General features: G+C 35.6%; 1 protein-coding gene across 1 annotated transcript; it reads right to left on the minus strand.

The window, feature by feature from the left end:
- Positions 1–8687: 8687 nt before the first annotated feature.
- Positions 8688–54659, minus strand: GRXCR1 (glutaredoxin and cysteine rich domain containing 1). The gene is made up of 4 exons (XM_044681739.1): positions 54549–54659; positions 48621–48863; positions 14224–14289; positions 8688–8867 (listed from the first exon to the last, which is right to left on the minus strand). Exons 1-4 carry the CDS (start codon positions 54657–54659, stop codon positions 8688–8690), a joined length of 600 nt encoding a protein of 199 aa, XP_044537674.1.
- Positions 54660–72089: the final 17430 nt, after the last annotated feature.

Genomic DNA, 72089 nt, shown 5'->3' on the forward strand with positions numbered 1-72089 from the left:
ATGTAATGATCTTGGTTACCACAACATATTATATTCAAAAGATTCTATTATGTGTGCCACCTATGTTGTGAGGAAAACTCCATCAAATCTAACTCACTCCATAGAACATAAGATCTGAAAGGGGGCTCAGCAATATATAGCCCATCTTCTGCTGAGGAAGAAACCCACTCTACAACATTGTTGAGAAATAGACAACTGTATTTCACTTGAAGGCCTTTAGTGAAAAAGCAGCCTATGACTTCTTGATGGAACTCATTCTACAATGGAAAAACATGGTTTGGAATTTTTTTTGCCTTACATCAGGCCAAAATTTTGATCCCTACCACTTTTATAAATTGTTCCTGGTCCTATACATTGGGGACAAGCAAGACAAATCTGTTCCTTTTTCTATATGTCAGCTCCCCAAATACCTTACCAAGCATTTTTTTCTAAGTAAAACATCCTTAGTAGCTTCCACAAATAATCATGTGGCATAATCTCCAGATCCTTTACCATTCTGGTTTTCTTTCTCTGGAGGGACTCTTGCTTGTCATGTCCTTCCTAAAAATTGATACCTAAAAGTAATCCATAGATTGACCAGTTTTTGAGAGATGATCATCTTTTGGGTTCTACTCACTTTCTTTCTTTCAATGCAGTTTAAGATCATATCTGATTTTTCAGCTACTATGGCACATATAAATGAATTCTTATTTGATACACTTTTAGAACAAAATGAAGAATGTGCTTCTTCTTTCTTTTGAAAAGCTCTTCTAAAACATGAAACCCACAATAATAACTGAGCAATAATAACAATACCTTGCATTTGGTTGGTTCATTAGGTACTTTAATTGGATGTAGCATAGAAAATTGACCTTAGAGATAAGAAGAACTATGGATGCAAGTCCTTTTCTTCTGACATATGCTGGCATCTTGTCACTGAAAAGTCATTTGCCTTCTTTGTATTCTAAGCAGCTTTCTATAACTGTAGATAATGGAGAAGGTATCAATCTGCATTGCTGGAGGGATTTTTCTTACTTGGGTCTTTATATCAAAGAAAAGTAAAGTTCACTCTCTCCTCACAAAGACTACATGATGTAAATTTAATCAATATTGTATTGAATTACACAGCTGGGGAAACTGAGGCTCAGGGAAAGGAAGTACTTTGCTCTGAAGGTCAAGTCAGCTAGAGAAGAGCTTTCCAAATCTTAGCATAATCCTCTTTCCATTATCCTATAGTAGTAGCTTTCTAAATTGTCTTTTGTGAAGCTTCATTACTCTTCCACAATTGTTCTTCCTTGAGGACTGAATAGCAATTGACAGAAAACACTACATCTTAAGTCGTGCAATAATGCTTACTAAATGGAATGAAAGGCAGCTGGGGAAATATGTGCCTCTTGAAAATGATTAAGAAAAAAGGAACTATTTCCTCCTGGGTCAGTAGGCCACAGAGTAAGTCTAAGTAATTTGACTTTGCTCACTCTGAAATAATTTTTGACAATAGATCACTATGAAAGTGAACTCTGAGATATCCAGCACTTTTTTTAACAAGTGCAGAACATATGCAGTATGTACACCCACATAAGAGGAATGATAGGCAGCATGGTCAAGAATTTCCGGCAGCATGTCCAGGAACCCAAGTGGCAATGGAATTCAAATACATTTGATGTTTTGTGGCAAGATTTTACAAGCTAAACTTGAAGCAAAAGGTTGGAAGAATACAGAACAGGAGGATATTACAAATCAAGAGATGTAGCAAGAGGAAAGAACTTGTTAACAACTATAACATGTTATTAAATTAATTTCTAGGGGAGGGGAGGTTGAATAATTAATTGAATGCCAAAATTACTTTACACTGTTTTTGCTTCTTCCTTAATGAAATTGAAATATTTATAAGGAAAGTCAACTGAAAAGTCTTCTCTCCAGACAGGAAATTACATAGAATTGCAGTGGATTACTTGTCCAAACTACTATTGCTTATTTCTATGTGGTCAAACAAAGCTATATTGTTGGGTCACAATTCGCTTTTGGATTATTCCCAGATAGGCATCATGGGGACAGAAATTAAATTTCTATTTGTTTTCTGGACTGAGAAGCCATCTAGCACTTTTGCTACCCCAATTTGATGAGATCTGGGATTGTCAATTCTAAATCTGTCCCTTTGCCTAGAAAGGAACTTTTTAAAATTAATGGCATTACCCTTATGAGGACAATGCATGCTCTTCTGTTTTGGGCACATAATATTTTCTCATTCATTCACTTATTCAGCATTATATTTTTCCCTCCAATCCAGGCTCTCTTCTTTCTTCTTCCCAAGACACTCCTTGTTGTGGAGGCAATTAATAGGCAGCATTAACTCGTTCAGATCACTAGAACGCCACAAGGTACACTTATTTTAAAAAGCATAAACCTTTATCAGCTAGAAGGGGCAAAATGGCTTGATTATCAGCACCTTCTATTAAATACAGTCAGGCACTGGTGAGCAGTGCCCCCTGGTGGTTCCACAGGAAAGCTTATTCAGGATCATTTCAGATAGGGTTTTTAAATTGGCTGAAAAGAAGCCTACTCATTTCACTAGAATTCTACAGATTTCTCATTAATTTTTAATTTCTGAGATTTTTTTTCCCTTTTCTGTTTTGTTTCCTACGTTGGAATTCCCTTTTGAATAGAACTATTCTTTTTCATTCTACCTTAACCTTTATGCTAATACTATAATTTGATCTTAAATCTGTATAGTTTTGCTTATTAATTGTCATTATTATGTCCTTAAATGCTAATATCATTTGCATTACTATGTATCTTGTGATCACAATTTAAGCTAAAATAAGCAGTATAGATATAAAAATCTATAGCACATAAGTGAAAGGAAAAAAAAACATTGAAATTGAATACCTACAAAAGAATTTTGATTCTAGGAGAATCTATGGGCATTGAGTACATATTATAAATGTTTCCTTTAATGGGGCTATGAATATTGAGGTTAGGAGTTATGAAATATTGATTATATGGAGCCTATTCTGTCTTATCTGAGACAGGAGCATATTCTAGAATCATATAAAAAAAGAAGAGTAGAAGAGAAAATGTATTAACCAGGCTCTAGACCAGGGGTCAGCAATGTATGGCTCTCCAGCTATATCTGGCTCCACCTCCTGACCGGCCAGTCCAGGCAGAGCCCCAGGATGTGCCCCAGGGGGCCCTTCAGCCCTGGCCCCATATTCCAGCACCTTCCACCTCCATCCTCCTCCTTTCCGCAGGCGTTTATGGCTGTCATGGCCAAAAAGGTTGCCAATCCCTGGTATAGACCCTTCATCAGAGAAAGAGGAGGAGGAGGAAATTATTGGCTCACCTATAAAAGAAGAGATAGTCAGAAGATGTAGTGAGACTCCTATATAAAATCAATACCTAGACATGGAGAGCAAGTCAGCCAAATGTCAGTTTAAGGCTACTACATCACCAAATTTTAAAATCCTCAAGAGAGTCTATATTGCCCTGGAGAGGAACCATTAAAGCTCTGGAGAGGATAGGCTATGGAAACATGAGAGCAATGGCAGGTGAATGAAATAAAGAACCTCTGGAGTCTAATGAAGCCTTAGAGGGCTCGCCCTCAATCCAGCAAGTGGTGTGAAATCAAGGGAGCTTAAAGTATAGAGCTGGAATGCTTGCGAGGTTCAAAGAGGCAATCAGACAGTGCAGAAAATCTACAGTGTGCCTATGCTAAGCTCATCAAGACACGCCACATGAAGGGGATAAACCAGACTCTTATGTGCTACCAGAAAGCAGTTGTGTTCTGAAAAGCATTTTCATCTCTGACTTTGAAGATATTACCTGATTGATTACTGGATACTTGACAGATTTTCCTGTCCCTACAGGCAGGCAATAACTAGAATAGTCATTCTTAACCTGGGGGTCTATTAAAAAAAACATTGAAAATATACATATTTTGTTAGCTGTATTTCAGTGCAATTGGTTTTCTTTGTAATCATTTGTATTTTAATTAATGCATTTAAACACATTATACTGAGAAGGGGTTCTTGGTTTCTCCAGACTGTCAAAAAGGTCTAGGCAAAGCATGTGTTCTGATGGAAGTGTTGCATATTTGGAAAGCAAATACCATCAAGCCATTGGATCTTGAGCAGAAAAAAAAATTTATGGATGGAAGGAGACAAAAAGGATGTAAGCAAGATTCTGTTATGTCACACAGCTAGTCACTCTCTGATCCAGATTTGAACTCAGGAAGATAATTTTCCCCACTCAAGGCACTGTCCCACATAGCTGCTAAGGTATCCACTAGAAATGTGTGGATAAATATTATATTTTATACATATACATATAAATAATACTTACTCATGTATCCCCCAGAGTATGAGTATACATATACATACACATATATATCTGTGTGTAGAGTGCCTATGTCAAAATATTTTATATCCATATAACATATATAATTAATTAAAATATATACATATATATATATACATAAAATATTTATTAAATGCTTACTATGTGTCAGGCATTATGCTAAGTGCCAGTGAGACAAATGAAAGCTTGCTAAAGAGTCTTTGCCCTCAAGGAGCTTACATTCTTGTTGGGGAGAAAACCAACACATAAAAGGGAGCTGGAAAGTGGGAAGGAAGACTGGAACAAAAAAAAAAAAACACCATTTTCTGGCCATTGATTGTTGGGCCTTCTGGGAATTAGGTCCTAGAACTTGGAAACAGTGCTAGGCGAGGCTCTTTTGGCTATCCATTCCCAAACTGAAGAGGCTACAAGATAAGTCGATTAAGTCACTTGACAAACTTACTAATAGTTCATGAAAAGAAATGGAAAGTCTTTACCCATATTGACAAAATATACCATTTGTAGTGCATACTTGCATTTATTGTGTGCTTTTTTAGGCAGGCATGTATAACATTGTTTTGCATTATTTAGGGTCTCTGTTGTTTTCTTACTGTATTATCTTTCTTTCCTATTTATGCTAGTATGCCATGACTTGCAGGTAAATGCACATATTCTCTGTTTCTGCATGTCATTTATATATCTAGCCACTATATAATTGTATTTTCTTTAAATCCCTTACCTTCTGCTTTAGAATCAATAGGAAGTATAGATTCTAAGGCAGAAGAACAGTAAGAAGCTGGGCAATTGCACTTAAATTACTTGGCTAGGGTCCCACAGGTAGGAAGTATGTGATGCCAAATTTGAATCCAGACCCTTCTGGCTAGCTAGCTGCCTGTCACTCTAAAATTACACTGCATGAAATTTTTGTTCTTTATGCCCAAAGAGCTTTAAAAGACTGCTTTCCCTTTGATACCAAAGAGTTAAGGAAAAAAGACTTGTACAAAAATATGTATAGCCACGCTCTTTGTGGTGGCAAAAAATTGGAAAATGAGGAGATGCCCTTTGATTGGGGAATGGCTGAACAAGTTGTGGTATCTGTTAATGATGGGATACTATTGTGCTAAAAGGAATAATGAACTGGAGGAATTCCATGTGAACTGGAATGACCTCCAGGAACTGATGCAGAATGAAAGGAGCAGAACCAGAACAGTGCATACAGAGATGGATACACTGTGGTACAATTGAATGTAATGGACTTCTCTACTAGCAGCAATGAATTGATCCAGGACAACTCTGAGGGGCTTCTGAGAAAGAACATCATCCACATCCAGAGAAAGAACTGTGGGAATAGAAACCAAGGAGAAAAACAGAAGAAAAACAACTGCTTGATCACATGGTTTGATGGGGATATGATTGGGGATGTAGACTCTAAACAATCACCCTAGTACATATATCTATGATATGGAAATAGGTCTTGATCAATGATATATGTAAAACCCAGTGGAACTGCATGTTGGCTATGGGAGGGGGTTAGGAGGAGGAGAGCGAAAGAACTTGAATCATGGAACCATGGAAAATTTTTCTTAATTAATCAATAAAAAATAATATATAGGGGCAGCTGGGTAGCTCAGTGGATTGAGAGCCAGGCCTAGAGACGGGAGGTCCTAGGTTCAAATCTGGCCTCAGACACTTCCCAGCTGTGTGACCTTGGGCAAGTCACTTGACCTCCATTGCCTACCCTTACCACTCTTCCACCAAGGAACTAATACACAGAAGTTAAGAGTTTAAAAATATAAAAACAAAACAAAAAAATAATAATATATAAAACAATTTTTGTTCTTAATCTTAGATATGAAATATTTCTGTTTGCTATTATGTTCTGTCCCAAACACTAGCTTAATGCAATTCTAGTGTCTATGTGATAGTTTGAGTGTCTCTATATAAGCTTGCATTATGTAGTTGAGCTAATTACCTGTGTCTATTCTATCCCAATTAATGACACTTAAGATAATACCTTCAGAGATGCTCACTCCTACTTCAAATTTTCCTGGTGAGAAAATAATCAGGCTCACCTGGAAAAGGAGGAAACCCATTAGTCCTGATTACCAAGCTCCAAGCCAAGATGAAGGATGAATGTTTTAAAAGGGGGACATGGAGAAAAGAATATAGCAATACTGGGCAGTTTAAACTTTGGTGAAGGAAAAAGAGAGGCAAGATGGTGCTTGGCTGGGAGCTATCCAGCTACTAAGCCTCCAGAGGTAGTAAAGTTAGATTTTAAGAGTATGACTCTACTCACTGGGCACAACCCACACCTAAAAGCATGCAATCAGCGCATGAATAACAGACAAGAGGAGAGTCTAGAGCTTAGCAGCCACAGCAGCAAGAGCAGAAGTTGAGATGGGGTGTGTTGTCAGGAAGATTACTTATTATTTAGGAAGGGCTGGAGAATTCTAAATGGGATGAGGAAGCAGGAAGTGTGACCTCTCTCTGAGATGGACCATAGTGGTTGGGACAAGTTGTAACTGACCCTGGGAGACCTCAGATGAAGTGGAGTTTGTACCCTGATTCCCTGGGATTCTGAAGGAAGATTGACATCTACTTGTGGGAGATTTTTGGTAGAGGCTATTAATCCCAACCTGAGTTGCAGGTCAACTTGGGCTGGATTAGCTCCCAGAATCTACCCACCTGGAAGAATACAGCTAGTGGTCCTGGAGGAGCTGGTACATCGCTGAAGTGAGTCTGGACTCTGCTGTGAGGATACCCACTTCAGTCCTGCTGTTCTCTGGGCCCTGTCTTGCTTAGGTCTCAGTTCAGTGTAGATAAGTCCCTCCCCTGACCCTGTGGTTTTCCCATAGTCTGAAAGTGTAGAAACCCCTATTCCCATCCTTTACCATAGTTCCCTTAATTAAATTCATTACAAACTCTTGTCATTTGCTTGCTAGTTTCCACAGGCCCCTTATCTAGATGGTGAGGGTGACAGTTAGGTCTAACTGCCACTTCTGTTAACAGACATTTTCCTTGGCAGTTAAACCCAGTCTCCCTAACTTGTTAATTCCCATCTTTTGTCTCCTACACACCCTTCTGGACCCACATTTAATATTTAAGGTAACTCCCCTGGTTTTCCCCATAAAAGGTGCCCTGGAAGAAGCAATCAGCATCTAATCCATATTGCCAATGGTGCTGGCCCAAGTCACCTCAAGACAAGGGGCAGCTAGGTGGCTTAGAGAATTGAGAGGTTCTGGGTAAAGAGCTGGCCTTAGATACTTCCTAGCAGTGTGACACTTGACAAATCACTTGACCCCCTGATAGCTCTTTTGCCTTAGAACTAAGGCATTGTATTGCTTTTAAGCCTGAAGATAAGGGGTGTTTTGTTTTTTTTTAAACAAACTGAAAGGCTCTCAGTGCCAGAATTCCTATCCCTGATTAGACACTGACTCTTTGAGAGATATTTTGGTGAGCTAAAAATCAAAGGAAAGAACTAAGCTCTCAGGTTTTGGCTTGCCTCCTGACATAGGAATCTCCCTCTATTTGGAAAAGTTGGAATGGGGTGAAAGGACTATGCTGGGTTCATTCATTTATTTGTTTCATTCCTTTCTAGTTAGTATTATTAATGAACTTCGTGTGATTATGCTTTTATGTGAACAACCTCCTCTCAAGTAGCTGGGATAGAATGAAGAGATGTTTCCCCAAATAAGTGGTATTCACTCAAGTGCATAAATTCACATTAAAATCCTTGGGCTTCAGAGCCAAATATTGCCACACACACAGCAGGGAAAAAGAAATAAAGAGGAGGAGGTCTCTGGGAGCCAAAAAGAGCTTGGGTGTTCCCCCAGGGAGTGTGCCTTCTGATCTTGGGTATTATGCATAAGCTTTAAAATGAGTGTTTGTCAGGGGGCAGCTGGGTAGCTCAGTGGATTGAGAGCCAGGCCTAGAGATAGGAGGTCCTAGGTTCAAATTTGACCTCAGACACTTCCCAGCTGTGTGACCCTGGGCAAGTCACTTGACCCCCCCATTGCCTACCCTTACCACTCTTCTGCCTCGGAACCAATACACAGTATTGACTCCAAGACGGAAGGTAAGGGTTTAAAAAAAATGAGTGTTTGTCAAATAACACTCACTTTGTGAATAGTTTTAGGCACTGATCATCATTACCTTCTCAGTGATGAAATAGAAAACTCAGCCTCAGGCATTCTGTGAACAGTATAGACTCTTTTTATGCTTAGGAAAACACTGACTTCAGTAATTTCAGCAAATATTCAAGGATTATTACAAATAAAGTTTATTAATTATCCCATAAACATAACGATTAAAAAAGAATATAACAAACTCTTGAGTGGTGTTAATAAAATGAGGCTCTGTATTGGAAGACACTTTTAACTTATGCAACTTCTACAGCGCTGCAGTCCATTTTCATTACAAGCTGTGCATTTCAGGGCTTTGAAAGAGTCTGTAAAGCAGTTCCGAAACACTGACATCTTGCTTCCATGGCACACTGAACAGGGAAGGAAGCCAAAGCCCCCACAGGAAGGACATTCGTGTGGATGCTGAACTCTCTGGAAGCACATGGAAAAAAAAAAGAAAAAAAGAAAAAGGTGGGAAAAGCGTTAAAATATACGGTGCCCCCAGGCTTTTAATTCCCTACACCAATAGTAGTTGGAAGTCAATGATATCATAAAGCACACTTTTTGACAAACTCACCACAATATACCAGGAATTTGAGAAGTAGGTTAAAACCCTGCTAAGCATCATATTGCTTTTCCTTCTTTCCTGTCCAACTCACTTTCTTACAAACAAAATCACTCAGAATAAGAGAAGAAGAGGGGACAGCTGTGTGGCTCAGTGGATTGAGAGCCAGGTTCACAGATGGGAGGTCCTGGTTTAAATCTGGCCTCAGACACTCCCTAGCTGTGTGACCCTGGGCAAGTCACTTGACCCCTACTGTCTAGCCCTTACTAATAATCTACCTTAAAACCAATTCACAGTACTGATTCTAGGAAGTAAGGTGAGAGTTCAAAAAAACAAAAAGAGTTCCAATTATTGGCCAATAATTATACCTCTAGGAGAGGGATCAGGCTGGTCAAAATGTGGATAAGGTGGAAAATGTTACATCATTTCTGTGAACATCAATTTCTTCATATAAAAAAACAGGGATAATAATATTGTTGCAAAATTAATCATAGAGTTTATGTGTGGGGAAGTGTTTTACAATCGCTAAATATTAAATTAAGTTAGATTGGCTCTACTTGAAAAAAACCAATATATAAAAATCTAGATTAAAAGGATTTATCGTGTGGAGAGAACCAATTGCATTAAAAGAGGACTATTCATTTTAATAAAAGGTTAATGAGATCATCCTTTAATTATTAAGTTTGCCCAAATTAGCCTTTGATAGAAAAGTGGGGAAGCAATGAGCAGAAGTAGAGGATTAACTTTAAAAGTTCCGTGTTAGAAGGCACTCTCTATTGAAGAATCCTAAGTGTACTCATATGACATCTCATCCATTGGAGCAAGTGCTTTATAACTTTCTAAACATTTTATACATATTTCATCCTTAGATATTTGTCATACTCAATAGGAGGCATTCTTATTTTATATAGGTGGTAATGAAAGGACAGAAAGGTCAAGAAACTTGCCTAAGGTCGGACAGATAGTTAATTCTATTCAACATTGTCACATGGATACTTTGCTTCAAAATCAAAGGATACATACCTAAAGTGATCAAATTAATTCTTTGGGGAAATCATTTGATTTTTGAAATATTAAACCTATTCAAGGTGTCCCAAAAATCTTAGTGTAGTTTTAGGCTGTTAAATTTTATTTTAGGCTATATTTTTTAGGATATAAAGATATAGATATAGATTTTTACTCATTAAAATATTTCTATTTACACATTCTGCCTTTCCTTTTGGGGAAGATTTTCAGTCTATAAATATCACAGTAGGACTTAGACCATGAAAAAAAACATTTTATTTTATTTAACAAATCAAAAAGTATCCCATACAAAGTGCTTGCACTAATATTTTGAGTTCATCTATACAAAAGTTTTTAGGAATGCATTTGTTAAGTAATGAAAAGCCCACCTGCATCTACAAATTACAAACAGTATGAGAATGGCAAGACACACTTATTAAACATTTGAATGTCTGATTTTTTTATATTCTCAAAATTACTCGGACCTAGGAATGATGCAGTCTGGTTTATTGATTTTTTATTGAGTTACTGTCCTATCTAAGTCACTGTATTTAAGGTGCTATATACACCCTAGAGATCTTCATATTCTCTATCTTTATTTTTACTTTTTTTTACCCAATGTGTATAGATGAAATTTTTCATTTGCTTTAGTTACCCTTAAAACATCTGTGCAGAGTAGGAGCAGTTTTACAGTTGAGGAAACTGAGGCAGAAATGTTAAGGAACTTACCTAGGGTCACACATATAATCAGTGTCTGAGGCTGGATTTGAATTCAGGTCTTCCTGATTCCAGACCCAATGCTCTAACCACTGTGCCTCTTGGCTTCCTGCCTATATGAAGTAGTAAAACAGAGGCTCTCATCTGCTACAGGTGCAAATAATATTAAGATTAGAGTTTTCTGGTATTTCTAACAAAAAAAATAAACTCTTTAGTTTGGATTCAGTAGCAAACTTCTTTGAACCAGAGCACAGTATGACAACAAGAACCCAATCTGGGATCATGGCAAACACTGACAAAGTGAACCACTAAGAGTGACTGTGGCTGGTACAATGCTCCGGTGAAATGAATGTGCAAGGAAGTCATATAAAACAAATTCCGTCCAAGCCTAGAGATGGGAGAGCCTGTGTTCAAATCTGGCTTCAGACACTTCCTAGCTTGTGTGACCCTGGGCAAGTCACTTAATCCCCACTGCCTAAGCCCTTATCACTCTTCTGTCTTAGAACCAATACATAGCATTGATTCTAAGACAAAAGCTAATGGTTTTTATTTTAAAACAAAAACTACTACTACTATGACAACATTTACCACTTACCATTGTGTAACTTTGCAGTGATTTTCTTGGCTTTTAACTACTGCTTCAGATTCCCTTACTATTCCCCCTCTTCCCCTATTTGATTTGTAATTCCTAATGAGCTTTGTCTTTGTCTGGAGTGGTTTCTGGGTTACCCTTCTTTTAAGTCAGGGCTGACACTTTGCTCCTCTGCCCTTAAGAAGGATGTGCGATCTAGCCCTTGTTCACCAGAACATGGTAGCCCTATGCTCCTCTGAAAGGGATTGGGGGATAGGGATTTTACCTTTCCATTTAATCTTTTCAAAGTAGAAATAGTATCAGCTGCTGGTGAGATTCATAGCCTATTCCCAGATGTGTTCACTTTAGACAATATATTTATGGAATAAATTCCTAGGGTCCCCCTAAGAACCTCTCTTAGACACTTCATAGTCTACCTTTTAGTTTAGGTTCCCAATAACAGAGCTGTAATGAACACATTGGGTGCCAAGGGCAAGGATCACAAAATGACCAGCTGTATAAAAGATATCCTCAAATAACCTTTTAAGATTAAACTGAGTTGAGAAGAGGAAGGAAAAGGAGAATGAGGACCTCTAGATCTCAGCCTTAAAAATACAAGACTTTTGTAGTGGGAGAGAGAGGAACCCTGGGATACCATGCAACTGACAAACAACTGCTGTTCACTGAAGGATTGGGATGGGTAAAAGAGGAACTCATCTGGAATGGGATCACTACAGAGGAAAAAGCATGCTGCTTGGTAATTCTTTTTAACTAATTATTTTCTCATGCATGCATGACCCAACTTCTACCTCCTGAAACAGTACAAATGCCTTAAGCAACCTCTAAAATTTGACATTCTCGACAGAACCCCAGACACTCATCTTTCCACTAGAATCCCTCTGAGAGACTTTATAATCATAAATTAATATCTGATTTTAAAATACATTTTCATCTTTAAGGAGAGTCACTATACATACACACATTGTCAATGCTTCATTGATGTGGAGACATTATAAACATCTGGTATTTCCATGCAACAAGACATGAATTAAACTCTATGCAATCATTTGGAATAATGATATTCTTCAAAAGCACTTCGCACTTGGCAATCCTATTTGATAGATGGTTGGGAACATAGGTAATTAAGTATTTTGGCTAATTAAGTATAATCATAACAAGCCTCATATAGTAGAAAGTGTGTTGTATTCATAGTTAGAAGACTGATTTTTAACATGGTCATTGATGTAAAGTAGCAGGGCCTTCATTGTTCATTGATCCCATCATTTTAGAGATGAGAAAGTTAAGGTAGATAAAAAGTGGCTTGCCCAAGATCAAGCAGGTAGTAAGTGGTTGAGAAGGGATTTGAATTCATGCCCTGTGACTTCAGATCCCCAAGCTCTTGAACTTACTATATTCTTTGAATCCTGCATCTTCCCATTGGCTACCATGATCAGTGTAGCAAACCATTTAGCTCCTGGGACTTCCTTAACCTCATTTATAAGATTTGAGATTGGACAAGATGAATGCTAAGGCTATCTCCAGCTCTAAACCCTATCCTCCTGTGAATATTAATTAAGTAGTTACTGTTTATAGAGCACTATGTTATGTTGATTCTGGAGAAAATAAGAAGTCTAGTGAAGTCACACTTCTATTGTAAAATATTCCTGTATTTTTCAGAAATTCCAAATAATTCAATGTAGATATAGAGTATAAGAGGGAGTGAGAGCCACTGACAATACTAAGCCATATAAGGATCTAGGCCATCCTAGAAAATGATTATCTATCCAATGGTGATTAAATACATACTGAAAATCTCTAGGAATTGATTTTGTAGAGCCACCAGCCACATCTAGACAGGATTTATTCACAGAAATATCCTTATTTTTGTGATGAATTCTCAGTATCGAGCCATTTTATATGCCTCTCTCTGACCTTATCTTCTCAATCCAAGAGTTGTGTTGAACTCTGCTGAACAAAATACTTCTGTCGTATGAAAAAAAGATCAGATATTCTACAGGCAGACTCTGAAGTGACCTGCTTTTAAAAGTTCAAGGAAATAAAGCCTATGAATCAGGGATGAACTACAAGGGGTGTTATATGGAAATAATCACCTGGTTCTCCCAGAGATGAAATGGAAGGTTAGACTTTCATTAACCAAGAAGAAGAAGCTCTTCTCATGTTTACAGAAAGAGAGAAAAGATCAACCACCCCAGCCTCTTAAGGGAACTGGTTGGTTTTCTGCATACCAGCTGTGCTTCTCCTCTGAACCCAGAAACCATCTTCTTGAAAGCTGAGAGTAAATCAGTAGGACTAGGGAGACATGGTGCCCCTTCCATAAAGGTATCCTACATCACCTTTATATGTTTCTCAGAGGCACAAGCAGAGGTCAGGGCTTTCACAAGGCAGTGTGTTCTAGGGGAAACAATATTGTTCTGCAAACTATTCAACACACATTTAGTAAACATATTCTGTATACAAGATATTGTTCTTAGTCCTGAGGAAACAAAGACCAAACTGAAATTATCTCTACCTTCAAGTAGATGTGATATATGCATGCAGGTATGTGGTATGTGTGTGTGTGTATAAATAATGTGTATGTTATTTGTATTTATATATAATAACTATACACACAGCATATTGTGTATATGTATGTACATGTTTACACATATGTAATTCCTCCCCCCACGTCTTACTATGAATTAAATTCAATTAAACAAATATTTTTGAAGTGCCTATTATGTGCAAGACAGTAGATTAAGAGTTGGGGATATAAATAAAAAAGAAAAAGCAATAACAATAATAAGAGTTAGTAGCTTCCCCAAAGAAGCTTACATTCATAATGTGGTAGACAACATAATCTGAGAAGGGAGTCAATTAAAATACCTTTACTCTGTGCTTTGAAATAAATAATTTATTAAAATTACAATTACCTCAATTTTAGTTAAGAGATCTTGCAGTTCGCCTGACTCATTCATTGACAAAATTTTCTCAGCACCCTATAAACACGAGGAAAAAAGAAAAAAAGAAAACCAACATAGTTAGTATTTAAGAAAATTAAATGTTAACCTTGTTATACAGGAATCTTTTCTGAAAGGAAGGAAGACGTGTGTGCGCACACAACACACTGATAACTCAGTATACCAGGAAGAGGCGGGGGGAAGAACTGAAATTACTTCGTAATTAAGCCATGGTGGTTTGTCAATTAAAGTCATCCATTAATAAGATACAGAATGAAGAACAGTTCTGCTTCCTTTCATGACTCTATGTTTGCTAAGTGACCATGACTTAAAAGTCACTCTAAGGCTGAGAAATTTAAAAAATTATAACAAGTATAGTGTCAGTCTTCATGGAGCTTACAATTAAATACAAAACCCCTTTTACAGTTAAAGTCCCCACAATCTGTCTAGAGGCTACAATTGCAGACTGATTAAACAGGAGTTCCCACCATCTATTCTATTTTCCAGCCAAATTGACCTATTTGTTCCCCATGCAAAGATGAGGCTGAAACAGCTCCATTTAGTTCTGATGCCTTGACTAGCTACAAATACTTGTTAAATATTAAATCATATAATCAGATCTAAGTGTAAACAGAGCTTATATACTTCCTTATATGTAAATATATACCTATACGTATGTGTGTATCTGTTCTGTGTATGAAAGAAACTGGCTCCTTCTCCAAGCACTTTGTATCCAGGGGAGATGCTATCTCCAAGGCAGGAAAGAAAAGATTCTGAACATCTGAATTCCATGGGTTAGAGCGAACATGGAGAAATGGGAAGAATTAGCTACAGCTGTTAAGGGCAATATTGAGGAAGGTTCTATGGGCATCTCTTACAGGAGGATTCAGGCTGAAGGAAATCCCAAGCAAAAATCAGGTTCTTTCCTCAACTTGCTCTTTTTTTATGCCTGCCCAACCATAGAAGCTGTAACAATGTTATTTTGTTAGCCAAATGTTATAGTAAACTAAGTTTGCCTCAGTCACAAAGAAGCCAGTGTTTAGAAATTTGAAACATAAGGTTAGACAGAGAACATACATTCTGCCTAGGTACTAGGATTTTTTCAGAACTAAGAGTCAGAGCAATTGAGACTCAACTTCATCTAAGACAAAATTCCTAAAGTTGAAGAGAAGAAAACCAAAGGGTCTTTAGGGACCAAAAACTGTCTCCTAAGTTTAAAATGAGCTACACATTGTAATAAGGTGCTGTACCTGAACACATTACCTTCAATAGTCCATCTCTGCCCCTTTATATATGAGCCCAACATGCATTCCCTCTTTACCTCTGCCTCTAAGAATTTATAGCTTAAAGAAAGCTCAACTTAAATAAAGCTCAGCTCAAAAGGCACCTTATAAATAAGGCCTTTTCCTTTCACCATCCTTGTTACTGCTCTTACTTGCAAAATAACTTTACACCTATTTTGTAAATATTTATGTGTATATTTTATTTCCCATGAAGAATATCAGCCCTGTGAAGGCAAGGCATGAATAGCACAGTATTCCTTAAAATATTTATTAATTAATAGATTCATTGGTACATAACAGTCACTTAATAAATGCTGAGCGATTTCAGAACACCCTTAGTTAGAGGAGAAAGAAAGAAGGCTTTGTGAAGTTGGTGGATTTTAAGCTGAGCTGTAAAGGATGTGTAATCTATCAGAAGGCATTTGCTAGAGTGATTTGTAGCCATCTGGTGTCTTGGTTTCTTTTCACTTCAGTATATCCTAAATGCTTCATGCATCCTTAATCACCTGAGAGAAATGTTGAGTTAATATGTCAGAAATGCAATGAATGAATATGCAGTGATATAGAAAATGCGTATAAGAAGAAGCAACCCATTAAAAATTGTTGATGGTTTAGCTGGAATTTGGTCCTAACATACCTAATGTGTAATAAAGTAAGTTTGAAGGTAATGAAAATACTGTGACACATTAGAGGGAAAAACTCACTAATGACCAATAATATTTTAGTTCTGCTACATTCTGTTTCTTTTAAGAGTTAGCAAAAATTGAAATGGGAAAACCTCTGGGGATCAGGGCAGCCCGCACTAAGGCAGTAATGAAAGAATGTGCCTCATTTCTCTCCTGTGGAAGGAAAGATGCTGAAATGACTACAAATAAAATGAATGCGCCAAAGTACTCATAAAGCTTTTCTGTTCTTTTCCACAGCTTCACACTGAACCTGAGCTGGATTTATTCATTCAATCAATATTCATTAAATATTTTCTATACAGCTTGACTCTTGGTGTTGCATGACATAGGAAGGATATACAAAAACAAATAAAATATGTCCCCTGCCCTCAAGGTGCTTATAAGCTAAGCTGGGAAAATAAGATGTTCACAGATAAGTAGATTTAATGTCAAGTAGTATTTTAAGTACATTAATGAAGGTACAAAATGCTATTTGAGATCTTAAGAAAATTATCTCCTTGAAGATTTCCCCGACCATCACTTCCCATCAGAAAGGAGGACACAGTTTTGTTTCATACCTTTCTGATGCACTAGTGTATTTTTCTGGTGATTTTTTAAATTCTCTCTACTCATATAAGTTCAAATGTAATCTAATTCAACATGAGTTCAATGAGAGAAAAGCTCTTTTCTGTATTAAGATTTTCCTAATTCTTCTTACTCACTAGACATATAAGTTATATGCTAGTTTATCAAAAGTTTATATTTCTACTAATGATATAGCATGATGCCCTGCACAAAACAGGAACTTAATAAATGTCAATTTTAATCTAAAATTCTACTGAAAAAAAGGAAATCAGTTAGGGGGAGATAGGAAAGGCTTCATGACAGATGTGGCATTTAAGCTAGTTCTTTAAGAATGAGTGAGTTAATAGGTACACATGGAGGAATGAATTCCCAGGATTAGAGAAGAATCACAGAATCAAAAGTTGGAATGGAAATCAGCAGCTATCTAGTCCAATCTATATATGAAAGGAATCCCTAGGTTAATATACCCAAAATACAGTCATCCAGTCTCTACTGAAAAACCTCCAAGAACTCACAATCTCTTGAGGCAGCCCATTACACTTTGGAACACTGGTTTTTAAAAATATCTCCTCATATAAGCCTAAATTTACTTCTTTGCAACTCATTTTCATGAAGCCTAAGTCATCCTGTCTACAACTTCTACACAGTGTTCCTTGTTCTGCCTTCTTAGACCATATAGATCAATTCCAATACATCTTTAATATGATAGCATATCTAATCTAATCCAACAATAATTTTTTGTGTGTCTATGATGTGTGAAATACTGGTAATAAAAGCACAAAATGAAAAATATCCCCTTCATTTAAAGAGTTTACATATCACTGGTTGTGGTGAGAGGTAAGGAGATGTCAAAAAGATAATTTTATGTATAATTTGAAGAGGAAGTAGAGGGCACTAAAAATCAAAGGAATCAGAAAGACTTACAGTAGGGGATAGAATATGAACTAAATCTCAATGGAAATGAGGAATTTGATAAGGAACTGCAAAATTTATTCCCTGAATGGAAAACAGTATATAGAAATATACAGTGATTAGAAATGGGGAGCTGAATTAAGGGAAATGCAAGTAGGCCAGTTTAACTAAAAGATAGAGTATAAAACTCAAAGACAAAGACAATTATAATGGTCTGTTAGAGTTTTCCTTCTCTATATTAAATGCCACTGGCTCTTTCAAAAGATGCTAGTATGTCAGGGACTCCAGCATCCTCACTCTCCTATGCACTCTGTATTGGATATACTGCAGCTTGCCAATTTCCTATTTAAATGTGGTATCCAGCACTGAACTCAAATATCAATAAATGACATGACCAGAGCAATCTACAATGGGATTTTCACTTTACCTTTCTTCTAGATGCTATACTTCTCTTAATGATACCTATAATTTCATTACAACATAATCCTTTTTCAGGGTGGGGGGAAAGAAGATAACATTTCACTGCTAGAAGTTTTTCATATGAATTGTATTCCAGTAAAATCTCTCCCATTTTATATTTATTTAGTTAATTTTTGAGCTCAAGCATAGAACTTTACAGTTGGATCTATCAAATTTTATATCAGTCGCAATCTTTGGTTGATGCTGACATTGTCATTGAACCTGTCAGACAGACTTCCAAGATTAATCAACAAAGTTGACAAAAACTTTTTGTGTTTTTATTAAAATTATTAAGAAAAATGTATGACAGGGCCAAGACAGATTTGTTTTTTAAATGGTTAAGCTTATAAAGGGAATGATATTTTTAAAGTCAATATCTTGGTCTTTTTTTTTCCATTTCCCATCATGTAACATTACTGACCTGTTGAATTGGTCAGGTTTAATTGCTTACAATTGTATGCAATATTTTCACCCCCTTATTACTTTCCTCTAATTTGATCTTGATTTTCACTTTTAATTCATTAATAATCCAATAGAGTAAAAACTACTGCTTTTAATATGATGCCTCATGTCAGTAAGACATCATTCATTTCCTACATATTCATATAAGTAGCTAATTTTGTGATGTCTCAATGCTTGCCTATTATCATTCGAATCTCTTCTTTTAAAAGCATATACTGTTATTAAGTTGTAGAGATTTGTCAGTTTCTTAGTAGAATTTCTTTGCCTCTTTATTCTCTGAAGCAGATGTTTAAGCATAAATTGCAATTAACGTCTTTGTGCCCTTTTTGCTGATGTTCATTTTGAAAACTACAAGATAAGATGAGCAAATGTCTTGTGAAATTATCATTTTAATTGCCTTTGAGCATAGAATGAAACCAACTCAACCAATTCCTATGTTAGATTCTCCAAAGAGAACCTCTGAGCCATCCTGCCCTTTAGCTGCTTTCTTGAATTTTCTGATTTGGTTTATGATGAGGGATGTTAATACTGAGTGGGTTCGATTTTCCAATTAATATGAAAATTTATTGATTGTCAGGCAAAGATTTTATATTCAGAGTTCCCATAGTCATGTTAATGATTATAGATGGTCTACAAAAAAAAATGTTTCCAAGAACCCTCTTGCTTTCTTTTCTCATTCTTTACCATTGCCATTGTGAAAGTTGAAGGAGTTAAAAACACTTTAAAACTTAGATTTATTTCCGTTGTTGCCATGGTTAAATAATTCATCTTCTTGTGGCCAACATAATGATGATGTAGTATAGTTAGTGAGGCTGGTCCTTGGATAGCGGATGCAGTTGGAGATGTTTTTAGCTTGATAGAAACTTCCAGAATTTAAATTGGCTCCATTGAAATATCCTTTGAGACCTTATTTCAGGAATATATAATACATAAGTATAAAAAGAAGTAGAATTTACTTATCATTATTTTCCACTCAATATCATTTTAGTCCTTAGTTAATTCCCAGATACACATACACATATGAGGGGAAATGCATAAGCATGTCACAAGGACATGGGGGGGTCTCCATTTTTTGAATTTCATTCTGCCACTCATTAATGCCATCAAATGGAAACGTTACCCTTTCATTTCATTATTCCCATGCTATTCAAAATAGATGAAAGCAACATAACATCATGCTCAAGATTTCTCTTTATGATTTGTGCTGTGATTTCATCCCTATTTCTGTTGAGGACACCATTATCTTTCCAGTCTCCCAGGTTTGTGTATGTTATATACATATATACATACATACATACATAGAACATATATACACATATACATATAACAATTATATATTGTTATATATACATATAGCAATTGCTATATATTTTATTAGGATAAGGTTATTCATTTTTCACTTATTTATGACATATTTTATGAATTAATATTTCCTAGTCAAAATGTTAGTTGAGCCAGGTGTCATTGATGAAATAATTAGGCTGCATTATAGAGTCATAATCAAAGCACTCTAATTAAGGATGCCAGCTTCCCAAAATTAACCAAGATTTTTAGGAATATCAACTTTGAACACTTTAGGAGTCTGTAATAAAAAGCTGATGAAATTTTTCAAAGCAAAAAATACAAAAGAAGTCACAGCCAAATGTGATGATTTGAGATTACTAAGAGAAAGGAATTATATTATACATTTAGGATGTCTCAATTAGTAATCAGAAAAATCTGCATTTTTTAAAATATACTATTCAAGGGCTATTTATTTCACATAGTAGACTAATATTGTTAGATAAACTATAGAGTTCTTTAAAAAAATTTTTGGTACAAATTCCTGATTTCATCAGTGTAGAGAACACCCACTATGGAAATTTCCTCAACTTAAAAAGATCTACTATTCTCTATAACTTACAATTACCTGGTAATCTATTTTAGAAGTGAGTCTAACTGACTCCCAGGCCATCCCTCTATCCACTAAATCATACTATCTCCCCTTTGTGATTGATAAAATACTAACAGTTTATAGTAAAACAGTAAGTAAACTCTGATCTTTACAATGTTCCAAGTCAGATTGTTGTACAGAAACTATATTGATTACTTATAGTATGAAAGTTAATTATGTGAAAAGATATTTCAGATTAAACTATTCCAATTTTGGCATAATGCATTATAAATCCAGAAATATTCATACTATCACGGGCAACCAGGCACCAGAAGATTTAAGTCTCTGCAGCAGATCCATTCTCAAAAAGTTGCATGTAAATCAAGACCTTGTAAATCATATCATGTTCCCTATTTCATTTCTATTATAATTGCAGAGCTATGTTCTCATGAAAAATACTTCAAAACCAAGAACCAGGAAAAATCACACTTAAATGTGATAGCCTGGAAAAGCCAAAGAATTCTGTATTTGAAGTGAGTGGATCTGAGTTTAAATATTAGTCATGATTCTTATTAAAAGTGTGACCTTCGACAGGTCACTTAACCAATCAAGATCTCCACTTCCTCAAATAAAAATGAAGATTTTGGAAAAAATGACTTCTCATGTCTGGAATTGCATTAGATGACCTCTAAGGACTTCTTCAAGAACTAATGAGCTAATTCTATGAATATCCAGAATAAATAGCTTATCTTCCTTTGAGTTTATAGCCTCTTGTTTTCTATAAATTCAATAAAACTTGTCTTGAAGCCAGCTGGACCAGTGTTCCATCATTCAGCATTGCCCTCAGGCATGGACAAAACCATTCTGAATGATAGCCAAACACGCTTCCTTAACAGAGGTGAACTGAACCTCTCTGCAAAGTCACAGAATCAGAGTTGGGAGGGAAGAAATCTAGCCCACCAAATACATAGAATCTCCTCTACTATATTGCCAGTAAATAGTCATCAACTTCTTAAAGACTTCCGGTAATTGGGAACTCACTAACCTCCAAAGACAGCCCATATAATTTCCAAGTAGTCTGCCCCTGGAAAACTTCAACCCATTGTTTCTAGATCTACTTTCTGAGGCCAAAAAGAACAATTCTGATTCTTCCACTATATCAGTGGTGTCCAAAGCCGGGGCCTTGGCCCCAATGGTTCATAACATGGCTGGGGTGCACAAATAAGAACCTGGCTTCTCCGCCTCTCAGACTGAGTGGGTTTCTGGCAGAAGATGTTTTATTTGAGCAGAGCAAGCCCTAGAGACGCTACCTCTTCCTAGATCTTTCTATAAGGAAAAGATGGTTTTAGTAACAGTGGGGATACAAATAGGATGAGTTAGAGAAGGCGATAGAGGTGGAGAGGAAAGAAACAGACAGACACAGGCTAAGAGAGTCTTTAGAGTGGGACAGGCGCAATGGGAATGAACAGATGGGTGGTCATAAATGGGTTGGCAACAGTAGAGAGAGCTGATACTGAGGGGAATGGATGGGTGAGATTGCCACAGAGATAGACCTAAGCTGAGCCAAAAGATGAGGTCCTAGAAATAGCTTCCCAAACACAACTGGGACTTTCCAGGTTATAAAGGGGTGGCAGCAACTACTAGAGATTGAGATGATAGAGGGAAAGGCAGCATCAGCAAAAGAGATAGGGAGACTTCACATGGTTTACAATTGGTTCGTCTGCAGATTCTTCTCTTCCTCACTTCCCTGAAGTACTAGGAAAGTATTTAGTGGTGGTGACAGAAAAAGATTGAGTAAATGGAGAATAGAGAGGGGAGGGAGTCTAATGACAAAGGTTCTGGGCTCAGCAGACCATGGGAAATAGCAATCAACAGGCATTCATTAGGTGCCTATTATGTGCCAGGGAATATATCAGAAATATAACTGCAAAAATGAAACAGTCCCTGCCTTAGTGGAATTTACAATCTAGCAGAAGGAGACCACACACACACACACACACACACACACACACACACACACACACCCCTACACCTATTTATAAAATGAATATGAGTTTATTTTGGAGTAAGATACCAACAGTAGGGGCAATCAGAAAAGGGTTTAAGGTAGAAGGCTAGTGCTTGCAATAATGCTGAACATTTGAGAAAAACAGGTTTAAGAAGTATATGCACATTTTGTTTTTTCTAATGGGTTATGGGCAGATAGATAATAGGATAACTATCTTCAAGTATTTGATAGTTATCCTATTCCCTTAAATATTTTTTTATTCAGGGTAAATATTCTAAATTCTTCCAACCAATTCTTACATTACATGGTCTCTAATTCTCTCATTACCCTTTGCATATTCTCTGATTTGTCAATGTCCTTTCTAAAATAGGATGGCTAAAACTGTCATAGTATCACAAATATGGTCTGACCAAGAGAGAATGATTGTCTCAAAATGTCCTGCCCCTTGAAGTACACTAAGCTTCCATTAATGCATCTCAATATCCAAAACTGCTTCTTCCCCTTACACTATAGTTTGCTCTTACCTCTTACCTTCTTGTGAAATTGACATTTTTAACCCAAATGAAACTTTCAGATTTACCATTATTAAATATCACATTACTAGATTTAACTTGTGTGGTCTATCAAGACTTTTCCAAATCCTGGGTTTATTGTCCAACTTATTAGCTGTCCACCAATTTTAGATCAACTGAAGGCATTCATTAGGTGCTGGCTATGTACCAGGTAATATATTAGAAATATAAAGGGGAAAAATGAAACATGTTCAAATGTAAAAGGGAGTTTTTGGTTTTGAGATGCAGAAAGCTTAAGTGGCTCAAGTAGCCTCAAATACTTGTTATCTAAGATAAGATTTGAACACACATATACCTAATTCCAAGTTCAGCTATATTATCTAGTAGCCATGCCACTTCACTTGGAGTAACATATAAATGCAAGATATCACCACACATAGTACTAATATATTTATTTGGTTAATGTATGTTTATTCCTGATGTTTTGTTCTAAGAAGACACATGAGATTACAATTTAATATTGAGGTGACTCCTGATTGTCAATAGATGACAATGAAACAGGATATCCAGGGCAGGTAAGGGAGACATGAAGGTTTCATGAGTAGAAGGTGATTTTTTTTTCCAAGTTCTCCCTTTGAAACTCATTGGATATATCAGCCTGAGCAAACATTATCCCCAGACAATCCTTTAAGACAGTTGGCAATCTGGTTTGGAATAGCTAATTTCCTCATAAAGAAATCTTCACACTGGACATGAATGGATGAATTAATTAATTAATGAGAGAAGAGCAGTGAGAAGACATGAAAAATTACCCAAAGTCCTGGTCCACAGCTACTATTCTCTGCCACCTTCATTAATCTTTATGTCTCACTCAGAGTTGCACAATAGTAAGTGGTATGTTAACTGAAATGTAGAAGCAAATGACTTAAGGAACTCCAAAGCTAATTTTGTTTTGGAAGAACACAAAGAAAGATATTTATAAGAGACAGAATATAATACTTAAAATTTAGAAATTTATAATCAGAATTTGCTCTCAAGTTTTGGGTTTGATCTATTTCATTGGGATCAAAGGCAAGAAGAAGCAGGAAGATAGATAGATAGATAGATAGATAGATAGATAGATAGATAGATAGATAGATAGATAGATAGATAGATAGATATTAAATACATACATAATACACTGTTTGTTCAGTCTTTCTTAATCTCTCCTAAAGCCCTTCACCTTTAGTCCAGATGAGGCAAGAATGAGCCAGATGACAGAAACAATAAGAATTTAATTTAAAGTAAAAGAAGAGACTATGCTCACCCAATTGCTTAACTCTATTTATGGACAATGAGTCCTATAATGCAACCTTTTATTCATTCAGGGAAAGATAACTGCAGACTCCCTAGAGAGTAACTTCTAATGGAATAAATAGATACCATTTTAAGACAAGCTGTGTTCTATTGTGTTGGGGTCACAAATAGTGGGTGGAAGACATGAAAGAAAGAAAATTGTTCAGGGATTATTTTTAAATTAAAATCTTCCCTGTCAAAACTGAGGGTAGGAAAGGGAAAGAAGAGGACATAAGTTAATGCATTAAGTAGACAAAAGTTCAAAGACTTTTTTCTTAAAACATATTTGAAATCTTCTTTTTGAAAACCATCTGTACACTGTAATTAAGTAATTTTACTAAAGCCTATGATTTCACTTCCCCACCAAAAAAAATGTTTCCTTATTGCCGGTTTCTGGATGTACTGACAGCCTTGAACAATATGAGACAATTATCTTTAACACTGCACTGGATTAAATCAAATAGAAATAACTAAGCACTGAGGGGGTATTGAGAATAGTACCTTGAAATTACTGAGAGGCTGGCTTAGTCCACTGAGAGCACGTTCTGGGACAAACTGACAACAGATTGGAATTTCATCTCTTTTGCCTTCAACTTCCTACTGTTGGGTTATTAAGAGACAATGCAATGGTGGAAAAGAAAGGCTCCAGGGCACCAATATATAGCAAAGGTTTCTGAATACTAAGTGCTAAACATCAAGTGCCATATCTTCAACAAAAAGAGAAATTAACAGGTAGCATGATTTCAAAGGTGCCCCATCTTGTTTTACAAAACTGGAAATGGAAAACTCCTTTTGGTCAGGCATCAGTGTCCTAATAATAACTAATCTTTATAATAAATAGCATTTTTAGGTTTACAGAGCACTTTGAATACATTAATTTCTCTTTGATCTTCCTAGTAACCCCATGAAAGAGTTGCTATTGTTATTATGACCATTTTAGAAATGAAAAAACTGACACTCAGTTTATGACTTGCCAAGGGCCACTGCATTAACTGAGGCAGAATCCAAACTCAGATCTTTTATACTGTATTCAGGGCTCTATTCACTATATTAAGTTTCTTCCAACTGTTTCTGTAGTGGGAGTAAAGAAGGATATGTTGAACATATGATTGGTTTCTTAATAAGTTTAATCTTTGACTTGGAATGGACTCCATTTTGTTGGCTCCTTGTAATTCTCCTGAGCAGTAACTATCGATCACTTGAAATTGTGTGGGGATTCTGTGCTGGCTACATACCCCTGTAACAACTGCATTTGAGAATTAAGCCCTGCTTCATAAATGTTTCATTTAACCTGTGGTTTTGCCACCAAAAACAAGGATCAAGAGAACTGATTTATGTTTATTACCACCCCCTTTTACTTTTTCCTCTGAGGTACCAAGTTTCCAATGTGATGCTATCTTGACTAGTAAGTCCTCCAGGAACAAAATGTTATGATTAAAATAAATCACGTTTAAAAAAATAAATCATACATGTTGCAAAGCATAACTGGCATATAATATCTTGATGTATCAATACCTTGCAGTCACATGCATAGCTGAATAGGATCAAATGAAACATCTCATTCAGTTTCTATCTCTTCTGAGCTATAGAAAGTTAACGGGAATAGAGTTGCTGCAAAATTCTAAAGTTTGTCTTAACTGTCTCAGACTTCACTTTGTTCTCTTCTCCCCTTTACTTCTGATTCATGCATCCAGCCTCCAGCCTCCCCCTGATGAAAAAGGAAGAGTCTTGATATCACTCATTTATATAGCTCATTTGCATCCCAGCCTCCTTTTGCTTTCACTCAACCCTAAACTGTTAAATTTCTTCCCCATTCAGGCACACAAGTGACCCTCACCTCCACTCTTTATCTCTATTCTCTATTAAAAGAGAAATTCATATTTGTTTATACTATCAAAGTACTATACATCTGTTGGGACTCATAAAATCAGTTTTAAGAATTGGAAGGTGACTTCAGAGGTCATCCAATCGAAGCTATACATTACCCAGAATTCCTTCTGCAACATTATCCACAAGCCTTTTCTTGAAGATATTTCCTAGGAGAAAGGTCCCTATTTTATTGAGAAAGTTAATTCCACTTTTATCATCTCTATTGGAAGGAAGGATTTCTGTTTTTTTTCTTATGTTGAACCAAAATCTGTAACTTCTTCATATTTCTCGTAGTTTACAGAACAAGTTTTCCCTCTTCCACAACATAGCCCTTCAAATACTCAAAGAACTGTCATGCTCTCACTCTCTTTCAGCCTTCAACTAATCCCATATGGCAATTGAATTACTTTTGTTCTCATTGTTCAGACAAAAGAATTTACAACAATAGGCTAGAAGTTGCAGAGAGGCAAATTTAAGCTTTCTAACAGGTATGAAAAGTTTGATGGGTTTTCTCAAGAGTTGGTGGGTTTCCCAACCCTAGAAAGAAATCAAGATTGTAAACTCTGTCCAAATCTAGATCAACAGGTGTTTTCTTCTATCTCTGACAAGAAAGGTTTGGACAGTACACTGTGTCATTAAAAGGATTCTCTTCATTATCAAGATGATATTACCCCCAAATCAAAATTTAACAAGATATTCCAGGCATGCAAAGATACAGGGAAGCCAAGGAAACCTTTTGTCAAGTCACTATAGACCTCATTGAATTGGTAGGGACCCAATCATCTAGCAATCAATTGATATTGGTCCCTGAAGGAATTGGCTGAGGTCTTACTACAAGAGCCCACCTGCTACTATTTTCTTTGAAATTGGCAATAATGATGACAACAGAATCAAATGCAATAAGGCATATGTGGTCTTTAAGATAGCAAACTGTGACCAGTATTGTTTTAGATACTAAAGTGAAAAATCTTCATACTTATCAAAGACAGTATCACTGCTCTGAAGCAAAGGCCAGGTCCTAAATGATTAATTGTCCTAAATGATTAGGATGACATAATATGACTTATGAAGCTGTGTGAGGCTGAAGGCTACATTTCTGAGTTGTCTTTCACTTGATTGTATAAGCCACAATCACTGACTTGCAATTTAAAACTACTACTTATAAGAAAATAAATGGGTTAATATAATACTAATACTATCATAGAAGTATACAACAATCTCTAAAAAGTATTTCAAAGGCTATCATGTCCAAATTTGCCTAAACACATAGTTCTATAATATCCCTTTCACTTGAATCTCTCCTGTCCTTCTAGTTCATCATTCTCCTCCATTCCTCTGACTCATACCTTCATTGCACCTTGGATATTCATAGGAATGGACTTCCTTCATGATCCCAAATTTTAAATTTTCTTGTCTGATCATGACCTCCTTTTTTCCATCCTTGTGTCTGCCTTAGTCTTCCTTAATTTATTCTTCATCTTCATCATGGTTTCTAGTCCCTTCACCCTTCTCTTGTTTTCTTTAGTCAATCATCACTGCTCTGGGCATATTTTTCTTCCTTTAGAGTCTTAATCCTACACTTGTACCACTACCACTCACAATGAATGAAATTTTAGTCCTAGGATATTTTCACTATCCTTCTCTATTCCTTTTCCCTTCTGCCAAAAACTACATACAATCATAAAGGGCATATAACCAGACCCACTAGGAGTAGGCCAACTACAAATTCTTAATATCTAATCTCAACAAGTCCCTCTAAGATACATGGCAATCCTTCTACTATTTCCTGATTGATCCTATCATATTCCCCACATAGGCTGTTCCAAACCATCTCATCTCTCCTTGAATCCTGTATATTATTCCCTCTCCATTGCATTTCATCAAACTTCAATATTTTTGTTACTGAGAAAATTAGGGCCATCCATCATGAGTGACATCTTCTCCCTAAATCACAACTTCAAAAGTCTCTACATATTAACTTGTACTTGTTTTTTGTTATAGTGTCTGAGAAAGAGGTATTTCTTCATCCTTGAAAAAACTGACTGCTCTACTAGTCTACCTGATCTCCCCCTTTTCCACTCTCTTGCAGGAGCTTGTCTCTTTAATATTCCATTCCTCCCCGATCTTTAATCTCCCTGTATCTCATAGTTCCTTCCTTCATTCCAAAAAAATACCCAGATCTCTCCTATGCTTTAAGGAAAAAAAACCTTTTTGCTTGAACTTGGTTTCCCCTGAATTTATTATCTTTGATTTTGAATTCCTTTTGAACACCTCAAAAACATTGTTGCCAACATTTTCTCAAATATTACTCATTTCTCAGTCTCTTCTTTGACACATAGCTTCACATCCATCCACTGAAACTGCTCACTCCAAAGTTAAAGATGATTTCTTAATTTCTACATACAAAATCCTTTTCTCAGTCCTTAGTCTACTCGATCACTTTATAGCTTTTGACACCGTAAACAGTTTTTATTCCTGAATACATCTTGTCACAGATTCCGTAAAAATGCTATCTCTTTTACGCCTGCTAACTGCTCCTAACCTACTGCTTTTCTCAGTCTCCCTTCGGTGTCATTAGGGACCTCCTAAAGGTAGGTATCTTGATTTCCAAATGGTTTTGGACTGAATCCTTTTCTCTTCTATATTTACACACTTGTTCCTTTGGCCTTCTCATTAGCTCCCAGGGTGTCCATAGTTTTCTCTACAAAAGTGATTCTCCATAAACTCCAGTCTTACATTGCCAACAACATCTTAGTCATTTCCCACCTTAATTTCTCAGCATCTTAAATTCAATATATTGAAAACAAAATTTATGATGATCCTTCTTTAGTTATCTTCTCCTTCAAAATTTTCTATTCTTGAGGTAAACATTCACTGTATGACCTTTACCTCTCTCTCACCCAATGGATGGAGTCACCAATTCTTTTTGCTTCTACCTCTATAGAATCTCCCCTCACACTGGCAATGTTTTATTTTAGACCTTCCTAACCATGAGACACCTAGGTGGCATAATGGATAGAGGGAGGGCCTGAAGTAAGGAAGACCTGAGTTCAAACCTGGCTTCAGACACTTGGAAGCTGTGTGGACTAACCCAAATTACTTAACTTCTATATGCCTCAGTTTCTTCAACTGTAAAATGGGAAAATAATAGCACCTACCTTTTATAGTTGTGAGAGGATAAAATGAGATAATATTTGCAAAGTACTTAGCATAGTACCTGGTACATAGTAGGTGCTATGTAAATGCTAGATTGTATTCATATTCATTTCTCTCCACAGTCTAATTTCTCCCCCTCTCCCATCCAATCTACCTAAAGATGCCTGAGATAATCTTTCTAAGGTACAGATTTGATGTCACTCTCCTGTTCAATAGCAATAATTATTAAATTATTGCTTTAGCATTTATAATGTTCCTTCATTACAATATCCACAATAATTAGTCATCTCAAACACTTATTTTCATTTTACAAATGAGAAAACTGAGACTTTGAATGGTTAAGTACTTGCCCATGGTAACATACTAAGTTTATGGGGCAGGACGTAAAATTCTGTCTTCTTACTCCAGGTATGATGTCCTAACCTCTAAATTTAAGACCCCTCACAATCTGGCTCCAAACTATTTTCCAGCCTCATTTCACAGAACTCTCCATGTATTATTCCTTTTAGCCAAATTACATTATTTGGTGATCCCCAAACTAATATTCCTTTTGCAGTCTTCAAGGTACCACATAGTTGGTTCCAACACCTAACATGTTCTTCCTCTTCATATATGTTTCTCAGACTTCTTATCCTAATTCTCAGCTCCCCTGGAAAACATCTACTATAAAAATCTTTCTCCAGTCCCTAAAATTTGCTAAGGCTTTATTTTTATTCAAGATAATAGGGGCTGACTTTGACCCAGCCATACCACTGCTGGGTTTATACCCCCAAAGAGATCATAGGGAAAAAGACTTGTACAAAAATATTTATAGCTGCACTGTTTGTGGTGGCAAAAATTAGAAAATGAGAAAAATGCCCTTCAATTGGGGAATGGCTGAACAAATTGTGGTATCTGTTGGTGATGGAATATTATTGTGCTCAAAGGAATAATGAAGTGGAGGAATTCCATGTGAGGTGAAATGAACTCCAGGAATTGATGTAGAGTGAAAGGAGCAGAACCAGGAGAACATTATACACAGAGACTGATACACTGTGGTACAATTGAATGTAATGGACTCCTCTGCTAGCAGCAATGCAATAATTCAGGACAATTGTGAGGGACTTATGAGAAAGAACGCTGTCCACATTCAGAGGAAGAACTGTGGGAGTAGAAACACCAGAAGAAAAACAACTGCTTGATCAAATGGTTCAATGGGCACATGATTGGGGATGTAGACTCTAAATGATCACCCTAGTGTAATTATCAATAATATGGAAATAGGTCTTGATCAATGACATATGTAAAGCACAGTAGAATTGTGCAGCATCTATGGGGGGTTAGAGGGGTCAAAGTGGAGAGAAAGAACATTAATCATGTAACCATGGCAAAATATTATAAAATAATTAATTAAATGAATTTTTTCAATTCTAAAAAATTAAAAGAGATTCAAAAGAAAAAAAATAATGGGGGCTGATACCTCTGAGTTGGGTAACAAATGACATCAGACTGGGCTGTAATCTAGGCACTTGTACATATATCCTAGACCAGAAATGTTTATGGAGCTGGAACCCCTGAGTATCAAATCATCAGACTGAGTCCTGGTTCTATGCTCCCTCCAATGAACAGTCATCAGGGGAAGTTTCATTAGTTCCGTCCTATGTAGAACTATTCAGGGACACCCATCTCTCCTCAAACTCAGCCCAAGGGAGGGGGTAGAAGAACCTTGATTTTTTCTCTATAAAGATCTTATTCCCAACTATTCCTGGGAAAGGTGGCTCCACTCCCAAAAGCAGCAGCAGCTCCACTTTCACTAATGGGAGCCACTTCTCTCTGCTAACCATAATAAAAGCTTTGCCTGAGATGAACAATATTTGAGTGACAAATTCTTTTGAAATGAGGCTAAACCCTGAACTCAACAAAGATACCATCTATTTACTAGTCTGAGCAAAATCTGTCTCCTCCTAGAAGAACATAAACTTTCAGAGCAGGTTTTCTTGGTTTTTATTTTCTTTCCCCAGTACCTAGCAGTACCTGATATAGCAGGAACAGAACAAAGGCCTGTGAAATTGAATTAATAAACTATCTTAAAGAATTTATTCTACCCTTTGAGCTTGAAGGTACCTGTCAGATAATACATGTCTTCCTATGTCTTCATCCTCTCTAAATCTAGGTTCTCTCCCCAAATCTAGCCTAGGTAGAAAACACTGGGGGACAAGGTCATTTGCACGAATTTTCACAAGGTTCTGATACATAGAATATATCCACTCATCTTCATGCAAATAGAATTTGTCTTCCTCTAAGGAGTCTAACAGAGAGCAATGGATGAAACTCTGCAAGTTACCCTAAAGCTATTTCCTTTGGTATGGCTCAAACCACGGGACCTTAAGGACTGAGTATGTAATTTTTCTTATAGGCTATTATGGGATCAGTCTGGTCCTCTCCTACATAAGATGAGAAATGTTTCTGTTTGTCTCAGGATAGAACGTTTATTGCTAGAAGGGAACCCTGTAATCTTCTAGTTCTTTTCTCCCTCCCATTTTATAGATGAGGAAACCAAGTCTCAGAGAGCTGAGGCCACAGGGACAGAAAGCAATCAAATCAAGTGTTAGCATAGATCAACTTATTCCAAAACCAGGGCTCTTGCCACTATATTAGCAGGATTATTATTATTAGCATTATTCCTATTATTATTTTATACCAAAGGTGATAATTCCCAAGAAGATTAAAATGTAATTGGAAAGTGTTTAACTAGATGAATAAAAACACACTGTGACATAGATAAGGTTAGGCTGTGGTTTTCTAAGTCAATATGTAGCCCTAGAAGCTTTTATTTGATTTTGATACCACTGCTGAAACAACCATTCTTTTGATAATTCATGCTATGCAGAAAACCTGTCCTGGAACCTTTCTCTTAGTATTCAAATCCAAATGAAAATAAAATTAAAACAAATCATTTGGGCATGTATGCATCACTATTATTTTACACTTAAATATCATCAACCAGAGGTAAATGTAAGGGGGAAAATTATTTGTTTTAATTTTACTTTCTAGGATGTAACCCAGGTAAATCCGAAGAAGAAGAAAAAATGTAACCATAAATTGATTCATGACTCTCAAAATGGGACAAGAAATGGCATGAAAACCAGTATGTGTTGGTTGGTCATTCCAAACATTTCAAAATGAGGATCCCCTAAGTCAGAATGGGTTTGGAGTCTGTGAAAAGAGCTATCCTTCAGTCTACCCCATTCTAAGTCTAACAATACCAGTTACCCACCCCCTACTCATACTAGAAAAAAAGCCCTCTTAGGCATTGATATGTAGGTAATAATTTCCCAGAAACAATAGAGCTCTTATGGTAAAGCTATGCTAGTCTCTATCATTAAACAAGTTATTTCCTTTATTCTATCTATTATGCGCAAATTTTGAATTTCACCTTACCTTCCTCACCTATAAATGCAAATAACTACTATTGCCCATGCTTTAATGCTTAACATTTAATATTCTCATTATTTTTAATTCTTGACTTCAAAATAATTAGGATCACAGATATAGAACTAGAAGCAATCTTAAATATGTAACCCAATCAAGTATAATTATCAATAATGACTTCACAAATCACACATTCTACTTTAAATTAAAAAAAACATTTTTTGGATTCTTCAGACTTCAGTGTAACTTATGGGCTGGTGTTACATTACTTCAATAGGAGCCCTCTGGTGGCTAAAATAATAAGGTACTTCTACATTCCTATATCCTACAATAATTTCCATACTAACCAAAGATTCTCTTTTGTAAGTTTCTGATTTCAAATTCCAGTAAGATTATATCCTCATTAAAGTTTATATTAACTTTCACCTAGACATAGAATTATAGATTAACTTTTTAAATAGCTTTCCCTAGATTTAGAAACCTGATCCAAAGGACTTCCCATTATAAAATAGGAAAAATTCGATCATATACAAATACATTTAACCCACAATCTAACACACTGAAAGAGACTTATCCATTTGCATTTAAATTGGAAGTCAAGGAAATTGGTTCCTTTCACCTTAGTCCATCAATTTAGTGCGCCCTAATATGGAATTTTTTTTTTATTTTCCAACTGACTAGATTCATGGCCTGTGTTAACTTATTGTCAAATAGTTGAGATGGGTGTATTTCTTTTAATATCTAAAACCCAAGCTATCTATGGCTTAATGATTAAAATCACATTCATTAAACTTATAAAAAGTAAGGTAACTTGCGTAGAATCTGAAGTCTGGATCATTAGTCAAAGGGGTAACTCCTTTAGATCTATCAAAAGATTCTCAGTTGACCTAATGAAGTCCAGAGGAGACAACAATAGTTAAACATGAGAGTAAAAAAGATCTGAATGGAACTTCCAGAAGAGAAAAGCAAATATGATGGAGTAGAGGAAGCACTCAGCTAAGATGTCCCAACATTCCCTTCTAATCAATTTTAAAACAAAGCCTCAAATCAAATTTTGGAGTGGTAGAGCCAACAAAAGGTCAGGTGGAGACATTATTCTTCCCCAAGACAAATTAAAAATTCATAAAGGCATTTTATTTTAAAAATTGCATATAATAACAATTTCCACAAAAGTTTTTTGAAGTTGTATGATCAAAATTGTCTCCCTTCCTTCCTTCCCTCTCCCTTTTAAGAGCTAGTAAGCAATTTGATTTGGGTTAATCATGTATTATTTAATCATGTGTTATAATGGAAAACATATTTCCATATTATTCATTTTTATAAGAAAATATTCCTATAAAAGCAAAACACCAAAATAAAAATCCACATAAAGTGAAAAATTGTATTTTAATCTGCATTCCAATTCCAACAGTTCTTTCTCTGAAGATTTATAGCATTTTTGGTCATAAGCCACTCAGAATTGTCCTGGATCATTGTATTACTGAAAATAGCTAAGTTTTTCAGAGTTCCACAATATTGCTGTTACTGTGTATAGTGTTCTCCCGGTTCTGCTTATTTCACTCTGCATTGGTTCAGGTAGTTCTTTCCACAACTTTCTGAAATCATCCTGTCCATCATTTCTTAAAGTACAACAGTATTCCATCACCATCATAAAATTTTTGTTCAGCCATTCCCCAATTGATGGACATACTCTCGATTTCTAATTCTTTGCCACCACAAGAAGGTACCTCAAATGTTTTTATAAAAGTAGATTTTTTTCATCTTTTTTATCTTTTGGGATATAGACCTGGTAGTGATATTATTTAACCAAAGGGTATGTATTGTTTTATAGCCCTTTGGGCATAGTTCCTAATGGATCTCCAGAATAACTGAATCAGTTCACAACTTAGAAGTTTGGGAAAAGAGCTCTGTAACATAAGGATGGAGGTTGGTCTAGAGTCCACTTGGATGAAATACCTGTGTGATAGGGTTAGGTGGTAGAAAAAAAAGCAGCAATAGCAGCTGCTCATGACCTTTTCCAAAATTAAAACTTGCAGAAATATTATAACCAAATTTTAAAGCTCTCATCTCAGAGAAAAAAAACACTTCAAGCAGTCAGAAAGGCAGCATTTAAGTTTCATAGTGCCACAATCAGAATCAAACAAGATTTAGAATCTGTCACCTTAAAGGAACAAATGGATTAGAATATATTTCAGAAGGCAAAAGTGTTGGGATTACAACCAAGAATAATCTACACGGGAAAAGTGAGCTTATTTGATGAAATAGAAAACTTTCAAGCATTCCTGACTGGGATAGAGGAACAGAGTTTAATAAAAATTTTGACTTTCAAATACAAATCTCAAGAGAAGGATAAGAAGGTAAACATGAAGGAGAAATCAAAAAGGACTCAATATATTTAAACCATTTAAAATTCTTTATAGGAAGATGAAATATGTAACTTTTAAGAACATTATTAATATTATGGCAGTTAGGATTCTAAATATAAAGAGTATGGGAATGAATAGATTATGTTGGAATGATGTAAAAAATGCATAGGCAAAAAAGAGGGATGCTCTAGGAGAAGAGGGAAGGGAGAAGAAGAATAGGGGAAATTATCTCACTTAAAAGAGGAGCAAAAGAAAGAGTTTTACAATGAAATGAAAAATGATGGAGAAGCAGTCAGTGCCTGAAACTCATGTCTAAATTGTTTCAAAAAGAGAATATAGATATATAAACAAATTAATATTTGTGTTTATGTGTGCATATATATATATATATATGCATACACATATATACACATATATAGTCAATTGGTAATAAAACTCTAATTCTATAGAGAAGTAGGAAATGAAGGTGATAAAAGAAAGAGGATAGTGATAAAAATAAAAGGAAGATTTATTAAAAGGCAGTGGTCAGAACTAAAACAGACTTTAAAGGAGGGAGATTTTAAAAAAAAGATAAATAGAAGAAAATAGGACAGGAGGAAATACACAGTTAATGATCATAACTATGAATGGGAATGGGAAGAACTCAACCATAAAATAGAAACATAGCAATAGATTAGAAAGAGGAAAACAATAATATACTTTTTATAATAAACATACTTGAGACAGAGAAACATGTACAGAATTAAAATAAGGACTTGTAGCAGGATCTATTATGCTTCAGCTGATGTAAAAAATCCAAAAATCATGATTTTAGACAAAGCAAAAGCAAAAACTAGAATAAAAGTGGATAAGCATGAAAATTTCACTTTCCTAAAACGCACTATAGACAATGAAGCAACATCAATACTAAACATATATGCACCAACTGGTATAGTATCCAAATTTTTAAAGGCAAAATTAAGTGAATTCTAGGAGAAAATAGTGAAACTAGATTAGAACCTTCAAATTTCCACTCTCAGTGCTAGACAAATCAAGACAAAATAAATGAGAAAAAGTTACAAGATTAATATAATCTAAGAAAAGTTAGATATGATAGAACTTTGGAGAAAAATGAATGAAAATATAAAGTAGTATACCTTCCTGTCAGCCATGCATAGCACCTTCAAAAAAATTGTCCATGTAATAGTGCATAAAGGACTCACAAATTCAGAAAACAAGTAATATTAAATGCATCCTTTTTGGATACTAATGCAATAAAAATTACATTTATTAAAGGTCCAGAATAGCATTGATTAAAAATTAATTGGAAACTAATCCTCTAATCCTAAAGAACAAATGCAGCAAAGAAGAAATCATAGAAGCAATCAGTAATTTCATTAAATAATGACAAAAATGAAACAAAATTCCAAAATTTGTGAGATCCGATTTAAGCAGTAACTTTAGAAGTTTTTTCCAATTATATGCCAGTAAAAATGACAGTCATTTAACTGATAGTTAAGTGCCTAGATTAACAGAAGATGAAATAGAATACTTAAATACCTCTATCCTAGGAAAAGAAATTGAACAAACCATAAATATAAGTTAACCTGAACCCATTGAATCTGTTTTTGTCCAATTCGGTAAGAGCTAAGATATTTTTAAAAAACTTCTTAGTCAATATCTAGGATTTAATTACTATTTGGAACTTTCATCAGGAAGGAATTCTGAATTTAAGTCCCTTGAGAGCAAAGATTTTTTGTCTTTGTATCCCCAGTTTTGAGCATAATATCCAGTACATAGTAGGCACTTAGTAAATGTTTGTTGAATGACAGATGAAATGTATATTGACTCCTCCTCTATAACCAATTATCTTAAAGAGCTTACATCTGAAGCTGGTATGTTTTGGAGATAAAAGCAGGGAAAATACTTTAATAGTTTTTATTTGGATAGGGATAGAGACTAGATCTGTGATCTCATCAATAAAGGAAATATCCAAATGAGGAAACTTCATCTGGCATTGTGAGATAGTACATGCAACTTAAATAGTCACCAAGATTGACTTGCTCAGGCCTATATGTGCTGGAGAAAGGATTTACACATTTTGAGGAGGATATTAGTACTAATAATGGTAATTATTATTATACTCTTTTTGTTAAAATGATGTAATGATTTTAATTTAATAAAATATGATCAAGATAAAAAACACATGCAGAAGATGCCAATTAACTTACTATTATTAAACACTGTTTAAATATAATGATTTTACCAATAGCTATTAAGTCCTCAGAAAAGTTATGTAGAAGATAACAGGCAAGATTCCTTCCTTTGTTCTTACATATTACTACTGCTGTTGATAATGGTAATACAACTAATGTAGTGCCTTAAGATATATAAAGTATTTCCCACACAACCATCCAAGTTGGTAAGGCAGCAGAAATTAGAACATTTGGGGACAACTAATGAAAGCTAAAATTTAAGGAAGGATAAGAAAACAATGATTAAAAGGACTGACTGTTGATCAACTTATATTTACTCTCATTAGGACAAATTTTAGAAGAGGATACTTAGATTATAAACATAGGATTGAAACAAGAAAGGTGTACCAGTCTCCAGAAATGCACTTGTACAATGAGAACACTAGTATTCTTTATCAAGGGCAAACTCATATTTGAATGATAAAATGTGATATAATAACTCTCTCTGTGATATGGGAAGGAGGTCAGTTAGGTCATAGAAATGCCTTCATATTGGAACACTTATTCAGAAATGGGAAGGATATACCATATACTATTTGTTAGAACTCTACATTGAAAATGACTAACAAATACTTTTTAGATGAAGAAATTAAAGCTATATATAGGTACATGAAAAGGTGCTTGAAATCACTGCTGATTAAGGAAATGTGAGACATTCTGAGGTATCATCTCAGACCCATCAGATTGTCTAAAATGTCAAATGTTGGATGGGATGTGGAAAAGTGGGGACACTGATACAGTGCTGGTGGAACTGTGAACTGATCCAACCATTTTGGAAAGCAATTTGGAATTATGGCCAGAGAACTATAAAGCTGCATATATCCTTATTATTGTTATGTTTATTTCCCAAGAAGATCAAGAGAAAAGGAAGAGAACCTACATGTTACAAAATATTTATAGTAGTTTTCTTTGTGGTGGCAAAGAACTGGAAATTGAGGGGATTTCCATCATTTGGGAAATGGAAAAACAAATTGTGGTTTATGATTGAGATGGAATGCTATTGCACCATAAGAAATGATGAGCAGATGCATTTTAAACTTGGAAAGAACTATATGAGATAATGAAGAATGAAATGAGTAGGACTGAGAGAAGATTATATACAGCTACAGATTTAATATTTGAAGGATAACTTGTGAATGTTCACGTCTAGAAAATGAAAATGGAAATCAGGGAAACAATCTACATATTTTGAAAGATGATGCCTTTTATGGTGTGGCAAGGGTCAAAAAGGGGTGGAATTTTAAAAATATAATAAAGAGAAAATAAAGAAAACGTGATCAGAAAAATTCAAAACCATCTATTTTCTTTTTCAAAAAAATAAATGTCTATTAAGATTTGAAACAAATACTCTGGGGTTTCATCAATCAGCTCAAGTATTCCCTCAAGTAAGATACAGACCTCAGTGTTATAGATTAAATACATTTTCTTCATCATGCTTCTCTGAACACATTATTGGGTTCAAATCTAAGTAAATAGCTTATTCCTTCAAATATTTCTTCAAATATAGTTAAAATTCTTTGAGAAAGAAATTCAAGAGCTGTTTCATGATGAACAATTCAGCCCTGAAGCCTACATAGGCAAGAATATATGAAAAATATTCTGGGCTGATAATCAGACCGATTAAGACCAAAACATGCCAACATACTCTGGAGAAGCCCTGCAGTCAACCAAAGATTTCCATCAGTAACCCAGAATAGTAAAATATCACTGAATTATTCAAACAAGTTAGCCTACAGTTTGACTTTGAGAGAAGTTGAATGGTTGCTGTTTTTTCAAGATCTTATGAAAAATCTCAGGACACAGACTGAAAGAATGGTCTGCAAAAGGGTGTCCTATCTTCTTTTACTGGGGCAAGATATAAAACTGAAAATCTGAAGTTTAGTAAGTATACTACATATCTGACTTCTTAAACTATTTCATCAGCATCATCTACAAGTAAAGCCAATCTTACATAGTAACAGGATACAGTGCAAATTGCATAGTATAATTTGAAGGAGACTGGGAGCTTATAATTAAAATTTTAGTTTTGCAATGAACCTATCTAATGCTGGAATCCTCTTTACAACATCCTTGAAAAAACAATCATCTAGTCTATGCTTGAGTACTTGTAATGATGTGGGATTTATTATTGTTGGTGGTGGTGCAATGGATAGAGCATTGAGTCTCCAAACCAGTCACTTAACCTCTTTCTGCCTCAGTTTCCTCAATTATAAATGGGGATAACAATAGCACCTACATGGCGGGGTTGTCAAATTAAGTATAAGACATAGTGCCTGGCATGTATTGTGTTTAATTAAAGCTTATTTCCCACATTGAACTGAACTGTCTCCATTAACTTAGTGCATCAAAGGTCTATCTGTATCTCACTCATTCAATGCATGTACAATTTGATTTACTGATGACTAACTATGGGTTTTAAACATTTATCTTTAAATTCCATCTTCTTGGTTTCAACTCAGTGCATCCAATCTATCAAGATTTATTTCAATTCTTACTCCTATCTAACACAATTTCTCTTTCTCCCCACTTTGTGTTATGCACAAATTTAACTAGCATGCTGTATGTGTCCTCATTTAAATCCATTTAAAAAACTGGATAGTGTAGGACCATGGACAGAGACCAGCAATAAAAGACTATAGACTTTCTTCCAATTTGGCAACAGTTCATTAGTCAGATCTTTCAGATATCCTGGGGGAAGAGTCAGGAGTTCTAACAGACTTGTAGAGAACTTGTAATAGATCCTTTCATGTTTTCTCTTCTCCCAAATTAAACAATTCCAGTTCCTTCTTTTGTTCCTCATGTGACATGAATTTATATCATATTTTGCTTCCCTTATTTATTAACCAGCATCCAGGATGACAGAGATAACTAAAATCATCAGATAATTCAAAACCTTATTTTTAGCCCTGAGATTAAAACTCTCCCCACATACACATTAAACCTTCTAATAAAGAGTGAGAAAAGTCAGGTTACAAGTATTTCAGGACCATGATAACTGATTTAAAATGACAAGTTCTGGGGCAGCTGGGTAGCTCAGTGGAGTGAGAGTCAGGCCTAGAGACAGGAGGTCCTAGGTTCAAACCCAGCCTCAGCTACTTCCCAGCTGTGTGACCCTGGGCAAGTCACTTGACCCCCATTGCCCACCCTTACCAATCTTCCACCTATGAGACAATACACTGAAGTACAAGGGTTTAAAAAAAATGACAAGTTCTATGATTTGCAAAAATAGTGCTATATTCTAAGTTCCAAAGTGAACATATTTGAACTTCAATTGTTATTTTCTCCTCCTTGAATACCTCATCAGAATTTTAGCAGACAAATACCAGAACCAAAGAGGCAATGTGGTAAAGTGGAAATTGCACTAGCTCTTGACCTGGATTCAAATTATGCCTTTTTATGCTTATTGCCTGAATTGCCTTAAACAGTCACTTAACATATCTAAAGCTTTGTTTCCTTATTTGCAAAATGGAGTTCGGCAAATGACCTCTGAAGTCATATATAGCTCTAATTCATACCTCTGATCATATGACCATAAAAGGGAAAGAGGAAAAATATGAAGAAAGGGGAAAAGAAGACATGCTCATCCACAAACTCAATAGGCATAATTTAGCTTTCAGTTTTTTTTATCTACCCCAAAACCTTGGGACTCATTCTTGGGAACTTTCATCATTATAATACTTATTACTCAGTTCTCCAGCCTTCTCAGCTCCCATGACATTTCCATTCTACCAAGTAGTCACACCTTCAACTTCACTCATCCTTAACTTTTGTTTTTCTGTGATCCTGAACTCATAAATTCTCTTCTCTTGTTATAACCTTCAATCCTCCATTCTCTCATTATATAATCATTCCTCCTAGTTCCCCTCTCCAAGAAAAGTATTATCATTTGTAATTGCAAGAGAGCATAGCGGGGCAGCAAGGTAGCTCAATGGATTGAGAGCCAGGCCTAGAGACAGGAGGTCCTAGGTTCAAATCTGACCTCAGACACTTCCCAGCTATGTGACCCTGGGCAAGTCACTTGACCCCCATTGCCTTACCACTCTTCTGCCTTGGAGCAGTCAATCAATACATAGTGGACTCCAAGATGGAAGGAAAGGGTTTAAAAAAAGAGAGCATAGGATGACCACAGTTCTGTGATCAAGAAGAATATTAGTACTTGCAGCTAGAGGGGAGTAGGACCCCATCCTGGGTAAAAAACGGGGTATAGACCAGGAGAGCATTAACCATAGCTCTACCCAGATAATACCACCCCCTTTAAGCACCTGCAACTTCCAAACCTCCTGAGCTAGTTCTGAAAATATCAGCAAATAAATAAATAAATAAATTTGGTGCAACATCTCCTCAAACCCAATCAAGTTTGATAATATTAAATAATATTAAATAATAACAAAAATTTATAGTAAAGACATAGGCTGGGGAAATAAGCATATGACAACAACAACAAAAAGAACCTGACTACAAAAATTTACTATGGTAACAGAGAAGGTCAAGAAAGTTTTAGAAGATAATATTCTGAAAATAGCAACACACAAAGCCTCAAAGAAAAATGTTAATTGGATTCAAGACCATTAAGAGTTCTTGGAAAAGTTAAAGAGATAAGAGCGGTTGAGGGAAAATTGAGAAAAGAAATTAAAATGATATAAAAAATTATGAAAAGAAAATTAACAAGTAGTTTTAAAAAGGTACAAAAATTAATGAAGTAACTTTCATCAGAAAAAATAAAATTAGCTTAATGGTAAAATGGGCACAAAAACTGATGAAAAAAAATTCTAAATGCAGAATTGGTCAAATGGAAAAACATTTACAAAGGCTCACTGAAGAAAATAATTTGTTAAAAATTAGAATTGGGACATTTGAAAACTAATGACTCTATGATACTGCAGAAAACAATAAAACAAAGTCAAATGAATTAAAAGTAGAAGAAAATGTGATATATATCATTGGAAAAAACAACTAACTTTGAAAATAGATTGAAGAGAGATAATTTGAGAGTTATTGGACTACCTGAAAGCCTTGATGGAAAAAATAGTTTAGATTATATTTTAAGAATTTATTAAGAAAAATAGCTTGACATAGATCTAAATGACAAAATAAAAATTAAGTGAATTCATTGATCATGACCTGAAAGAAATCCCAAAATGAAAACTCCAGAAACATTATAGGCAAATTCTAGCACTCCCAAGTTAATGATAAAATACTTTAAACAGCCAGAAATAAACAAGCCAAATATCATGGAGCCACAGTCAGAGTCACACAAGATTTATGGCTTTCAAGCTAAAAAAGAAAAAGTCTTGGAATATGATAGTCCAGAGGACAAAATGATAGGATTATAACAAAGAATTACCTACCCAGCAAAACTGATGACAATCCCTCAGAGTGGAAAATGGATATTTAATGAAATAGAGGATTTTCAAGCATTTCTTATGAAAAGACCAGAGCTAAAAATTTTACATAGACACAAAACTCAAGAGAAGCATAAAAAGGTAACAAGGAAAGTGTAATTATAAGGGACTCAATAATTAAATTCCTATATGGGGGAATAATAAATGTACCTCCTAAGGACTTTATCATATTAGGATAGTTCAAAGGAGTTTACCTATACACAGAGGTGATGGGTATGAATGAATTATGTTGGGAAAAGGGATGTCATGGAAGAAGAGGGAACTTTTTCTCACACAAAAGGGAACAAAAAGAAATGTTTTTACAATAGAGGAGGAAATGAGAGAAAAGGTTCCAGGGGATGCTTAAACCTAATCCTTATCATAATTGATTCAAAGAGGAAAGAATACATATATACACACTAAGAAATCTGTTACCCAAGAGAGAAATAGGAGAAGGGGATAAAAGATATGGAGGAAGGAGGATAATGAGAGAGGATAGATTAAAGTAGGCAATGGATGGAAGCAGGACATGTTTGAGGAGGAAAAGGAGAGGCAGGGAGAGAGAGAAAGAAGAGGAAAGAGGAGCATGGGAAGAGAAGAGTATTAGGAGTGAGGAGGGAGAGAAAGAGAGAAGTATAAACAAAGAAAAAGGTATAGAGGAAAATGCACAGTTATTGATTATAATTGCAAATGTAAAGTGGGATGATCTAACCAATAAAATAGAAGTAAATAGCAAAATGGATTGGAATCTAGTAATATGTTGTATACTAGAGAAACACTTGGGACTGAAGTGCTGGAGGAAAATCTCGTATGCTTCAGCTGAAGAGAAGATGATAGAGGTCACAATCATCTCCTCAAAATTACTGTATTAAATTGCCTAAAATTCCCATAGAGATTAATGAAATTAATAAATGTCTTCTTCAAAAAGGATCATGGGCTTGTAAGCCATCCTTCCACTAATATGAATAAATTCTATCTGTAAGAATAATATGCAGTGATCAACTGTGAACTATTATGAGCAATGCAAGGATCCAAGACAACTCCAATGGAGCATTAACACAAAAGGCTATCCACAACCACAGAAGGAACTGATGGAGTGTGAATGCAGATAGAAGCAAACAATTCTTCCATCATGGATTTTTCTCTAGTATAAAAGATATGTATCTTCTTTGACCACATGGCAAATATGAAATATATATTTCATGATATCTCCATGGTTGGTGGGCAGTGGGAGATAACATGGATTGCAAAATGTCAGAAGATTATTAAAATTATATCAACATGTAATCTGGAAAAATATAAAAGAAAAAATCATTAGTATGAATAAATGTTTTTCTTTCCTCCTAACACTCAAATGAGATTAGCTGCATTGAGACTAAGAAAGTTTTTACTAGAGGAGAAGAGAAGTAGATAATTTGTGAGACTGAAAAACTGGCCTAAGCAGAAGGTTAAGGTCAACACAATAATAAAACATTCCTGGAGAGAAAGACAATAGGAGATAGTAGAAAAGAATAGAAAGGGAAGTAAGAGAAAAGAAAAACAAACTTTCTCAAATTTCAAAATTCTTACTCCACTAACCATAAGCCCCAGAAAGGGGAAGACAGGAGAAAGGAATTCTTTTCTTTTCCTCTCTTTTGGTCATTTTCTTTGCTCCCAGATTGTAGAACTGAATCTACCATTTTAATAATGAAGTTCAAGTACATTATTGGCTAAACAGGCTTTTCTGGAAGCTGAAACTTTCTATTATTAAAAAATATTTTCTGTATGAGAATTTTATGCAGGAATCCTAAACAAATTATTCATATTCAAAATTTTGGAAAACAATCCCCATTGATAAATTGGGGATCACCTGTGAAATGTCAGTTGATTTTCCTTTTACTCTGTGTGCTACAATATAAATATGAACTGCCTTCCTTGAACTATGTTGTTAACAAAGAGTTCCAAAAGTCCTAGAATTATTTTAAGCTTTAAAACTGTAGTAAGATATATAGGACACCACATACTGACAAGGACAAAACATTCATTTTTGCATATGTTACATACAGTGCTTTCTGAACTCCTCACCACCTCCCACTCAGCAGACACCTATCTTATCAAGGGGATTGTTTCCATAACTTCACTGTTACTAATGCCATTAGTCTGCTTCTGCCTTTGGTTTCTGGCTTTGCCCAAGATCAATAGCATAGAATTTCTCTCTTATTCAGGCTTTATCCTCTGGTGTGCTTCTTTAGTACCACCCACCCAAGCAACCACAGTAATGACAGATAAACTGTCAAAAAGGCAGAATAACAGGTAAACATAGAAGTCACTGTGTCTCTCTCTTGGTTTCTCTTCCTTCCTTCTCTCCTTTTCTCGCTTTAGAAATTTTCTAAACATTTTCTCGCTTTAGAAATTTTGATACAAACATAAGAGATTCCAGCTGCTCTTTTTGGTATCTGTCAATATCAACTTCTTTTCTTCCCTAAAAATTATTTTCCACTACATGCCAGAGCCCAGTAGAGGGCATCCTTCCATTTCAGATGTACAAATCTTTCAAGAAAACGTTCTTTACTCAGTTTTTATATTAGATATGAAATAAAAATAAAGCCTTGGATAGGAGAAAAATAACCCTTTTAATCTTACTGAGTCAACTTATTCCTTTGAAATGTAGGGACCATTCCCCAACGGATGTGTTCAAACACTGTCAACAGGCAGTTCTTCAAAGGAATACATCCAAGCTATTAATAATCAAGAAAATAAGTTTTCCCAAATTATTAACAAATTAATTGTAAATTAAAGAAAGTTTAACATTTCTCCTCTCATTTACCAGACTGGCAAAGTTGACAAAAAAAAGAAAAAAGAAAGTAGCAAACATTGAAGGTGCTGTCGAGAAATAGATACATTAAGACATTGTTGAGTGGACAGCTAGGTGGCTCCATGGAGAGCAAGCATGGAGACAGGAAGTACTGGGTTCAAATTGGGCCTCAGAGACTTCCTAGATGTGTGATCCTGGGCTAGTCACTTAAGTCCCATTGCCTAGCCTTTAGTGCTTCTCTGCTTTGGAAGCAATACACAAATATTGACTCTAAGATGGAAGGTAAAGGTTTTAAAGAAATTAAGACATTGTTGACAGAATTGTAGATTAATCCACTCATTCTAGAAAAGAATTTGGAATTATGACCAAAAGTCACTAAAGTGTGTTTATCTTTCAACCCAGTGATACTTCTACTGTACCAATACCCAAAAGAAATCAAAGAAAGAGGGAAAAGAATCCAAGTATTCAAAAATAATTGTAGCATTTTATTTTGTAATGCCAAGGAAAATGGAAACTAAGGGTGGAACATCCAATAATCAGGGAACAGCTTAACAATTAGTGGTATATGAGAGTAATAGAATAATATTGTTTCATGAAAAATGGTAAAAAGGATTGGCTCAAAGAAACCTGTGAAGAACTGTATGGAATGATGCAGAGTAAAATGAACAGAACCAGAAGAACAATTAATTCAGGAACTTCATGGTAAAGATAAAGAGCTTCGAAAGAATTGACAACTCTGACAAAAGCAAAAGCCCCAAGATGAAGTATGCTGTGAAAGGAGTGGCATGGATTCAAGATGCTACAGAGCTTATATATTCAAAATGGAAAATGAGACATATCTTTTTGGATATTGACAATGTGGGAATTAGATTTATTTCACTATATATTTGTGTTATAAGGGGTTTAATTTTACATTGCTGTAGTATGAGGTTTAGCAACTAAATAATTAATTATGAAAATGAAATATAATTAAAAAATAAATATAACCCTCCTATTCAAACTTAATAATATGTGCAAAGGCAATGATCACAGGCAAAAAGCAATAAAGACATCAATCTGGCTTTTGCTGTGTGATCTAGAGCATTCTCCTGTCACCCCTTAAATTGAAATGTAAAAACCAGTAATGAAATTATTCCCTGCTGGCTTAGAAAAGTGCATGAAAAAAAGAAGAAAAAAAGATTCTTACAATTTAAGCAGGAAGCTAAGGAATTGCAAAAGTCAAGGAGAAATTTGTCCTGAAATGCTAAAGGTGGCAGATTTTTCAAGGTTATTGAGAATATCCCCTATCCTTCCCCAAACTCCCTCCAAAATAAGATTGCCCTATTCTCCCTGATATTCTACAGTTTGAGACTTTAATTTGTCTTAGAGTAACCTCACTTGTTAAAATGTAAATAGCCTGAAAAAGATTAGACTTTAAACTCTATCAATCATTTACATGTTAGTGTAAATGTAGATACTTTCCTGTAAACAGATATTGATAAGAGAGAGGAGAGAGAACATGAAGATACAGCAGTAGGCACGTGAGAAGATAAAAGAGTACAGGAATAAGAGTCTGGGTCATCTCAGGACAAAGTTTATCTACTCTACCCAGTTTTCCCTGGGGCTGGCCCTCCCTAGGAAGACAATATCATTTCCTGGGTGATACATGCTATGCTTGAACATTTCCTTTCCTAGATTTCCAGAAGCAGCAAATTCTCCTATGGAAAGCTATGATTCCAGATAAGATGAAAAAAGCATATATTTCTATTCTGTAACTCTGTGCACCCCTTTGGACTTTGAATTTGACATATTCATGAAAAGTTAAAACATAAAGCCAGTTGTTAAACAAGTCTAAAAAATCAAATATCCAGCCTTAAGTTAACCACCTTTGTAAAATTATTTTATGAATTTTTTTGTAAAAAAATTATTTTGGTTAAAAAAAAACTTACAAATTCTATCTTTCTTCACCCTACTTAATAACCTCCTTGTTCTCCAGATATGTTTCAGTAATGTCTGGCTCTTCCTGGCTCCAAAGGAGGTTTTCTTGGCAAAGATATAGGAGTAGCTGGCCATTTTCTTCTACAGTTTATTTTAGAGATGAAAAAACTGAGGCAAACAGGGTTAAAGTAACTTGCTCTGGATCACACAGCTTATAAGTGTCTGAGGCCAAATTTTAACTCAGGAAGATGTTTTCCTGACTTGGAGGCCTGGCACTCACTTGGCCACTGCATCATCTACCTACCTAAACTACTCCTTACCCAAAGATTTTTGTTTGTTTGCTAACCACTCATTTTTCTTATAGATAATTTAAGTATAAACAAAAATTTATATAAAGATTATTAAATAAGATAATCAGACATAAAATTATTTGTAATTACTTGCTATTCCAAATAAAAAGGATCATAAATGTGTCTCCTAAAGAGAATCTTAAAGATGTTCTATTATTTTTATGTATTTCAGACAAGAATGACAAAGTATTTATAGATTTTCAAGGAAAAAATTAATATAAAAATTTTTTAAATAACATAATTTTATTGACTTTTGTCCTTTTCTGGTCTTTTTCCATTTTTGTTCTTAACATATTTTTGCCATCGTGCATATTAGCACAATCCAAAAATCTTGGTACAGACATTTTATACTGATAGAATCATTTTATTATGTTCATCAGATAGGGTCCAGAACATCAGGTGATGAGCCATAAAAAAAAAAGCATATGTCTTTTAAATAATTTATCTTTTTGCTTACACAGAAAACATTATCTTTTTGCCTCCACCCTGGTTTTAATACAGTTCTGAAAACATCCTAATATGGAGTCATATTAGTTGCCAATCTTGTACTTTAAGTAATACCTTTCAAAAGGAAATTTCATGCTGGCTTTATCTTACTCTTGAATTTCCCAGAGGATGAATACCTTACAAACTCATTGATATGGAGCAGAACAGAATCCTTCATTCTCTGTTTTAAGTTCCAAAGGGAAAAAAACCTCATAGTTTGTGTTGTCCATTCACCTTTCAAAAGATTGTATAATTCTGCATATCTTGTATAACATTTCTAAAAGAGCTCAATTTCCCTAATAGAGCACTTACCCCAAGATAATGGCCATCTATAAACACGACAGGCAGAGAAGGTGCTTCAGACACCCTTCTACATCTCTCATCAAGCTCTTTTCCATATTCACCATTCAGAGCAATGTTTTTCTCCTCAAATTTGACTCGATGATTCTGGAAGATTTTCCTAACAAGTTCACATCTTTCAAAAGTCGTCCTTACTACACGAAGGCAGGTTGTATAAATCACTATCCGATCAAATTCTAGATCTGTTGATGGTTGCTAGAAAGACAAAATAATTGTAAATTTTTGTGTTAATTGAGGAAAGGCAATCTGTATTTAATGTATTTGTTTTTTTAATTTTTTTATTTTAATAATACATTTCCACATAAGTTTTCCAAAATTATATATGATCCATATTGTCTCCTTCCCTTCCTCCCTACCCCACATCGGGAAGATGACAAACAATCAAATCTAGGTTGTTCATGTATATGAACACAAAACATATTTCTATATTATTCATTTTTATAAGTGAATAATCATATAAAACCAAGACCCCAAAACATATATGCAAATAAACAAGTGGGAAATCATATGTTTTCATCTGGATTTCTACTTCAACAGTTCTTTTCTCTGGAAGTGGATAACATTCTTTTTCCAAAGTCCCTCAGAATTGTTCTAGATGCTTGTATTGCTGTTAGGAGAAAGTCAATCACATTTGATCATCCCACAGTGTTTCAGTTACTGTGTATAATGTTCTCCTGGTTCTGCTTATTTTACTCTTCATCAGTTCACATAGGTCTTCCCAACTCTTTCTGAAATCTTCCCTGTTCATCATTCCTTATTGCACAATAATATTCCATCACCATCATATACACAATTTATTCAGCCTTCATTTTCCAATTCTTGGCCACTGCAAAAAGAGCAGCTATAAATATTTTTGTACAAACAGGTCCTTTCCCATTGATATCTGTGTGTTTTTAAGCCTATACTCTCAACTCACCTACATTCCTAGAATCAAGAAGATGAGTCTTCCTGAGTTCAAATCTGGCCTCAGACACTAACTAGCTGTGTGGCTCTAGGCAAGTCACTTAACCTTGTTTGTCTCAGTTTCCTCATCTGTAAAATGAGCTGGAGAAGCAAATGGCAAACCACTCTAGGATCTTTGCCAAGAAAACCCCAAATGGGGTCACGAAGAGTCAGACATGACTGAAAAATGACTGAATAAGAACTAAAAGACTGCTGAACAGGAAGCCAGCACAACCATAACAGAAGTAGGGATAATATATCTTTATTGCATATAATTTTCTAGCTATATCTAAATACTCCTCTTTTTGTTAACTTTTAGATCCACTAAGAGTATCTCATTTTATTAAAGTTCTGAATATGAAACAACATCTCAGCTTTAGTCAGGACTAGTCTAAGACAAAGGGTCTGGACATTAAGTGGTCTCTGAGGTCCCTTTCTCTTTTATATCAATGATATTAGGACCCTCAAAATAAGGAAGAGTTTCAAACAAATAGTTGGAACAGATATCCAAGGATCAATGGCTATATCTATCACTTCCCAGTCAAATGAATAAGGTCTGACACTCTAAGGAAAGGGGGCAAAATCAAAGTAGGTTCATAGAAGGAATTTATTGCTAGAAATAGCATGAATATATCAGGAGATAATATAAAAACCTATTTAATTCTAGCAGGACCCAGGACATTTAAAAAAAAATTCTTCCATCCCTCTGTCAATCCCACTTAACCAAGGCTACTACTAGAATGAGAACTCTCTACTTGAAAACAGATTACAACCCACCTATAATTTAATCTCAGAGAATAGCCTGAGTCTTCTAGAGGTTAAGCGACTTATCCATGGTCACATAGTTAATATCAGAAGTGGCATATAAACCCATGACTTCCTGTCTTAGAATGACAAGTTATCCACTATAGAATACTTAAGGCAAAATAAGAGGAATACAGGCTGGATGACCTCTGAGGTCCATTCCAGCTCAAACATCTGTCACATTGGCTCTGCGTTGTCTAAATCATGTAACTAAATTAATTACCAGACAGTTATGAAAGGAAACACTCATGAACGTATAAAAAACATCTAGTTTTCCTTCCTTTTTGCTATGTATTATTGCTATTTGTAACATTTACACATATCAACAGGTCTTAAAACAAAATATTTAATTCAACCAAGTGGTTAATTGCTATGTGGGCTGTCCCCTGGCATTAACAAGTTGTTTAACTGAATTAAACTCCAAGGTTGCTTTGTTTGCCCTGGATTGTGTATATAGAGACACAGTATTTGATTTCAGTGGGTGACATTTTCATTAGAGTCCACAGAGTCGTGAAGAGAGACTAGCTTTGTGTTACATTATTATTCCTGAGGCACTTCTGACCTTTTCACAGTAGGAAACAGTATTAAATCACCATGGAATGAGATGTTAATAGATCATAGGATCATGGATTGAGAAAGTGAGGGGACCTTAAAGGTTTTTGTGTCTGAAGTGATCCCCACCGATTTTACAGAGGAGGAACCTGAGACAGAGAAGGGTGGCAAGGAATACTAAAGTTCACACAATTAGTGGGTGTTTAAAGATTTGAACTTGGGTCCTTCTGACTCTAAATGCAGTAGTCTTTATATGATGCCACACTATGCCTTGTAAATTTTCAGTGGAATAGAAGTGAAGTTACACAAGCTTTAAGTGATTTCCCTGAGATCAAAAGGTGACTAATTATGATGAAAAAATTATGAAGATGAAAAATTTCACATTTATATAGCCCTTTTTGGTTTTCCAAGTGCTTCTCTATATATTTTCTCATTTGGTCCTAATAAGAACTTTGTGCAGGGTAGGCATCGTTAGCTCCATTCTACAAGAAGAAAGCAACAAAAGCTTAGAAACCTTAAGAGACATTGAATCATATAATTGTATATTTAGAGTTGGAAAAGACTTCAAATGTCATCTAGTCCAAACCTTTCATTTTACATATGTGAAAAATTGCCCAATGTAATCTAAGCAATTGGAGCTACAGCCAAGTCAATCCAAGCCAAACTGGTCATTAGAGAGGGGCAACTGAGGTTCTGTCCCAGGATAGCAACATCCAATGACTTTTTTCCTCCATTAATCCTGCACCCATGGAAAGAGAGAGGAGTACAAACTCCAGATCGCCATCAGGAGGCTTATCTGTTAGGAAATAGATGAGGAGGCGGCCCAATAAAGGAATGATGCCCCTCCAATGAAAGTCTGGCACCAAACAGAGAAGAAATGCAGCTTCCAGACAACTTAAGTGTTGCAGAATAGATCTCCTGATCTTGGTCCACACAAGGAGGTGGCATGCTCTTCAGGGCCATCAAACCCTTAGGGAAGGGGTACAGTGACATTCTTCAGAATCATGTTCAATCCAAGAACAAAGAGAGCCCAGAAACATGGAGTCCTGGGACAAGGACTCCCTAGAAGCAGGGCTCTGAAATGGAGGTGTCAAACACCCAAGGCCACATGTGGCTCAATGCTCTAGCACATGCCAAACCTGAATAAAATGGACCTGGGAAATAGATAACAAAATAAACTTTAGATTCAATAAAACTTAGAAATTATTGATGTGTGGTTTTTCCTTGTGGATTGGAGGGATATTTCTGTATAATTTAGAAGCCTTCATTTCTATTTGAATTTAAAAACACTGTCCTGGACAACCTTCTCTACTCTGTACCTGAATTAATCCTGGGGAAGGTACATACTCCCTAATTAGGGTACTCACCTGAAGCCTTCTAATATTAAGTCCAATATTAGACTACATTTCTCTCTGAGTCTATTCATAGAGCTGAGTCATACTTCTGAGATGCTCTGGATAACAAAGAAAGGACTAGAGGGACTTTCTTGTTCTTTATGTCAGCACTCACTTGAGTTTAAAAGGGAAAAATAGAATCCGTGATATGTAAATCCATTTTTAATGCCAAGAATTTACAACGTGATAGTTAATACTACTAAGAAAACATATTTTTATGAATGTGTTGGTCACTCACACATACAAATGCTGACAGGAAAGAAGAACCATCGGTCATCTATCCAAATCACAAACCAAAGCAAATAACCATTACAAATTGCTATTAAGTACACTACAAACAAAATTAACACATCAGAAAGTCTCCAGATTATGAATATAGAATCCAAATAGTCAGAGAATGCCAAATGTTAGAAGAATGAAAGAGAAGCCAAATAATAGAAGACTGTATCTAATGTAAGAAGAGAAAATGATGTACAAATCTTCCCAGTTTTAGCTTTCTTGTCCTCAAATCACGCAATATTTTTCTTAATCCATGTCTTAATTTTAAAACAATTTAAGTGATCAATCAAGACATTCTAGTTACAGTCAAAGCGTTGTCTTAAATTCTCCAAAGACCCTAGAACCTCCTGGCCCAATGACTTATAAGCAGTTTGGGGAAGTTCATTATTCAGCTCCTCCCTTGAAGATATCTTTAATTGGTGTAAGGATGGATTTCTCTATCTCCCTTCTAGCAAACATTCATTGACTGACTTTTTTATTATTGCATTGGTAAGTAACTAATTAGGAGTGGTCCATCAAATCTTCAGCACTCCCCACACTGAGAAATGGAGAGGTGATATTCCTCACATATGCTGGAAAAGAATCAGATTCTTTTACCTTTAAGTTTGGTTTTGTGAAAGGGACACATTCCTTGAACTTCCTAAGAACAAAGAGTTTGTAAAAATGTATAGGCTGAATGGAGCCAGTCCATTCTCCCTAATGAACTCCATAAGGAACTATTTTAGACCTTTATAATCTAAAGCCCTGATATAAAAATAATACAATATATGAAAATAAATTTTCATATTACATTGGAAGTCCATTGCACTAGCCTAACTATGAGATAAGTTAATTGGCTATGATGGAGAACTTACTAAACAGGGAGGGAGTCAGGAGAGTCAAGGTTTAATTCTGATTATATCACCATTAAAGTCACATGGTTAGGTGAAATTTAAATTGCATTTCAAGGTTTGCAAAGTACTTAACACCTAACAACTTTTGAAGTTGGTAATACACAAATTATATTTTCATTTTATGGATGAAGGAACAAAATCATTAAGAGGTAATGAGTTCCCAAGGTTTCCCAAGTGTCAGTGCCATGATCTAAAGTTAGATGTAGTTGTACGACCCTAGAAAAGTCACTTAACTTCATTTGCTTCAGTTCCTCATCTATAAAATGAGCTGGAGAAGAAAATGGCAAATCTCTCCAGTATCTGTGGCAAGAAAACTCCAAATGGGTTTCCAAAGAATTGGACATGACTTAAAGGACTAAAAATCAGCTCTTGATTCCAACACCACCATGTTGGCTTTCTTCAGCTATGCCCAAAGTGATAGAGCTCAGAGTATGAAAAATGAAGAAAAGGGGTGATCAGTTTCAGGAATTAGTAGAAAGATCACTGAACTTTCATGACTGAAATTGGACTCGTGGGATCTGAATTTAAATCCTAGCTCTGGGCCTTCAGTTCCCACATCTGTAAAACGAGAGGATTATAATACATTGCCTCTACTCTACAGTTCCTTCCAGTTCTAACTCTATGATCCTATGATCTTTGGCAGAATACTTTCAGTATAGTGTTAAGGATAAAAGTCAGATTGCCAGAGGACTGAGGAAATAGTAGGTAGTAAAGAAGTGAAGGCATCAGATAGAGACATTTCCAAGTTTATTAATGAAAGAGAGAAGAGTGATGGGGAAAACTGGGTAGAATAAAAGGATATGCAGAATATGGGAATATAAGACAAGGGAGTAAAATTTGAAGATTAAAAATAAGCTATAAGTCTTCGATACCTTCAGAGGTGTCAATCAGTTTAAACACTGAAGACTTTGCCTATTATGATATATATGGAAAGGAAATAAGGAGCTCCAGGCCTGTTGGATGAGAGATAGAAGCAGAAATGAAGACATGGACATTGGTAAGACAGACTCTCAGGCCTTTGTCCAAGAGAAGGCAGAAACTTTGGAATTGTGGACCAATAATACAGTGACATCATTGCTGGTAAGACCAAGTTCCAGCCATTCTTCTTGCTTGGGCTCCTCAGACATAGTGCTCTAAGTCATGGGGACTATATAGATCAGTTGGTTGCTTGAGCTGGGGAAGAAGAAGAGTGAAGGGAAGGGAAATGTTGTCTTACTGGAAAATGTGGTTATTGTTCAGATGTTTCAGTCATATCCACCTCTAAATGATCCTATTTGCAGTTTTCAAAGCAAAGATACTGGAATGATTTGACACATTCTATTCCAACTTATTTTACAGATGAGGAAATCGAAGCAAACAGGATTAAGTGATTTGCTCAGAATCACACAGCAAGTAAGATTTTGAGGCTGGATTGAACACAGGAAGACGAGTCTTCCTGATTTCAGGGCTGGCACTTTAACCACTGAGCCAATTATCTGCCCCTTCCTGGAAAGCATAATATTTTAATTCTCTATAGCCTCAGATATAAATTCTTCAGTGTCTGTAATTGTGTAAACAAAACAGTTCTGTACTGAAGTCCTGTAAGTATGGGCAATTGCATAGGTTTCCAAATATGAATCCATTTGATTCTCACAATAACCCTCAGATGTAGGTATTATTATTATTCCCATTTTATATATGAGCCATGGAGGCTAGATATCTTGTCCAGGTTTACATGTCTATTACATATCTGAGTCTGGACTTGAATTCAGGTATTCTTGCCTACCACCAGTATTCTATACACCAGTGATGCCCAAAGTGGGTGCCACCGCCCCCTGGTGGGTGCTGCAGCGATCCAGGGATGGTCACAGGTGCATTTGGGGGTAGTGAATAACTGTAAGGGGGCCGTGATAGTATGTTACAGGGTAATATTTTTCTTGAAAGGGGGTAGTAGGCCAAAAAAGTTTGGGAGCCACTGCTCTACACTATACTACCTAGCTGTCTCAAGTTAATTGCAATGCAGTCCTTGATTTAGTAGTATGAGCAACTATACAGTTCAAAGAACTTATACAAATAAAACTATATGAGCCTAATGCCTATTTTCTATACTGTTTAGAAAAGTCAACATCAATATTTCCTTTCCTGTATGTCTGAAAAAATGCAGACAAATAACTGAGAATGGTTACTTACTTGCTTATTCTATAAACAAGCTTGGATTACAAATCACAGAATCAGTGCTAAAAGGAAGCTAACTCATTGATGATCTAAAAAATCCCCTCATTGTACAGAAGAGGAAATTGAGACGCAAACAGGTTAAATAACTTACCAAAGGTCAAACACATTTTTTGTATGTAAATCTACTACTTGAAGTGTTTTTTTTTATTTTTAAAGAATGCAATATTTGAAAAAGCAATTACCAACATTTTATTAAATTTAAAATTATTCAATTCAGCAAATGCTTATAGTACTTTTGTCAAATTACATATTGGTCATTTCAAAATCATTTCCTCAAATTAATCAGGATACTTTTGGTAAGAAGAAGCCACAAACATAATAAAAGACTTCTTAAGAAACATCAAGCTCTATGTGAAAGTTAATATAGGGATTAATGTAAAAAAGGAACTATCCCCAAAATTAAGTCAAAAGGCATTGAGACTGGAGAAAGAAGTTTCTAAAGGTGAGAATTCCTAAATATTGGAATATTGCTGAGAGAAATATTTAAAAACAAACATCTTGCAGCCATTAGATTATCAAAGACAACAAAAGGCAATGTTAACAAATGTTAGACAGGCATTGAAAAAAATGGTACCCTAAAGCATTGTTGGTAAAATTATGAATTGGGAAGACTACTCTCCAAAACACTCTGGGTCTATATTAGAAAAATCACTAAATTGCACTATCCCTTGATCCAAGATTACCACTACCAAGCTTATATACAGGGAAGGAAACAACCAAAATAAAAGTTCTATATATACAAAATGTCTATATCAGTAATATTTGTTGTAGCAAGTAACTGGAAGCCTAGTGGGTAGCATCAATTAAGGAATTACTGAATAAGATGTGGTGTATGAAAGTAATGGAATAGTATTTCGAGAATCCTGGGAAGACTTGTATAATAGTAAAATAAGCCAGAAGCAGACCAATTGAAATCATGACTTCAACTATATAAAGGGAAACAATACTGAAAAATGCGATCGTTCTAGTTAGTGCTTTCACAAATCTTTACTTCAGAGGATGGATATTGAAGCTTGCCTCCTTCTTCTTGGCAGTGAAAAATGAGACTTATATTGACAAAAATGGATATTAGATTGTTGTTTCTTTTGTTTGTTTGTTTAAATATATTTCTTTGTCACAAGGGAAGGTTGATGGGGAGGGTTATCATTAGAAAAAGCCAATAGGTTTGAGGGTTTTTTTTTTGTGCGCCAATAAAACATTAAGGAGTTTGGTTTCTTCCTTTCATAAAAGCGGTCTATCTCCCTGTTCTTTGTAGATAAATGGAATATAGTCCTGTCCAATAGAATAAGAATGTGTTAGACAATTCCCCAGTTTTTTTCAACATCTAAGTTTCAATGAATGTACTGACCTAGAATGGTAAAGTCAATTTCCTAAACCAGGAATTTCCTGTACTAAAGAAATAGAGAAGGGAAGGAAACAAGTATGTATTATATGCTTACTTTGTGCCAGACATTGACTGCTATAAACACTTTACAAATATCTCATTTGATGATGGCAGTGAATTGTGAATGAGTTAAGACAGCCCTGTGCTCCTCCTGAACTATTAAAAGGATAAATTAGGTGCCCCACCCCCACCCTTGGGCATTGCCTATATTTTGCATGAAGAATTTCTGAGCATATGGGGAAAAAGACATGCAGAATGAGAAACGTAGAGGGGCTCTAATCTATATCGAAGGAATGAGAACCCATAACAATGAAATCATTTATCCAGAGAAAGATTCAAATAAGAGTGCATTTACTTATAGCCTTTTCCCTCCAGCAAATTTGTCAAATCAGCTGGCAAATTTTCTAAAAATAGCATACAAACAGTTAACTTGTCCCTCTTATCAAAAACCTGGATGTTACTATGGCAATAGCTTAATGAGGGAGATTTATGCCTGAGACCACTCCAAAAAGCCATAACAATTGCAGCTGACTTCTTGCAGATATTGAGGTAAATAGCAATAAAGGGAAGCTATGTGGTTCCTTCCTTTTCTTGATTTTATAAATGAGGCTCTCTGAGATTTCTTGCCCAAAGTGATGCAGGTTAAAAGCATCATAGGTTCGGTTTGACTCCAGGTCCTCTGACTCCAGAAACAATACCTTTTCTACTGTATATCAATGAGGCACACGCTCAGTGTCTTTCCTCTTGGCCATATCACCCTGAACATTTCTGATATCTCAGAAGCTAAGCAGGACAGGCTGGTTAGCATTTAAATGAATGACTATTTAGGAACCCTAGCTAATACTAGTCTTCCTGAGTGCAAATTTGACCTCAGACACTTAATAGCTATGAGACCCTGGGCAAGTAACTTAACTTTGTTGGCTTTAGTTTCCTCTTCTGTAAAATGAACTGGAGAAGGAGATGGCAAATCATGCCAGTCTCTTTGCCAAAAAAAACTCCAAATGGAGTCACAAAAAGTCAGACACAACTGAAATGATTTAATAACACCAACAAAGGTACTATAGAATCATGAAGCAACTTTGAAAAGTGGAAGTAACACTTGCTCTGGAATCATTGGACCTAGATTCAGATTATACCTCTGACCCTTCTTATCTATGTAACTCTGGGCCAGAACTCAACCTTCCTGGATTTCCCCATCTAATGAGATATAGACTATATGGCCCCTGAGGTCCCTTCTAGTTCTAGGAGCTTATGATTCCCCTCACCTGGAAAAGTCAGTCACTATGTCTGCCTATTTTTCATTCACTCTACCTCCTTCCCTATGAAAATATGCATCGTGGTCTTCCAAGTTTTAAACCCAGCTCTTAGAGTGACTCTGAATCCTCCAAAACCAAAGTTTCTATCCCAAAAACCTGAGTCAAAACAGAGTCAAGCATAACACTTGCCTTCATTACTAGATGAGTATAATGGAACAAAACAAGACTTAGGCATCAAGAAGGAATCTCATCAGATAATTTCAAAGTCATCCTCCTTCTGAGAGGCAATGAAGGAAAAAGCACTGGAACTTGGATTGTAGTGTCACTTTCCCACATATAAAATCTGAGGAATGTTATCTAAACTCTAGGAATACACATTTCCTCACCTTTAAGTGAGATGAACAATAATAATGCTTGGGCTGCTCTCTATTACAAAGTTAAGAAGTTCTGAAGACAAAAGAGATTATGTTCATAAAGTATGCTATAAAATGAGTCATCTTTGTTCTCCAGACTTTTTAGGCTGCCCTACATTCAAAGAAATCCTCTCCGAATAGGTCTCTCAATGCCCAGGCAGACAGCTATGATTCTGGGAACATGCTAAGCACGTCTGGGTTCAGAAATGAGCAAGTGTACACCATGGAAACAAAGATACCTGCCTGCATTTCTCAAGGAACAAGTGGGATCCATCTCAGCAGTTGCTGTGTGGTGAATTGGAACAGATCCAATTATTTTTTGGTAAGATAACTAATATGACTTAAAGAAAGTATCTTGTTTACTAAAATATGCTACCACACATCTAACAATATGTCATAACAACTATTTCTGTTTATAAAACACCTCTCTCCCAGGAGCATTTTGCTATTTTTTTCCAAGTCTAACTTAGGAAAGCTCCTGTAAGATAGACACAGTGCCAATATTCTTAACTCTTCTTCATGAATGAAGAAAATCAAGTTAATTAGAATTGAGATCACCAGACTTCCAAGCCAGTGGTTCATTCATTGAAAGGAATCTTAAAGACTGTCTAGTTTGATTTTCTATCATTTTATAATTAACCCACACCCTAGGATCCCCAAAGCTTCAGGTTAACAAAGAGCAGTGTCCTGCCAGAACTGTGAAACACTCTTTGACTCATTTCTCTGAAACCCAGAGTTCACCACAGGAAAATTTCCAGGTGGAACTCATGTCTCAGTTTCCACAGAAATTCATAGAAGAGGGGGATAGCTTTTCCATCCATGATGTCCTCCCAAGGAGTAGCTTTCCACCCATGCTGTTCCACCTAGGAGGCAGGCTTCCACTTATGCTACTCTTCTGGCCAGATTCAACATTACCTTCCAAATTAATAAATTTCTCTTTTTATATTTAAACTAAAAAAAAGAAATTCATAGAAGACAAAATCCAATAAAGGATCCAAGACTAGAATCCAATACCTCAAATGTACAAATTTGAAGCAGCAAGAGAAACTAGAGCTCAATAGATGTACATAAACAGCAAAACTATATCTCAATCTATGACTATCTTGCTATCTTCACCCTTGATGAATTATAGTTGTCCAGGCTAGATGAACAACATCCTAAGATAGTTAAAGAAGTAGCAGGTGTGGGTTGATTGCTAAATCAGTGACAATGATATATAAAAGATCATGGAAAACATGAGAAGTACATAGGACAAAGACAGGACAACAGTCTTAATTTTTTAAAAAAAGATAACAGAGCTAATTATGTGCTAGTGTACATTCTTCAAAACATGCCAGATTAACTTTATTTCCTTGTATAGTATTTACCTAGATTTTGATAAAGTATTCAATAAAGCATTGGATTCTATTATTGCTGAAAAAGAAGATACAAAATAGATTATATAATTACATGTATTTAGAACTGATAAATGGCTAGATTAAAAGAAAAACAAATTTAAGATTCAGGTATGGAAAAAAGTCTTATCCAGCAAAGCTTTCCCAAAGTGTAATGGTCTTCCTCAAGAAATACTATATTGAGATCAGCTACGTGGCTCAGTGGATAGACAGCCAGACCTAGAAATGAGAAGTCCTGGTTTCAAATCTGAACCCAGACACCTATTGGGTGACCTTGGGCAAGTCACTTAATCTCCACTGCCTAGCCCTTACTACTCTTTTGCATTGGAACAATATTTAGTATCAATCCTAAGACATAAGATGTAAGGGAAACTGTTAAGGGAGGTTAATAAACTTTATCCAAAATCCCTTACTATGTGGTTGTTGTTAAAGCAATCTGACTGTGTTTGAAATGAGGTAAGATATGGAACAGGTGAACTCTGGCAAATTACAAAAACTCCTTGGAGGCAGGTTACAAAACAAACCTTGTTTAATATGTTAAAGTTTAAAGAAGGAAAGATAGTAAACAGGGTTGAGGTAGAGAGTTCCCTAATAACTAAGGGTTTTTCTAACTAGATCCCAATTCCCACTTTTTAGTTCCTTATGGATCCTTATTCTGTTTGGGTTTCCCCAAACCCACACACTCTACTTATTCTAACTAATCTCTAAATTTCTATCTAAAATAAGCCTATGTGCAAAATCCTTATAGATCAAAATATATACACACACACACATACACATATATATATGAACATACATATATATATATATTTATCTATTCTTAGTCTAATAAAGAAAAGGGTTTTTAAAAAAAGAATAATATATGCCGCTTTTGTAGACGTGATAAAATAGTTGAACACTTTTCAGGTATTTTTACTGGTAACCATTTCCTGATGTGGACTAGATGGCCACTGACACCTATTCATATTTTATGATTCTAAGTGTAGGTGAGTAAGACTCCCTGATCCTAGACAAGTGCTAACAATAACATTGTGTATATAGGCTACAGAAATTCCTTCTGTTTTAATTCCAGAAAAACTAAAGGAATTCATACTTCCTTCAGATGAGAAACACACTTGGAGATTCTAGACAGGCAACCACTTTCCCACTGGATCAGAGGAGCTGGGATATGACCTCAAATCCAGAGATGAAAACAACACCAAAGGAAATAAATACATGCATCAGTTAGCAAAGTCCCCACACAATGGTAGACATGGATGCCATGAGTTTCTTACCCTAAGTCTCTGATATATGTGTTCTCCTTGGAGATATGAGAAAAACTCAATACATTCTCACATGCTAGGATATCTTTTTTTTTAAACCCTTGTACTTCGGTGTATTGTCTCATAGGTGGAAGAGTGGTAAGGGTGGGCAATGGGGGTCAAGTGACTTGCCCAGGGTCACACAGCTGGGAAGTGTCTGAGGCCAGATCTGAACCTAAGACCTCCTGTCTCTAGGCCTGCTCTCAATCCACTGAGCTACCCAGCTAGGATATCTTTTGAGAAAAATTTCTCTCTTTTCAAGATGTTCCATGATCAAAGAAATAAATTAACTTCTATACTCTCCTTTATATTGTAGCTATCTTGATGCTAAATCGATTACTGGATCTGTACTGGAAGAAAATTTAAAATTCACCTAGAAGAAAATAATTTCCCTGCACAAAAATTTTTTTCTCACAGTTTTTTTTGTGGTTAGCTTGAACTATTGTTCAAGTTTGACATATCTCAAAATAAATAAACAAAGAGAAACTAAGCTTTCAGACAACACCATGCCATAGTGTTACCTACCATGTTTTTCATAGCAGTAGAGGAACACAAGGAGAATTGACAGGATTTGTCGAGATCTAAATTTTAGGAGATATCAAGAATCAGCACAACCACATGGCCCAACAAGGATATTCCCAGTAATTATGTCATAGAGAGGTGATTGTGCTGTCTGAGCTAGTTCTGCTCATAGCAACCATACATAAAGACCTTGAGAATGGGGAAGGGAAGGAAGAGAGGGTGTACAGAGAGACAAGTTAGATGTAGGGTATGGGAGGGAGTAGAACAAGAAGCTATCAGAAAGGAGGATGAAAAGGTGGCTCTTACTCCAATCAGCCAATAGTTTGAGGAAGGGAAGAAGAAATCCATTTAGCAAACAAATCTAAAAAGGCTTCCTCTCAAATTAAAGTTCAGCTGTAAGATTGGGATTAAGAACAAGGTCTATAAAATGAAAAGGCATGGATGGATGACTGAATTATAACTGATTATTCTATTACTAGCCTGGATGATGTGGGTAAAGGTAGGAACCTCCATCTTGAGCCATAATTGGTGAACTGGAATGTACTTTACAAGGAAGCTATCCTCAGTCGTAAAAAGGAGTGTCTGAAAGCAGCACTGGGGGATATATGAGGACCAATAAGTCCTCCTGACTAGAATAATAGCATCCTAAGGCGGGGGGGAGGATTTGTCCACATTTTACAAAGTAGAAAATAAGTAAAAAACAAACAGTGGATTATGATATTTTGCACTGTTAGGGGGACAGCTCTACCACCAAACATTTATTTATGCTTATGGTCTCCAATAAGAGCAACAAGGCACAATGGATAAAGCATTGGGTTTAGAATTGAGGAGACTCATCTTACTAATTTCAAATATGACCTTACATTACTAGCTCTTCTACTCCAGGAAAGTCATTTAACTCTATTTGACTCAATTCTTCATCTATAAAATAAACTGCACAAGGAATGGAAAACCACTCCAGGATCTATGAAGAAAACCCCAAAACGGAGTTACTGAGAACCAGACACTACTGAAATGATTCAACTGTAGCATTTGGATTTTTACCCAATAAAGATATGAGGTCATTAATTACATTGTTTAGAAGAGTATGCTTGTCAGATCTTTGGAAAAGGAAACATTTTAAAACCAAGCAAGAGTTAGGAAAAAATTACAAAATGTAAAATAAATAATTTTGATTACATTATATTAAAAAGGTTTTGTACAAAAAACCCAATGCAACCAAAATTAGAAGGGAATTAACAAATTGGAAAAAATCTTTATAACAAAAAACTCTGACAAAGGTCTAATTACTCAAATATACAAAGAGCTAAATCAATTGTACAAAAAATTCAAGCCATTCCCCAATTGATAAATTGGCAAGGGACATGAATAGGCAAATTTCAGATAAATCAAAACTATCAATAAGCACATAAGAAAGTGTTCTAAATCTCTTATAATTAGAGAAGTGCAAATCAAAACAACTCTGAGGTATCACCTCACACCTAGCAGATTGGATAAAATGAAAGAAGGGGAGAGTAATGAATGCTGGAGGGGATGTGGCAAAATTGGGACATTAATGCATTGCTGGTGGAGTTGTGAACTGATCCAACCTTTCTGGATGCCCAAAGAGCTCTATAAGATTGCCTGCCCTTTGGTCCAGCCATACCACTGCGGGGTTTGTAGCACAAAGAGATCACAGAGAAAAAGACTTGTATAAAAATATTTATAGCTGCACTCTTTGTGGTGGCAAAAAAACTGGAAAATGAGGTGATGCCTTTTAATTGAGGAATGGCTGAACAAATTGTGGTATCTGTTGGTGACGGAATACTATTGTGATCAAAGTAATAATAAATTGGAGGAATTCCACGTGAACTAGAATTACCTCCAGTAATTGATGCAGAGCAAAAGGAGCAGAGCCAGAAGAACATTGTACACAGAGACCAATCGAATGTAATGGATGTCTGTACTAGCAGCAATGCAATGACCCAGGACAATTCTGAGGGATTTATGAGAAAGAACGCTACCCACATTTAGAGGAAAAACAATGGCAATAGAAACACAGAAGAAAAACAATTGCTTGAACACATGGGTTGATGGGGACATGATTGGGGATGTAGACTCAAAATGTAAACTAAAACTCTAAATGACCACCCTAGTACAACATCAATAATACGGAAATAGGTCTTGGAGGACACATGTTAAAACCATTGGAAATGCACATTAGCTACTGGGGAAGGTGGGGAATAGAGAGGAGAGTAAGAATATGAATCATGGAACCATGGAAAAAATTTTCTAAAAATAAAAAATAAAAAAAAAAAAAGAATAACTCACCAGTCTCCTAAAAAGAGAGTGAATGAGACCTGTCTTCTTGCCTATAAAGGGAGTTGTGACCTCTTTCTGATTGGCCTGACAGCTGGACATTATTTCAAACGAGGAGATGGACTCAGAGACCTTAACCCTTCACTCATTATTGCATCACAGTCTTTGCCAAGGCCTGGAAGATTCCAACATCCTTTTTTCACTAGCCAAGTGGCTATAAAGTTCAGTAGCTTGAGCTTGATGACTTCTCTTACCAAGGACAGTTCTTATTTACAAATGAATAAGATCAACAAAAGCCAGCTCAGTGAGATGCCTTAAAGCCTGAGAGTAAATTACTTTAGCTTGTAGCTGGCTGACCTTGGAAACCTCAGGTTTAAGAAAGGTTTCCTATAGAAATTATTACAATTCAGCATTAATTTTCATCATAACAAAATGGTCTCCAAAGCTTTTTGATCATTCATCCAGCCAGTCAAAAAACAATAAAATTCCTGAATATTCATATATTTAATTATTTACAAATTATATATATATATATATACACACACACATATATATATGTATTACTGAATTGATAATTGAAGAGGTTACAAAAGTTATACAAGAAATAGAATTTGTGAAAGGACGAGACAAAGATGAAATATTTTATTCTGTAGTTCATAGGAAGCCAGAGGAGTTTATAATAGGCAAAAAAAAAAAATGCTACAAGTTGGAAAGTATAGGCAAGATAGAAGATTAAGTTCATCCACTTCTAGAAACCTAGAGTATAAATAACAATTTCATTCAGTTTAAAAATTGTTTACTGAACCTATTTTATACCAAAGCCAAGTTGAGGTGCCAGAGGTGATTAGAAACAAAACAAATGAGCACAAAAGGCTCCCCCAAAGATGAGTTGATCCCCTCCTTCTCTGGAAAGAGTAGATCTGCCCTTTTTAGAGTAAGATAGATATACTCCCTTGTGAGGGACCCATAAAAATATGTTAGAACTCTTGGCTCCCATATTTGAATAGCATTCACTAAGACCCATATGATCACCTAATTCTAAACAGATTTGGCTCTTTTGTACCTAGTTTGGAAATCATGGAATACTCTGATGCATAAGTTCTTCTATTGTCTTTAGACATTTGAAAATTATATGTAAGGTAGGCCTTAAAAACTATCATATTGGGGGCAGCTGGGTAGCTCAGTGGATTGAGAGTCAGGCCTAGAGACGGGAGGTCCTAGGTTCAAATCCGGCCTCAGACACTTCCCAGCTGTGTGACCCTGGGCAAGTCACTTGACCCCCATTGCCTACCCTTACCAATCTTCCACCTATAAGTCAATACACAGAAGTTAAGGGTTTAAAATTTAAAAAAATTATCATATTCAACAGGAAAAAATACTATATTTCATTTCTATCCTACTATATCAGTTAAGAAACTTTAGTCAGATAGGATATATTTTTAAAAATAAGAAAATTACAAAAACCAGCAATTGTTTTTTGTTTTGTTTTTCTGAGCATCCAATGGATTCCTTCTTCCCATTCACTCTGGAAACAAAACATTCTTCCTTGGTATTTAATATTTGACTTGTCTCTTCACACAAAACTGATATCCCACGATGACTGAGAAAATCAAATATAGCCCAAAGTATCTGACTCTCATCATGACAAGTTTACTTAACTGAAGGAAATGAATCAGAGACATTTTGCAAACTGAGCATTTGAAAAGGTGCCTTTCACCCTACTTATTTCTTTGAAATATCCAAGTTGCCATACAGATTAAAAACTATTATACTTTCAGCATTAGCACCAGAAAAAAGTCAGTATTAAAGTATTGTCCTCTACCTTTTTTAAAAGACTTACTACTATGTTCAAGGTCTCTTATAGGTGCTAGACATACAAAGAAAAAATCCCTTTTCATCAAGGAATTTACCTGGGGTATGGAGTGGGAAGTATATGTAAAAAGATAAATATGTACTCTATGATTTGAATAGAATAGTACAAATAACTGTTAGAGGAGTCAGGAAAGAATGTCCAAAGGGAGTGGACCAAAATTGATTATCAAAGCATAGCAAAAGATTCTAAGCAAAAAAGATGATTAAAAAAGTACATTTAGACATGGGACAGCCTATGCAAAAACAGAGAGTAGAGAGGTGAAACAGTGAGTTCATGAAACACCAAGTAGACCAATTTGACTAGAATGTATAAGTCATGACAGAAATCAGTAGGCAAATTAATAGGAAATCTTAGAAAGGTGGGCTGGAGTTATATTGTAAAAGACTTTCCTGTGTGACCCTGGGCAAGTCACTTGACCCCCATTGGCCACCCTTACCACTCTTCCACCTAGGAGCCAATACACAGAAGTTAAAGGTTAAAAAAAAATAAAATGAAAAAATAAAGGACTTTCAATGCAAAGCAGGGTTGGTTGCATTTTGTTCTAGAAGGAAGAAGTAGGCTGTGAAGAAAAAAAACCTAAATATTATTCTTTGAAATGGAAAAACTCCTATAATACATTTAAAATGGGGCAGCTGCGTAGCTCAGTGGATTGAGAGTCATGCCTAGAGACGGGAGGTCCTAGGTTCAAATCCGGCCTCAAACACTTCCCAGCTGTGTGACCCTGGGCAAGTCACTCGACCCCCATTGCCCATCCTTACCACTTCCACCAAAGAGCCAATACACAAAAAGTTAAGGGTTTAAAAAACAAAAAACAAAAAAAAATATATAATACATTTAAAATATCTTTACTTTCCCAGACATAAAAATTCCTGAACAATCAAGTCAATATACAAAAGCTTTTTAGAGTACATTTTAAAGAATGATGATCTGCATTGGGTCAATTAAGAATTTCACTGTATAACAGAAATGAAACAAGTAAGTGAAGAATTTAGAATGGAACATTTTTGTAGTGGTAAAGAATTTAAAATTGAGGGGATGTTTATCAATTGAGTAATGGCTAAACAAGTTATGACATATGATTGTGATGGAGTTTATTGTGCTATAAGAAATGATGACAAGACTCAAATAAACTGATACAAAGAGAATTCAGAACAATTGGGAGGTCATTATACATAGTAATAACAATGTTGTAAGGATGATTAACTGAAAGACTTGGCTACTCTAATCACTATAATAATCCAAGACAATTCATAATTTTTTAAATGCTGTCTATCCCCAGAGAGGGGATATGGATGGTAGTTGACCAAAAAAAAAAGTTTTCACTTTGTTTTTCTTGCCTTTATTTTGAAATATGATTAATATGGAAATATGTTTTACATAGTTTCTCATGTATAATTGATATCATATTGTTTCCCTTCTCAGAGAACTATTTGGAGAAAGGGAGAAAATATGGAACTCACAATTTAAAAAGAAATGAACGCTAAAAATAAATAAATGAGGGGCAGCTGGGTAGCTCAGTGGAGTGAGAGTCAGGCCTAGAGACAGGAGGTCCTAGGTTCAAACCCGGCCTCAGCCACTTCCCAGCTGTGTGACCCTGGGCAAGTCACTTAACCCCCATTGCCCACCCTTACCAATCTTCCACCTATGAGACAATACACCGAAGTACAAGGGTTTAAAAAATAAATAAATAGATAAATAGATAGATAGATAGATAGATAGATAGATAGATAGATAGATAGATAGATAAATTAAATAAATAAATAAATGAATGAATGAATTTAAAATTTTTTAAATAAAAAATTAATAAAAGAATGGAAACAATAAAATATGTGGGTAGTTAGAGGGGAAAGACAAGAAAATGGGAGCATGAAATTGTGGTTACATATGTTGTCAAAATATTTAATTTATTTACGTAAGCACCAAAGAATAAAAGTATTGATAGAGTTAATGAGAAGGTGACAACTTTGATTTACTACTAATCTCTGAGAATTCCCCCAATTAGACAATTTTTATTAGAGGCAAAATTTAATGGGTTTACACAGGTTATACAAAAATAAACATTGATCATAATCTGAATACACAAGGAAATATTCCTAATCATTCAAGGGTACAACTGTTGACCACTGAGATTGGCTTTAAAAATTCAGGAAAATGGTTCTCACTACATTCTCCTTTCATCAGATCTCAATTCCATCTGATAAAATGAGGACTGGTTAAAGGAAATGAAGATGTCTAGCTAACAAAGAGAAGATTCAGGCTTTTGAAGCCTTATGTGCTCGTGGAGGAAGCCATATTCTGTTTGACCCCAGACAGCTGAAAAAGGAATAATGGGTAGAAAATGCAAAGTTCAAATTGGACTGATGTCAAGAAATGCTTCTTAACAATTATTGCTGTCTAAAAGTGAGACAGAATGCCTCAAAAGCTTATGGGTTCTCTTCCATGGAGGTCTTTAACCAAGATAACTCCTTTCTCTGTATGTTATGAGGGTGATCCCATCTGATATAGGTTGGACTAGATGGCCACTGAAATCCTTTCCAACTTTTAAATTCTTTGATTCAAGAAGCTTTTTAAAAGCATTTATGTGAGGAACATTGTGCTAGAACCTTGGAGACATAAAAAGTTTAGTCATCGCTCTTATTGTTTACCATCTCAAAAAAGGAGATAAGACACAAATACAGATAAAGATAATATAAAATATTTTAAAAGTTCATTGTGAGATGTGAAATTAAGTTATATTTGCATCAAACTGAAGCTCTGTGGTTTTATTCAAGATTGAATTTCAGGGTTTCATCCAATATAGCTAGTATTTTCTAAAGAAATTAGCTGAGCCCTGTGTTGGAGTTAGAAAAAGTGCTGGGTGGCTTTCCCTCTGTGTCTGGTTCAGTTTCTTTAGGCTGTGTATATTCCCATGGAGTTTCAGGCAGGGGCTGCACTAAAAGCAAATTAGTCCTCGGATATAGGCGAACATACCAGTTGGGCTGGAAATAATGAAATTTTATAAAATATCAGCAACCAATTAATGGATCCCCGACACCTGTATTGTACCTAATATGCTTGTACCAGAGGTCATAGGACACTGACCAGGCATTATAAGATCTTCCTGGGAATTCTAGGAAGTCAGATATAGCAGCAAAATAATGTATCAATGGGATTAAACCATAAAATATGTCCTTTTAAATTTCAATTTAATAGAAAAGGCTAACTGAATGGTAGTAACCCCATCTAAAGCTAGAGTTATAGAGAATACAGTGAGCTAACAGCAGGAGGGAAAAAATCAAAAATGAAAAGAAATCTCCATTACACTTTCAGCTCTGTCTTTGTGGTCTGTAGTGCTGCTTTTTTGTTCAATTGTTAACATCATTGTTCGTCACTAAGGAAATATATTCAGTGGAAATCTGGCCTTTCTCATTGACCAACGTCATAGCTCACAGTCGTGACAATATGGCTCTTCTGTTGATGCCTTCAGTTCCTCCAGAGATGTCATTCCAAATTGAAGGAAGCATAACTCTTTCATGTGATTAGTCTGAATTTATGCTGAGAGAATAAAAGAGGCAAGGCAGTCTGGCTGCTGCATAGCATCCAGAGTCGTTGCAAGACTATTATGAATTAAAATAAATCATCAGCATGACTTTTTGTTTTCCCATTTTACGTCCTTAACAGAATGTTGGAATAATAGAAGCAAATCTCTGTCTCCCATAGGCACCTTCTATAGGGACCCATAGACAAATTAGAAAGAATTTTAGAAAATGAGTTTTTCTTTGTTTTCTATGTATTTTATTAATTTTTATTTATTTATTAATTTTTATTTGATTTGATTAAGCTTTTTTTATAAATCGATGAGTAATAATCATTTTAATTAAGCTACTTAGGTAAATTGATCAGTTCTAATTACATATTGAGCTATAAACCATGAAGTTCGACTAGTTTGTAACTGAAATATTTTTTAGTTCAACAAGATTAAAAAAAAAAACTTATGCAATCACAGGCTACCTTATAAGATTCAACAATTCCTAGATGAAGGAAGTAATAGCATTGTTTGTCCTCTGATTTAGTCAAGCTGATCTGAATGAATATGTCTGCTTCTGAGCATCTCATTTTAGAAAGAATATTAATAGACCAAAGTGTCCAGAAGATGATACTCAAGATGGCAGAAAACCTCGAAACCTATACTTTATGAGGATCTGATGAAGGAATAAGGTTAGGTTTGTTATAGGTAATTTATAATTGATAGGTAGGCATATATAGTGAGTAGAAAAAAGGCAGACCAGCTTGGCTGACTGAGAATATTCTAAGCCAGAACGTCAAAGGGTTTTGTTCAGAGAGACTGAGGTGCGTGGCAGTTTTTTTTGTGAAGCTGGGAGCTGCTGTGCTTCTAGCCTTTGGATTATTTGGGATCTCCATAGAGGAGGTGAATCTGCATATCAAGATAAGAAGCAGAAGACCTAGGTAGAGTCAGGATCTGTCCTGTAGTTGGGGAACAGCTCCAGGAAGTCCTGTCCTCCCTAGCCCTTTTGGATTATCTTGCTGAGACCAGAAGTGTTCCTGTGTCTAAACATCATCTGGCAGTCATCAAGGACCTTACGTGAGATCCCCACAGCCCTGTCACACTCATCTGAGCCATTTGCTGGCTGGCTGTTTAGGCAGCTTAGGACTAGCCACCCCAACTGTCACCATTCTCTGGCAGTTGGTCCCTTAGAGGCTAGAAACCCTTCTCCCTCCAATTCCCATCTTACCAAACCAATAAACATTACTTTGTTCGTCATCTTCTTTGTCATCCTCTTTCCCAACCATCAAGGATCCACAGAGAGAGTTAACTATCCCTGGCTGTTGTGAAAGTTTCAGTTATTGTTATTTCTCCCAAACTGTTTCCCATTCCCCACTAGTGTTGTTTATTATCCTTTCCCAAGTGGGTTTTGTGTGCCTCATTCTGTGACCCCCATGTATTAAGCTTCTTCCCTGTCAGTTGTCAGTCGAGCTGCCATTGCCTTCCCCATTCAGTTACTGGTTTTTTTTTTCAGCTTAGAGGATAGAAGAGTAAGAGGGAAAACCAAATAGCTGTCAGGTTATATCTTTGACACTATTTCTTCCACACAATTCTTTGTTGGGAGGCATTAAAGCCTATTCATATCCATCATGAACTTCTCCATTGCCATTTGGTTGATCCATAACTTTAATTCTTTTATTTGCTTTCAAGGACCTGTGATGTTGTCAGCTTAGAGAACTTGATCCTGCTTCCTAGAGGAAGCATCCTCTGGGTTTCTTTAATGACTGAGTACAAGAGTAGTTTCAAGATGGTGGCATCAAACTTAATAGTTTGGATTTTTCTATATGAATAGTTAGACTGAACTTTTGTAAATTAACTATGGATCTTTTTTATGTATCTAGGTGTACATAGCAATAGGGTTTTCCCTTTAGTTTTAATTTGCTATTTTTAAAAAATGCTCAACTTTAATACTTTTTCACATTAGGTAGTGGGTGCTAGATTCTCTAGAACTATACCAATGATATGCAAGCTCTAAAATTTCTACCATATTGAAAGGCTATAAGTAAAATCTCAAAAAATGACCATACATAATCCAAGGATAGATAAGTCTAACTACATTCAAAGCCTCATCACTAATGGGCTGACCAATGAGTGATTAATTTTTTGATGAAGGATGTAATGTGTTTGGGTGACTTCCTTCTACTTCTCCAGTGTTGGTCATAGAGTAGCAGAAAAAGATGCTTGGATAACAGATTCACACTATCAATAAAAACCAATGTAAGTGCTGGTAGTTAAAATATGAGATTATTATACAACAACCCACAAATTAACATACTACTTGAGGAATTAAATGGTATCAATATTGATATTTTCATCAATGAGTGAAATTTAAAGCATTAAGAATGTTATAATAACATG

Source organism: Gracilinanus agilis, chromosome 6, assembly GCF_016433145.1.
Source record: "Gracilinanus agilis isolate LMUSP501 chromosome 6, AgileGrace, whole genome shotgun sequence".
NCBI classification, from domain to species: Eukaryota; Metazoa; Chordata; class Mammalia; order Didelphimorphia; family Didelphidae; genus Gracilinanus; species Gracilinanus agilis.

What these genes read in the sequence shown, in the direction of transcription:
- GRXCR1 (XM_044681739.1), bottom strand. Translation starts at nt 54,659, where the DNA reads ATGTCTGAGGAGCCCAAGCAAGAAGAATGGCTGGAACTTGGTCTTACC. An exon ending in TAGATGGCCATTATCTTGGG is followed by an intron (nt 14,290 to 48,620) that starts GTAAGTGCTCTA and finishes TCGTGTTTATAG; the next exon opens with GGTGCTGAGAAAATTTTGTC. An exon ending in ATCTCTTAACTAAAATTGAG is followed by an intron (nt 8,868 to 14,223) that starts GTAATTGTAATT and finishes ATGTGCTTCCAG; the next exon opens with AGAGTTCAGCATCCACACGA.